At 38.1% G+C, this 72,089-nt stretch overlaps 1 protein-coding gene across 7 annotated transcripts; it reads left to right on the top strand.

The window, feature by feature from the left end:
- Window positions 1–28,426: 28,426 nt before the first annotated feature.
- Window positions 28,427–70,675, top strand: PTBP2 (polypyrimidine tract binding protein 2). Of its 7 annotated transcripts, none has more exons than XM_015870344.2 (14): window positions 28,429–28,606; window positions 30,101–30,131; window positions 41,185–41,260; window positions 51,616–51,788; window positions 52,187–52,330; window positions 54,423–54,587; window positions 54,660–54,770; window positions 60,749–60,944; window positions 66,039–66,193; window positions 67,627–67,660; window positions 68,102–68,194; window positions 68,527–68,743; window positions 68,840–68,917; window positions 69,067–70,675. In XM_015870344.2, exons 1-14 carry the CDS (start codon window positions 28,599–28,601, stop codon window positions 69,197–69,199), a joined length of 1,614 nt encoding a protein of 537 aa, XP_015725830.1. In that variant the 5' UTR covers window positions 28,429–28,598; the 3' UTR covers window positions 69,200–70,675. The 7 variants fall into 7 exon arrangements, with proteins under 7 accessions (XP_032302134.1, XP_015725839.1, XP_015725830.1 ...); XM_015870349.2 differs by having other exon boundaries at window positions 28,430–28,606; window positions 66,054–66,193; XM_032446241.1 differs by having other exon boundaries at window positions 28,430–28,606; window positions 69,070–70,675.
- The last annotated feature ends 1,414 nt before the right edge of the window (window positions 70,676–72,089 follow it).

Here is a 72,089-nt window from a genome sequence, read left to right as displayed (position 1 = left end):
AGGATTTGAAGCAGGGGAACAAAGTAGTATGTTTCTGTGCTCTTTTGACTAGTAAACAGAGAATGTTTCCACTTCACAAGAGCTGCTTTCCTGTAGCAAGATATCAAATTATGACCTTAAACAAACTCTCTCGTTCAAAGGACTGTACCAAACCCATTTCACCAGGAGCATGTCATCTCAGGAGGCCTGGTTGTGAGCCTGGTTCCTTTGAACACCGCGAATCCAGGAGGTTCAGCAGGCAATGCAGTGTTTACAAAACAAGTAAGTGGTGGTCAAGTAGTTTTATTGGGTGTGCAAACTCCAGATAAATGATATAATATGGGCCTGACTGTTCGTGGGCATCTGTCTAGAGATTATTCCTTAACAAAAGAGTCTGAGAAATCATTCATATGGTTTGTATTCACATCAGGTTTTGGTCACAGACAAATTCACACATTCAGCAATGTAGTTAATCTCCTAGATACCCACCACAGAAGAATAGGGATTAATACATTTATCTTGTAAAACAATGCAGCCCTCCTCTGAATTACAACCAGAAATTACACTGTAGTTATCAAATATGCTCAGTGAGGTTATGAATCAAGTCCCCATATTGTTCAAATTCCCGGCTCTTATCGTTCAGAAGGCCGCAGACACCGGTGTGCCAGCTGCCAGCTGGGTGTGCTGGAGGCAGGGAGTGCCTCCTGCAGCAGGGAAATTCTGCAGGAGGGCAGGCAGAGGGCTGTGTTTTGCAAATGTCACCCAGAAGTCCAGAAAAGATACCGGGAGACGCCCTTGGACGCGGTCATCCATAAAGCCTTCATGAAAGTCAATGACTGTTGCAGTGCAGATTGAAGCCATCGCTTACATGGCATGCTGCTGTAATAAATCTGTCCTGTGGATGTGCGTGGGGCTGGCGGCTGTCGCACTGCACAGTGCTGAAGTCTCTGTTAAATCCAGACAAGCTTCCACTAATCTAAACCTAAAAAATCCCCCAGAAATAGAAATCAAAAGACCAGGGCAAGTTACAAGTGAAGGAAATCCACTGGCTTGTAGTTTTTGAGAGGAGTGAGAGGAAGGGCTCTTTCCTTTCCTGCTCATTCTAAATGTATGTGGCACATATATTTATAGATTAATGGCACCTTTGAGGAAATGCAAGTCTTGCAGTGATTAACAGAGTATTTATTTTCTACAAGCAGTGTTGTAAAATCCACATATTTCCTGCCTCCTAAATTATAATTAATCTGCTTGCACGCATTGCCCATCTCAAGCCTTCCGCAGTGCAACATTGGTGTTTCTCATTAAAATGAATCCTGGAGGCACTTTGTTATTGTTTAGACTGTGAAAACCACTGACAATTTTTCTCCCCTCTGTGTGTTTTGTAAGTGCTAAACGCAAAAGGAATTTAACACATTCTATAAAGGACTGTACATTAATAATACATGCCAGACCACAAAAAAAAAGAAAGTAAAATTGTTGAATGGTAGTTGTATAAGTCAACAACGTTCAGGAAAAGGCACTCTTCCTTTAATCTTTGCTACAAAGCGATGCCCTCATAGTAGACAGTATCATCTGGAAGTCGACCGACTCTTGCTTTCTGTGCTGCTCTGCTGTGCCTTTCCACAGCGCTTCAGGGGTTATTTAGACAGCAGTGCAGATGACAAGGCTTGGATTAGTGAAACTTTTCAATTCTATCTTTGTTTTTAAAAAGGCTGCCTGCTGTATGAGAGCGCTTGTATGGCCTTTTATGCATCCCTTTCTCTTGCCATAGGTAATTATTTATTAATGTAAACCCTGCAAGAAAGATTGACTATGTCAAGAGGAGAGCAAGGAAATAACAATCTAATAAAATTCCATCTCAGTGCCCTTGTCTCATTCCAATGAGAGTCAATAGTTCAGGTTTGTGCCACATCGTATCGGCTAATTTCCAAATTCAAAACCGGTTTTGTTTAATAGCGCTAAGATAGCACCAAAACAAGCCTGCTGCTAGGATCCTCTTTCTGCTAATTGATCAGAGTTGATAACATTAGCGCTTTTCTGCATATAAGCCTGTGGCAATTCTGCAGTATTTACACAATGCTGAGGATTATGGTTAGTGGAGCTGATGGCTGTTGTCTGAAACCAGCTGTCACGTGATCTAAATGAACAGGGCAAAACACATTAGGAAAGAGGGCTGACTTTGGTTACGCATTTTGTTTTCCTCCCTGATGTGCCATCAGTGCTGTGTGGGTCCTTTTGGGAGTCTCTTGACTCTGACATTTTCTGCTTTGCCCCTGCTGCATGCTGGGGCTCTGGGCCTGGCACAGATGTGTCCAGGTAACGTCTTGAGGCAGCAGTGCAGGGGCTTAGAGAAGGCTGGAAGTCAGGCTTTGAGTAGGCAGCTTACTTACATTTCTGACTGTGCATCTTTCTTCTGAGCTGCCATATTCTGCCTAGGCTCTGATCTATCTGTTTGTGGACCGTGTTACCCATGAATTCGTTTTACTGCTCCTTGCCTCCATAGATGCGGTCCATCCACAATCCCTTGTGACAGCAGCTTGCAGACACTTGCTGCTCTCTGTGTAAAGAAGCAAATTCTTTCATCTAAAAGAGGTGAATCTTTTTTATGGCCCACTAGGTGCCTCCTTGTTCTCACAGTGTAGGTAAGAACTGAAAAGAATGCAACAAAAAAACAAACCAGAGTGCAGTTGACAGGTTTCCTTGTGAATTAAATTTGACTCTTACAGTGTCCTGGAAGGTGAGTGTACAGCAGGCTCTGCACAGACTCATGAAAGATGGTGACTTTGAGTTACTGGGAAGCTTGTCAAGAGCTCTTCCATTATGTCTGTGTTCTGTTGGTTTCAAATAACTTGTAATGACTTCCAAATGACTTTCTGTCATTCAGGGAGGGTTGCTGGGGTCACAAATGCAACAGCTCTGTAAGTTTAGTTCATCTTGAAACAGCAGGTCCTCACTTATATATGGGAATGGTCGTACAGCTGATCGGGTAACATTTCCCTTATGCCAGAAAAACTTTGGGTTAGCTACCGAGAAAAACTTCATGAATTCCTCCTTAGTTTTTAATTTTTTTTCCCATCCTAATGGCAAAATGCCCAGCGTGAATCAAATCCTTCAATTCAGTTTCCAAAAAAGAAGGAACTATCCTGTGTGCCTGAAGTATTAATTAAAAGAGGCAAAAAAGATAGATTTGGACAGATCCCAAACCAGCTCCTCAAATATAAATGTCTGCAACTGTCATATGAACTTCTCAGTAAATGAGACTATAATCCTTCCTTCCTAAAGTGGAAATACTACTTGATTAGCCCAATTAAGAGCGGATTTCTGACAGAATATTACTTCAGGGTGTAGTTTCCTAAAGGATGAAAAAGTGCCAATTTAAAAACAACTGTATGTCACTAACATTATTAAAAAATGGAAACAAGGCCTGACATAATAAATTAACTACTGGAATTATATATTGGCCTGAGTTTCCCTTCAAAGCCATATTAAAGATGTAGAGCAATTAGGCTATTTTTACAGATTGAATTGGTAAATCAATATCACAGCTTTTAATTTGCACAAGTAGAGCATGATCACTGATGCTGTATTTTAGCTTGTTCAGTTGTGGGTTTTTTGTGTTTTTTTTTTAGTTGTTATTTTGCTCTTGCTCGTTTGTAAATGGTACAGTAAAGCCTTCTTTTAGCTCACTATGTTTACGGAGGGGCTGAGCACTTGCTCACCTGAGACTCTTTTCTCCTGACATGCTGTTTCTTTTTTAAGAGGTCTGCAGATCTTTAATTCCAGTGAATGCTGGCAGAAGCTGCTCTGAGTAGATCCAGCTATCAGCAGTTGAAAGGCTGAGCCCATTGCTGCTCTGTGCTCTCTGCCTTTGGGATAGAATCCTGGTGTCCCCGTGCCCATTCCCCAACCCACTTGCAGTGTGGGGCAGGTTCCCCTGTTTAGCTTTCTCAAGACAAGGACTATTAATTCTCCATGAAGATTTCTGTTCCGCATCATCCATGGGATTTCATATTGAAAGACTGTTTATCTCTGCAGCCATGCTTATTTTCCAGTTGCCCAAATTAAGACACTCTATAAAGAAATGTTCGTTTATTAGCAACTAGTGTTTGACAGTTTATTTCATGTAAGCCTCCAGCTTTCCTTGGCAAGCTGATTTGCATAATGTGTTATTATGTCTAAATGGAAAACTAAATGCCTCCATGTGGTCTTTAAATGACAAGTGCTTGTCAGCTTCATGCAATATTCAGAAGTAATAGATCCAAATCACAACTGCACTCACTGTGATGTATAAGGAGAAAAAGAAACACAACCCCAAAAACTTGTTGCGTATCCTTCCTTGACAAATTTACACTTTGGTGCCGAATTGTCAATTTGAGTTTTAATGTGTTAAATGCTTTAGTTCAACTGTGAAGGAATTTACTTACTGTAGCTTTATTCTGTGCTGCTTTTGAGTAATTACAATTCACACCACTTTTATTTTTTCCCTGTTTATTTTCCCTCTCAAACAATGCAGTTCAGGAAATAATCTTAGAGTGGCAAGATATGCCCAAGAAATTCTGCCTTAATTACTTTTGCAACCATGAACGCTCTCTGACAATGATTATAATAGCTTTGGAAGATCTGTTACGAAGTTCACATCTGGAATAGTTCTTTGGTTTGAAAACCGCAGAGCTGCATATTGAGTTTATTCTGCCTTAAGGTGGGAAACAGTCATGTTTGTGTGTGGGTGCAGGCTGTCTTCAGAAATGAAAGCCCTGTGAGTCAGTACTCAGTAAGCGTTCCTTCTGCACGCTTTGCTTGCGTATTTGTGGTGTGCTGCTCACGGCCTTTCAGACTGCTTCCATCCCAAGCGTACCTGAAAGGATGAAGTGTCTTCTGCTAAAAAAAGGAAAATTCCGAATTCCTGGTGCTTGGCGAGAAGGAACTGTGGGATGGTGGGTCCCTGGGTTGGCTGTGCTGCAGCTGAACCATGGCACATAGCACAGGCAGGGTGTCTTGGGGTTTAGGTGAGGCCACATACCTTTGTGGTAAATATTGCTGTCTGTGTCTCTCGTGAAAGGTTAAGAGGTACAGAGTGTTTCATATTTGAGATTAATTTTTAACATTTGAGATGGATGGATATCTTGTTTCCTGCTCATTGAGCTGCAGAGGTTATTTTCAGTTGCTGCTTTTGACATTGGTAAAGGCTTTTAAAGGTAGCATCAATTGATTGCAATGGTTTGGAGCACAATGTTTGGTAGCGTAAGTTTGGCTTTTCTTTTTCTTTCTTTTGTTTTGTAACAAAAAAACAGATTAACAAAAGGGAGAAAAGAGAATAAGGTGAGAAGAAATTTTGTGCCTGGTTCATGCAGAGTTATCACCAGTCCAAGCCTCTGCAGAGTGTTGGCATGTTTAATTTTTTTGCTTCCGACTGCACTTTTTGGTAGCTTGGTATTACAGGGCAAGGAGCTAAAGAGAAGCAGTTAGAGGGCAGGGACACAAAGAAGAGAAGTATGTGATACATTGTCACATGAGGTAGGAGAGCAGCCAGGGCTAATGTCATTCCTTGGGTGTTTTGGCCAGCAGGAAATGCTTTGAGTGTGCTCAGATATTTTGAATAGCATGTGTGTGAGCCATAAAAACCCCAGGAGTAGCTGGCAAATAGGTGACAACTGGCCCAAAAGAGCTCTGTTTCCATGGAGAGGTATTTCTGGTGAAGGACATAATGTTTGTGATGGCTGTGCAAACAGCACCCTGTGTCACAGCCTGGAGAGGTGCCCTGCATGTGCTCTGACATGTAGCGAGGTGCATGCTCCACATCCTGCTGCTCTTTCACATCTTTAGCTCAAAATGAAACCCATCCTGTGCTCTTCTCTAGCCACATTTTTGTGTCCTTTGAACAGAGTTTTTGTAAGTAGCACCAGAGCTATCTCCTTGCATGTGTGCAGAGGGATGTACGTAGGTGAATCCCTGTATATGGAGGTGTGAGGTTAAATGTGACAGTGCCAGGAAGTTATAAAAGGCAAAGCTCTCTACTGCCTTCCTGCATGCCTTATTCTTGTGAACAGTTCAGGTGAAATTGTCAGAAGGAGATGGCAATCAGGCTGGATCCTAAGGCAAAGTGTCCAACAGAGTGAACTTTTAAAAGTGCTATGACTGATTTTAAAGCTATTAAAAGCCAAGGTAGTTCTTAAAAACTCCTCACCTTTCTCAGGGTAACCTTAATTATGTATGTAAAATTTTCAATGAAGAATGCAGCATTTAAGGAACTCATGTCGAGTTTCAGTATTTAGTCCGGTGATATTAAAATGAAACAGGACCAACTTTGCAGGGGGCAATTATAACACATTACGGTGTGAATCGCACACTGTGATTAAACTCATAGGAGGTACTCAGCATCAGCATTTGCTTTGAAAGGGGCACTGATTACCATTTGTGCTATGCATTTTGGTAATCAGAAATCATTATGGAAAGTATTACATCAACTAAACAAATACCCCCTTAGCAGCATGAAATATACAGATTTTTAATTTAAAAATTTAAAAAAAAAAAAAGAAAAAGAAAAAAGAAAAAAAAATGAAGAAAAAGGAACAAAAACCCATAGCTAGCCTTATGTATGTAAATACACAGTTTTTTTTCTGCACAGCCCCTACACTTGTTCAGCATGCTGGATCTGCACACCATCAGGCTGCAACAGAACCATGCGCCGCCAAATGAATGATTGGAAGTTAAAACACCTCTTGGGGTTGGATTTTTCTTTCACGTCTTAACTTCAGACCAGTTGCAATTACATTATAAACCATCAATTACTTGTGACTTATAAAAATAGCCTTGTGAAAGAATTAAACTAGCAAGAGGTGTTAACATTTGCTTTAGAGGTCCTGAGTTATTTCTATTAAAAGGCTTTCCTTAGGATTTAAGATAGGGGAGTCTTAAGGTTCTTACTGCCATAAAATACCAATGAGCCTATGTTGCAAAGGCACTATATTTTTCCAGCATACTTTGACACCTAGATCTACTAATATTGTCAGGGATTTGGAATTGAGCCTTTGTATTGGGGCTTTAAGCACTTTTATTAAAGCATTCCTGCCATTGACTTCTGGGGGCATTCTACCTGGGCACTCTGTGCTGCCCATGACCCGCCATCACACATCCCTGCAGGCACTGCAGCACATGGGGCAATGGTGGGTGCCAGGAGATGCCATTGCTCACAGCAGAACTTTGTAGCAAGCTATCAGAAAACAAATAGCTGCTCACTCAGGGCTTGCTTTCTGCTTTTCTTTGATAGAATGCAATCTGGAGAAAGTGTAATGTTAATCCCATAACGTTTCTGGCAGTTGAGCAATCTGTGATTGCTTTAGAGATGCAAACTCATCTTCACTGTATCTTGATCATCTTTCGTCCTTTTCATCCTTGCTATACCATTTTGATTGCTTAACATAAGGTCTAATGTCAAATAATAATAAAGCAATTACAAGAAATACAATTCATTCTAAAGTGCATTATGGAAGAACTAAATTAAGGCACATAATTAACAACAACAACAAAAAAGATACATTCGGGACAAGATGTTTTAACCCTATATTTCTTCCAGCATTAACTACAGTGGTGTTAACTCAAAAATGGGAAAAATATAGATTACACACATGTGCACAGTAGGGCTTGTGGTGATTTATGCAGGGAAATTTACAGATCCTTTTTGCATGATTCTCTATGTAGTAATATACTCAGTTTAAACTGTCATGCTAATTCTTTTTTTCTTGTCCATCTGGCCCAATTATTAGCCAATTGTACTCAAGAAGGCCCTAGTAACAAACAAGAAACAGCTCAATATTTCAAGTTGCCAGTGTTTCTCTCATATTTGTTCTTTTTAATTAGAGAGCATACCAAGTTCCAACCACAGGACCCAGTCATTTATTAAGTGATAGAGAAGCAGCAGTATTTTATTGACTAATTCCCCAGGCTTTTATTATGTTTCCTAGCAAAATGTGATTTATAGGAAAGTTAATAAAGGTATCTTCACCTGCTGCACCTGGAGACAGGACATCTACAAGGGGAAGACATTTAGACTAATAAGTGAAATCACAAATCTGGGAGATGAAATTGGATTTTATTTCTGGGAGTGTCAGAGAATTGATGAAGGCTTGAGTGTTTAACATCTCCATTCTGTGCTGGTTTTGCCTATGAAATGAAGGTGATAGTTACTCTGGCTTTTCAGAAAAGTTATGCTGACTGATTATACAGTACTTACAGGTTTTTACAGATTGAATGTTGAAAAGCATCATTAAGTGTTGTTTCTTCTATATTACTTTCCATTTTCCCCTCACAAATGGTTGAAATAATTATTTTCATTTACCTCATTCTGGAATTGAAAGAAAACTCTTAAAAGCAGTGTTCTGCATGGATTGATTCTGACATACATTTATTGCTTCCTTTCCTTTTCACACCACTCCTGCAGTGTCCCATGCATGAGTGTAGTACTGGGGCTATGGGGCTGGGACCTGGGATCAGTGTCTGCTGCGTGCCCTAAAGGCAGCCTCAACCACAGTCAGAGTACAACGGCATCGGACAAATGCAATTTAAAATAAATACATAGATTCTGATTCTTAATAAGGTTAGGCATGCAATTGTGTGATGACTAATTTGTGTGCCTAATTACCATGATTGTATGTGCAAATTGAGTAATTATGTAAGTAAATAACCATAATCAGTTATTTTCATGGGTAATTATTCAATTTTAAGTACAATGGCAATAATTGGGTGTGCAAATTAAGCATGCAATTGTGCATGCATATTCAACACACACTTGTGTGTCTAATCTTACCATATACTCTGCCTGTTTCTGATGCTTTTTCTCAATTTCTGTTGGGATTGCGGTGCAGCGTTACTGGAATGCTGCTGGGACAAGTGTTTGGGGATGCTCAGTGATCAATAGTTATGCACGTCTCACTTTTCTGAAGGAGGGCTTTGCAGTTCTGTTCTTAAATCAGGTGTGCATTTTGCTACTTGGGCAAGGAAAATGAAGAGAGATTGAATAAATACATTGCGTTTTGTTTGAAATCTACAAACATGTCTTTTTGTAAACTATTATGAATGTTTCACATATTTGTGCTCCTATATACACTACTAACTTGTTTTTCTAAGTGCTAATAGCAGTGCCTTTGTCTACAAGTAGGACTTTATGCTGTACAGAATGGGAGTAAATGCCCGTAAGCTGTCGCAGAAGAGGAACATGCTGTACCAACCTGCTCACCACACAGGTCTGATTTACAAAAGCACTTCATCGCTGACCTAATTTGGGTCAACATAAGGTATGTAGAAAGAAATCCTGTTGACCTAATTACAAGTGAAGTTTATCACTGCCAGGTGCTTTTAAACATGTCACTCTATTTGTAGAATTATTAAGGTTGGAAAAGACCCCTAAAATCATCTAGTCTAACCATCCACCTACCACACATATTGCCCACTAAATCATTTTCCTAAGTACTGCATCTAACATTTCCTTAAACACCCCCAGGGATAGTGACTCCACCACTTACCTGGACAGCCCATCCCAATGCCTGAATTCTCTTTCTGAGAATAAACTTCCTAATATTGAATCCTACTGCCACTTCTTCTGTCTTAATAATATGCCCATACATTCAGGTGTTATCCTTAGGCGTATCAACTCAGATCCTTCTGGTGTCAGCAGCCAAAAGAGGTTGCTGATGGCATAGCACAACACCTGCAACCAGGCCTGATTATTCTGGTGCTGCTGCAGTGCAGGTCTATTCCAGGTGACGTTGCTATGCTGGCCCTGGTAGGGTCTGTGGTTGGGATGTGCTGTGTGACTCAGCCCAGCAGGCAGCAGCTGCTCTGACACCTTGGCTACAGCACTCTGTGGTGTCTAAAGAGCTGCTCTTGATCAATACCTCCCCTCCTCATCTCTGTGAGCAGCAGGGAGGGAGAGGGAATAATCTGCCTCAGAAAGTGTCTCACTGCTCTGCTTAGCTGAGGGATTTAATTTCCATTGTTTGTCTCCTGTGTCTCTTTCTGTTCTTGATAGATTTCCCCAGCCTCACTGATGCTAATCTCATTGTCCAGGAATCAGCAAAGGGTAATTAGCCTCTGTGATAATGATCTATCTGTCACAAGATCATGCCCTCTCATCACACACCATCTCGGATGTTGTCTAACCTAGCACAGGAATATGGAGCACAGCCATGCACAGTGGTGAGCAGCAGCTGCTTTTCTTTGCTCAGTGGGACTGAGCTGCCACCACTGTTGAGACAGGGAGGGCTCCTGATAGGCAGAACCTGGCGACAGCAGAAAAGGAAACCAAATAGTACTTTGTAGCTAAAACCATGACAGTAACAACAAGAAAAAAAGTCAGCTTGTTTTGATATAACTGTGGAAAAGTGTTTGATTTCTTTTTTTTCTTTATTTGTTAGCTATGCTATGAAATTACTTTTCACAGCATGGCACGTCTTCTGCTTTTGATCTTTCTATTCTTTTAACATAAGAAGACATCCTGTTTCCATTGAAATGAAAGTTCTTGTTCAGGAGCAAAGCATTTCTCCTGGCCATTTCATTTCATAGGTAGAATTTAAATTTTAGGTTTGGAAGCATTGTGAATTGAAAAGATAATGTCTGCAAAAGTAGAAAGGTGTATACAAGTAAACAAACCAGTCTGCACCTCCTGAGCTCTCCGCTCTCTAGAATGGAGGCAGAGGTGCCCAAGTGTTCATTCGAGTGCCTTCTTTAGCCACTCGATCATCCTGGGCTCCTACACACAATGAGAGCTCACACGCATCAGAAAGGGGCATGCTCAGTCCTGTATTTCATGTCACTGAAAAGCTGAAGAATCCATTCTTTATGAAGCACTGGAAACTTTCTATTAAAAATTCAGTTATACCTTCATAGGAGGGCTTTATTTTTAAATTGCAAGTATCCCACACGTAACATTGCTATCTTTAAATATACATTGATACATGACTACTTTGAACTATACTATATCTGAGAGATTATAGTATTCTAGATACCTATAAAAGACGATAATTGTGCTGGACTCCTATGCAGTAATACAGATACTGAAGCTGAAGTGGGGAGTGAAATCACTAATTATAAGCAATGAACACTGGATGTTGTCATTTTACAATTCTGCTGACTTCACAGAGCTGCAGCTGCCTTATGGAAAGTCTTGCAGAACCGTTCTTTGTGTCAAAACAATTCTACTTACGTAGCCTATATTTTCAGTATTTCCTTATTCTGTGTTACTAAAAGCATTTGCATTAAAGAAAGTATCTTTGTTTCTTAGGAGTTCATCTGTTTTGCTGCTAAGTGTGCAGCGATGAGAAAACAGGGATCTGCAGGAACAGCAAAAGCCATTTCCCCAGGTTAAGAAGTCTATTGCCATAACAAACAGGAGCAACCTGAGATCGCACCTGACCTACTGCCCTGCCTTCTCCTTTTTCAGAGAGATTCAGTCAAATATATTGCTCAAGTCTGACAGGATGTGACCTTGGGGTACCCTGGAGAATTCAGGACAGGTTGGAATTCCATGTTATTTCTTTGGACTTAAAATGTTACTGCAGTCATTCATAAAAACCTTCCATTTGAAGGTATATTGATCTCCAGTAATAGCAGAATAAATAGCTGAACAGGAATCCTAAGCAAGCCAGTTTATTACGTTATGCTTTCTTAACAATGGGCAGACACTGTAATTTTGTGCATGTTCAGGAGCCTTTTCTAAATGACCTCAGTGTGGGGAGGCTGGACTACAGCTGTCACACAGCAATTTGGGGATGCTACCAAGTATAACTATGCTGCACAAAAGCAAGATGCATTGCTGCTATTTCTGCAGTGGCAATGCTCCCCCAGAATTCAGTCTCTTCGTTCCTGATGCAGCATCTCCAGGTATCAGTGCCTGGATGAAGGATGGTACTCCTGCCTGAGTGCACTGTTCTGCTAACAGTTACCAATGCTGCTGGCTGCAGCCAGTGCTGCCTACAAGTTCCCTGCTGCCTCATGCCATGCGGTTTCTGATACAGGGTAGGGCTTGGTAGAGTGGAAATAACAGGGAATGCTGTGGATATCTGTGCCTGAGAACAGTCTGCAAGTAACTTTTGAGTGCAATAGGTGCTTATCTTTTGTTTTGTGGACAGTAAGCGGGTGATTCTCCCTGGTGGTGTTGGTAGCACCTTGTGTTTCTTCACAGCTTAACCAAAAGGAAGCAGAAGCCCATGCTGGAGAAGCATGGATGCTGCTCCACCAGTTTTGAAACAGAAAAAAAAAACCAAAACAAAACAAGAAAAACAACAAAACCCAAATCATTTGTGAAGAGGTAAAAACAATGTTAATTTAGTAAAAAAACATGTCAAATAGTTTTTCTGTGAGAGGAAGCTTAAACCACAGCCAGTCGCGTGTCTTGGAAATTGCTACTAATCAAGTTGTGCCCATTTTCCCCAGCAAAATGCTTTCTGCCCTGCTGTTTGTCACATGTCTTTTTACTTCTGATTATACTATTTTAGTCTAATGCCTTGACTTAAATAGAACAGCACTGTTATCACTGCAAAGCTGTTGCTTGTTTCTTCAGGGCCACTTTTTGGCATTGTTTGTATGGTGCTCAGTTCAGCTGATGCGACATTGAAATGTGAATTGTAAATGGGTCAGGCACCCTGTTTCATACAGAGCCTTACCCTGTCCTTCCTACAATGACAGGGTTGCTTGTAAATGGGAACCTGCTTATAATGGTGCCTGAGACAGCAGTGAGCAGTGTGAACATCAGGAGAACTGCACTCAGCCAGTCATCCAGTCATTCCACTTATCTACAGTGGGTTTCTATTTGAATTTCCCATGTGTTTAAACTGTTACACTATCAGCAGGTGGCTGTGCTCCCTAATTCATTTTTTCTCTCTCTCTCTAGCCCCACCCCCCCTTCTGTTTTCAGTGGTTTTATTTCACATATGATGAAGAACATCAAGAAGAACTTTACTGTGATGGTGACAGTGTTGGAACAGGCTGCCAGAAGAGGTTGCAGAATCTCTTGCTCTGGAGATGTTCAAGACCAGCTTGGATGCTTTCCTATGTAAGCTGCTTTAACAGAGTATTGAACTAGATGACCTCCAGAGTCCCTTCCAGCCCCTATGTTCCTGTGATTTGGTGATATTTGTGCATTTCTACATGTGTAGGATGAACATGAGCACTGGAACAGGGCTGCAGTTCACCAGCAGATGAGACAAGGCTAAGATGAAAACAAATACAATGATCAGGGCAATGCTAGCAATGAGTTAACATAGTAAACTGGAAGACTGTGAACTTGTTGTTTGCTTGTGTTTATGCTACAGTCTTTGAAACCACTTAAGACACATGAAATGCAAAGCAATATGTAAGAAATCTGTAATTTTTGGTTCATCTCAGAAATTATAATTTCAAGAGATAGTAGAATTATTTTAATTTGTTTAGGATGTGGAGAGCTTAAAATATAATGGATATGGGATTTGTTTAAGTTGCCAGGGGTGCATTAGAGTCTGCTAGTGTGATGTGTGATGCCTGGTAACACACGTGGAGGATCAGGGGGAAAAATCCTGTCCTTCAGCCTGGTGAGATCCTGAGGTAGCTGCCAGCACTGCATGTGTGCTGCCCATGGAAGCTCAGGACAGAATCCCTGCCCTACTTCATAGGGATCCTGCTTGCTTCCTTGGGATGCCTTGGGGAACAACCTGGCTCCTTGGCACAGCTGGAGCATCCTCTTCTTGTTCTTATACCTGTAATAATTCAGGACACCACCTGCAGAGAAGCACTGTACTGGGAAGGCAATGAGGAGACTCTCCATGGCCCTTTGCTCGAGGGCAGGATTTGCCTCTGCATTTCTCTCTGCTATCATCTAGCTATAAAACACAGGAAATAATCTTTTCCTATGTCATAGGGATATAGGCAGCTCAATTAAAGTTTATGAAGCATGATCTGAAATCCTTGGAACCAGAGCATTATGGATATGCAAAGCAGGACTTTAACTTATTCATTACTGTTTATTATACTTTGCATCTTTTTTTTTTTTTCTAGAACAGAGGCTTGATCAAGAAATATGTCTGACTTCCTGAGAATTAACGTGATTCTGAGGAGAAATGTGGTAACTATTATTTATACATTATAGTCTCCCTAGTGCATCATTTCCTAAAATAAGTTACATGGACTGGATAGTAGGATTTTGTGCTAGGATTTCTTTCCAGTTCAAAAAAAAAAAAAAAGTGATGCTCATGTATACTTTTTCTAGCGAGATATTCTTAAAGATATTTTGTGATGTAACATCTATTTTTTCTGCTGACAGTGATTTGTTTGTAGTCACATAAAATATCTTCTAGCTTGGACCTGACAATGAACATTAAGGATTTGCTTACTAATGATTAAGAAAAGAAGATTTACTTTGCTTTAAAGGCAGCTAGAAAGTCTCATTTGGTTGGATTATAGATAGTAAGAAAGAAATAAAAGCCCAATATTTAATACATCAGTGTCACAAAAGAAAAGAGTAACTACAAAACAGGATGCAATAACCATAGGGCTATTGGTTGCCTGCTTAAATGGTTGAGCTAAAAGAGTGGTAAACAGAGCCCACCTGCCCATCCTTTGCTTTTCAGAAAGACCAGAAATGGAAGCTCTGAATTTTGCCAGGTAAAATGTTTTCTGCTTCCTTGCCCGCTCTTTCTCATCTCACTGATTTGAGTGGTCCTGCCAAATTTCATGAGAACAGAATTCTTAACTGTCTCCAGATACTCTGCTGGATCACTGTAGCTCCATTATTTCAACAGAGCTATGTAATTTTGCATCGATGGAGCATCGGTCCTCTGTATTTATGCTCACCATTAAACCTTATCTAACATATCTGGTTGTGTAGCAGTTATGACTTTATTAAGAGCAGGTGAAGCATCTCCAGCCTTCTCTCATCCCCAAATTGAATCTGAGCTTTCTGGTTCATAGTTCGTACAGATTGTAATGCTAATGTTCTTTTTCTAACTTGATTTGAGTCGCTATCGCAGCCCTGAATCGGTTGTGGAGCCCCTGTAGCAATGAACAGGGTAAATTATGTACTTGGACTAAAAATACACTGTGACCTATCACATGATATTTCTGCATTTGTATGAAACAAAATGCATTAGTAGTGAAAAGCATCTTGCTATGGAACTCTAAGAACTGACATAAAGCATGTTTTATTGGTGTATCACAGTAAGAACTGGGATCACGACAACCTATGAAATGGCACAGAAGAAGCAGTAAAAAAGTTTAGGATTCTGCCTCAGAACTTGCTGACATTTTCCTGAGGTAAAAATAACAACTATGGCTTGAAAAAATAACACAACATAGCGACATTTCAATCTTCTTCTGTCTCACATCTGTAAGTCCTGGTAATGAATGAGTAGCTGCTATTTTGTTGAAATATTGGGCATTTACAGAATTGGAGGAATACGTTTATGATTGCATTATAACCACATTTTTTCAACCAATTTTTCTCAGATTTTGCCTCTAGAGATGTCACACAAAGGAAGTGCTAAAGGCACATTGGTTGTAGGCTTAGTAGTGCCTCTTCAGCTTTCTGGATTTTGAGCCGGGATTTAATCACAAAGCTCCAGCTGAACTTTGTGGGCTATGTACTTAAAAGATGATCAGGCACCTTTAAATCACTTCAGCCCATGGGCCCAAAGGAGAGAAAAGTCAGATCAGAAGTGCATACAGATGCGCCAAAGCTTTTTCATCCACATGTGGGCAAACTTTTATGCTGAAGCTATATTAAATTGCTAAAGGCAAACAAAGCTACTTTGTTAGGTAGACTTTTAGGTAGTCTTAAAGTTTATTTTTACCTGATGATGACATTTGCATTGGGAGTGTGGTACAGCAATACAAAGCCCACAAGGGCAGCATCAATAGAATAGATATTGAAAAGAGAAAAAAAATAAATCATTCTTCTAAAGTCTTCTATACTTGCAAAAGCAAGACCTACTTCTGCAATAAATGAAAGGGTCATGAGCAAATGTGCTAGAGGATAATGAAATGACACAGGTCTATGAAATACCATTCTCACTTCCCAAATTTGTTTAAACATCAGGATATGTTGCCAAAAAATAAATAAATTAATTTAAAAAAAATCCCAGGCAAACAGTACAGTCAAATTTGTTCTAGAGCAAGTCCTTCCCCCTTCCTTTCCTCTAGAATAGGGGGTTACAGGCATAATGGCATAAGTCCACCCCTGCTGGACTTCAAACCTGCAATCTACAAGTTCTGCAAGGAATCTCATGCCTTAGATGGTGTGCCCCCCATGCCTGGAACCATCTGTAGGACTGCCCATGTCCTGGGCAGAAAGTCTTTCACGAGGAAAATGTTTCCTGTTGTTAGTGCCATACCCAAGTGGCATCTCATCATCTCTTAAGTTCAGATTGCTATGGATCAGGAGAGCTTAGAAAGGCCAAGGAGAGAACACAGCTAAACATGACTGGATTTCTTTATTCCTTACAGATTGCATAACATGTAGTCAGGCACGAAGTGCAACTAAATACTGTTTTTCTAAATTCTGCTTTCTTGGGATGTTTGGGTTAGTATGAAGTGACAGTGTGCCTTAGTTTCAGCTGGGATTAAATTGTTTTCTTCATAGTGTCTGGTATGATGCTATGTTTTGATTCTAAGAGAAAAACAATGTTGATAACACACTGATGTTTATAGCTGCTGCTAAGTAGTGTGATACAGAGCCAAGGCCACTCAGAGAGAAGGGCCCATATTATATACAATCTTGACAAGACATATATATAATATATATATACATATATGTAGTCGTAACTATTATCCTTTTCTTTTTCTCTATCTCAGCAAATAGTTTTATCCCACAACTTCTACATTGTTCTCTTTTTAGTTCTCTGCCCCATCCCACTGTGAAGACAAGGAGCGAGGGAATGACTGTGTGATTCTGAACCAGCTGCAGGGTTAACCTGCAAAGCAATGACAGCTTGGGGGGCAGCAGAAAGCCCCCAGAGAGCTTGGCCATGTCCTCACATCATTCTTCATTGCATCAGCTACCTTTTCTCCCTGCAGAAAACCTCCAGGAGTCAGCTGTGACATCTTCTGCAGCTTTTCAATCTCCTGAAAAGTGAGAGGGATCCTGGCTGAAGGGCTTGCAGGTATGAGACAAGGTGGCCACCTCTGTTGATCTCTCATCTTCGTGTGTAGTTGTAAGGAAGAAAGCTATGAATTACAAATTATGAATTTTGCTCTGGATGTGGACTCAGTTGGTCACATGAATGAGGATCTCAGGTGCTTCCAGGCTGGAAGGAAAGACTGGGGCCAGATGCACATGAAGCAGTCAGAGCAGACAAAGCTCTGTACACTCACAGCTTGCTGGTGAGCAATGGGTTTTGAAAATGGAGGAAGGCAGAGAATACTAATACAGATAGGCTGCAGCTGTTGTACACGCGGCCGTGTGTTCCTGGTTCCTCCCTCTCTAGTGAATCTTGCTTCCTGGTTCAGTGTTTTCATGATTAATGGCAAATTACTAACTACATAACCCACTTCAATATCCTATATAGGTCTTCTCTATCCTTGACCCATTTCCCAGAAGCCCCACTCTTTCCCATCCCTTCTTGCCCCTTCCTGCAATCATGAGAGATGAATAGAAGCAGGCTTTCCTTCCATCTCTCTAGCTCAGCTGACCTTCCTACTGCTGCCACTTTGAACCTGCCTCGTGAAGGGGGCTCGTGCTTTCTGCAGATCTAGAGGAGCAGGACTTGGCTCCAGCAGGCTCACAAGTACATCCCTGTAGAGAGGAGCAGGAATAAATGAAGGATTAACTGCAGCTATGGGTCTGCCATCAAAATGTCCAGAAAGCCCGTATTTTAAACAACCTGATTGTACATAAGAGTAATTTTAGTGGCCTGCACTTCTTAGCTCTTTTTTTTTGTATTTTGTGGTGTGTGTCAGTGCACAGAACTTAATAATACTTCACCCATATGAACCCCTGTGATTGCATGCAGTTTCAGCAGAAAAACAAAATTAATTCTCTCACTTCACAGTAGTTTTTTGGATAGTAAGCTGACCTTTTGCATTTATTTTGTACACAGAAAGCACTACTCATTCATTAAGATAGGGATCTGCAGATTAACATTTTAAGTGTTGCTGAAAACAACAAATTATGTTATTTATAGAGATTTGAAATTCCACCTATTTGAGGCTGTGAGTGCACAAAATTTAAAACATAAGAATAAAAATATCTGCCACAGAAGATTTAAATCTTACAGACTTCTCAAATTTACATAATACAAAAAGCAACAACATCAATGCTCATGAAGAGTACAGATGATGTAAAATGCTATTGGTTCCTATTCTGATTGCAAATCAACCATTAAGTCACTATCAGTCTATTGCTTTAGTTTAAAAAAAAAAAAACATTATGTAGATGAAATATACTTGCTTTCAGGTAATTCTTTTAATGATTAATTTTGCTGGTATATTACCATGAGATGTCACAGTATAATGATAATTAGAAAATATAATAAAGCAATAGATTATTTACTAGCTAAACATAACAAATACTATTATAAGTAGGTCAACACTGGTTTTCTATGAGAGATGCTTTGAGGTTTGTCCAAAGATTCAATACTGTTTTTAATTTTTACTATTAAATAGTTGTTACAGCTTGAGAGAGAGAAAATTCTAGGGATGGGAGTTACATTCACTGTCATAATCAACTCCAAGTGCTCATCATTGACTGCTCTGGGATATTTTGGCTCACAAGGCAGCATTACAGCCAACTTTTGCACCATTATCGCAGTTGCTGGAATTCTCTGGTATGCTCTTTCTATTAGAAAAGGTCTAGATACACAGAAACATAGCACATTTGTAAAGCAGATGAAGAAACTAGTCAGGAGGTTTGCTGACAGCAAATTTCGTTTAGCCTGTTTTACTATAAGCAATTTACTCTACATGTGCATTTCTGCATTCAAATTGTTCTTTATTAAGATCCTTCCCTAATAATATAAAAATGTGTTTATAAAGCCTGTAAGTGGTTTCTGTAATAAGATTTTTAATGAGTTGGAATATTAAATTAAGTTTTGTAGAAATGCTTGAGGTGTTGTTATAACTAACTTACAAACTGTACACCATTAACTTTATCATATAGAGTAATTTTGGTTTCTATTCAAGCAATATACAGCTCCAAAGTACTAACTGTCAGATACTTTGCACTGCAAATGGAGTTTTGCTGACTATTTAGCAATAATGTCTGTGTTATGATATCTGAGCCCTGCTGGGAGAGCAATTCAGCTGGTTGGTCAGCTCGGGGGTGGGCTGTGTTGTCAGGTCCTGAGCTCCATGCTGGGTGGCATGAAGCAGAGCAGCCCAGCAGCATCACAGGCTGCTTAGCTGGCACTTGACAGAGACTGGCTGGCTCTCTGGGGTTTACATTCTCTCCCCTTTGTTTGCATCTGGGTTTCCTTAAAAGTAAGAAAATGTGCAGAGATCCCCAAACATTTACTGTCTTAATGGACAGTGCACAGCAGACGAAGCATAGCTAACCTTAAGCTGCTCATGTGTAAATAAAAGTGATTAATGTGATTGCAGAACAAGCAGCAAACTCAGAGTTTTTCAGTTGTGTTTTTGCACTCTATAGTTAATACAAAATCATCTAACACAAGATGTGTAACTTAGATTATGGTTCTTCCTTACCCCCACCTTTATTAAAACTTCTAACGATTGTACAGGGAATTCATGCTCCTAACTTTTGAAAGGTGGGGAAACTGCCACAATGGGGTCTTCCAGAACAAATGATTTTTGCTTGTGAGTTGCTGCCCTCTGATCCTGACAAAAATACTGTGTGTTGATGCAGATGGTGGTGTAACTAGGACTCGTACAAGTCTTGTAATCCAACCAAATTTGCCTTTCCCATAGTGGACAATATTTTTCATAACCTGGTAGATGAGGGAAAGGGTTGTGCAGCTTTCCACTGTTTGGACTAAAGGCCAGCAGCAGCTGAGGAGTGAAACAGTGCGTCACACTTCATGTGGATGGCAGGAGTTGTCTAAAACAGGTGAAGTGGCTACTTTTCTTAGAGGTCTTCAACCTCATTTGTAAATCTATAGATGCTTTTTGTTTCTTATTCACATTTTACTTCACCTTATATACTCTTCATTTACCTTCTCACTTCTTATCCTTCTGAATTATTCAAGGTTTGTCATATCTCAGAGTGGCAGGTCAGTGAAAAAGCTCCCACTGGGTTGGAAAAAAATGTGTTCTGTCATTATTTTGGTTTTGACTTTGAGAAGTTTGAGCTGGTATAAGACAAGCTCTGCTCTTCCAAAACCTGGGCCAGTCACAACAGCTTATCCTGTCTCAACTCCTTTATCTACAAAATTATGGTAAGGATATGTACCTCTGTCAAGTTCTAGGAGAAGAAAGAGCAGCATTATAAATAAAACCGAAGCATTACTATGATCTGTTGTGTAGATTTAGCATCCAGTATTAGTTGAAGTTTCTAACCTCAGGGAAGCACAAAGCTGCTGGACACATAAGCTGGAAGTGGAAACTTTCTGTCATTCTGGCAAGTTGTGCATCCCAAGCGGAGACAGCAACAGATAGAAAAGGCACTATATGCCATAGGGATGGCAATGACTTTCTTGTTTCAAGCAGAATTTGGTTAAGGTATACTGTCGTTACTACTTGCTTTAAAGTAAAATATGTTACATGCTGCCAGTAAACTGAGAGCTGGCAGCACTGAGAGACACGAAGCTGCTGCTGAATATTCTGCAAGGCTAACTGGAGTTATTGAGGCACTTACCATTGCAGCAAATGGGCTGCAACATCAGATTTTAAGATGTTGGGGCAGTGCTGTTAAGCTGTGGTGCATCTCAGATGTGCTGCCTCTCCTTGTGAGATTGATGGGGATTCTGCTGTGCTCGCCACACTCCAGTGCAGAGCACTGCAGGGCATTCAGCATGTTAAGAAAGGTCAAAACAAGACTACATCAGCCTCTGAACCTAAAAACTCTGAACTCTTTGCTACCTATTAGGATGAACGAAGAAAAGCTGTGTTTTGATGTGTGACATCCCAAGAATTGCTTGAGGCTGACGAGAAAGTTACTGCTACTTAAAGGAAGGAGTGCTGTCTGTAAGTGGGATCTCTCAAAGCATGGAGCACAGCCTGGCTCCAACAAACTGCCTTCTAAACGAGAGCCCTCCACACTGTAGATTTGGTAATGAGGTGCTCATCTCAACAGTCGTTAAAATGTTTCCATCTTTTTAATTGGTTAAAGAAAAGGCCATTGTTCATTGTAAGGTGTTACAGAAATAAATGGCATCTAAAGAAACGTAGCATGCCTTGGTGTACGCTACCAGTAAATGTTACTTTGTACAATTCATTACCTGTAACATACATTGTTGCAGCTTGTGGAGGAATAAGAGAACTGCTTTTAGCACAACATCGAAATAAACCAGTGCAGCTGGGAGGAGGCTGCCCTGCCACAAGCCTGCACTGTGCCCAGCTGTGCAACTTCGGCTCTCAAATTCAAAGATGGGTAATATAAGCTCTTGACCTATGTTCATTTGTAAATACTGTAACTTGCTGCAGGTCACTAACCGCCCTGTTTGACTTCAAAAATATATATTTTTTTGCTTCATTTTTTTCCTTGCATTTAGATGGTATTCTAGACCTTGGCTTCTAATATCCTGGCTGCTATTTTATCAGCACTGATCTTAAAAAAAGAAAAATAAGCAGAAAAAAGCAAAATAGTTTATCTATTTGCTCACGTCTTCACCCATACACACTCATTCTGATAACTCTGATGCAGTACTTCTGTAAGCTGTAATTTTCCTTTTGTACCACATTAAATGAAGGGTGCCCAGAGAAAATGAAAGATGACTTGTGCTGATCTGGGAGAGAAAGGTGGTACACAATGAGCCCGAGACTGATCCTCTTAATGTCATGCTGATATTGATGATACACTTAAGTACTGCTTCTTTCTTTATAAGGATGTAAACTGGGGCAAGAAAGTAAGGTGAAAGACGGCCATGGAGTGTGACTCAGGGGATAAGCACGTAACTAAAAGCTTGCTGTGTCTCAGTTATGGACAGTATTAGGACTGCTAGGAATTTCTCCTGGCAGCTCTACCAGGCTGTGAAAGCAAAATATGTGTAAAGTTTCTTTATGTTCCTCCACTTTCCCTCCCACCTGAACGGAAGTACCATTGTGTAAATGTAACAGTATCACAGAGGGACTTCTGATTCTCTCCTTCTTGCTCTTTTCAGGAATGTTACTTTCTAGATTTTGTTAAAAAGTTAGTGAAGGATGAATTAATACAGTATAAAATGCTTTTCAGTTCAAGTCACAATTAGAATTTCTGCTGGTCCAAGTGCTTTTGAAGTAAGTAGAAACCTGGACATACAATCTGTTTGCCTCATCTCCAAGCTCTGTTTACTCTTGTGACATTTAATAAGGGTCCTATGTATCCAGAATTAAGAAGCCACCTTCTACAGCAAGCTCTGTGTGCCTGAAATGCCCCATTCAGGCACCACTTTCAACTTAATTAAAATCTGGATGCTTTTATTAACAAGCTATGACAACCACAACCTTAGAGAACAAACCAGAACATAACTCTTTCCCAGCTGTTTCCTTTCTGTGTGTTCTGCTAATGCAGGTTGCCCGAAGATATCTCTTCCATGCAGAGCACTGCATCACTACTGTATAAACTGTGCTCCTCACCTTTCAATAGCTGGAAATAGGTGCTGCAAAAGGGCTCCAGTAACCTGCATTTAAGGATTATTACAGCTGCTGAGATATAATGCTGTGATTTTAGTCACCATCCCCACAAACTCTCTTAACAGAAGCCATTTTACAATGAAGTGTCTGTTGAAGCAAAGTATTAATTTACAAAATCCAAAACTGACAATAGTAAACACAGAAATAACACTGCACTTATCCTAAAATCAAATGCAAAAGCTTGTCCTTCTTATTCTTGCTTCTCTATCTTTTGCTGACAGGCTGTGGGTGGCTACCTAATCCACACTGCAAGGAAATGTGCTCCCTGAGTTCCCAGGCTGCATGACAGGAGAACCAATGGCTGGGAGATTGTCCTGCTGGCTTCCCTTCTTCCCCCTTCCCTGTCTTGTGGATTAATCTGTGGGTCACTCATATCCTTTTGCCCTTGTACTTCGTCTCATCTGTTACTGACTTCTAGCTCTTTTAGGAGGTAATTTCAAAGTTCCCCTCCTGGATGATCCGTGTCCTTAATGGCTGAAAGGTGAGAATGTAGAAGAATATGGATATTACTCCTGCAATTCTTGTTGGCGTTATAGCTTTGCTACTGCTGTAAAGCTGCACTATTAATGCACTTTCCAACTGAGTGTGGTCTTAACAGTTTGCTGCATAGGGTGTCTAGTTCTGAAAGTGACAGTGTGAAGAAGCACGCTATGAGTAAGGAGTAAGTTAAGGAGCTGGGTACAGCGATAGCTTTTTATTCTACAGTTTGTCAGTAATGAAAGTATGTGGTCTCTGAATAAGAACATACTGTATACTAAGACTTTCCCTTTTCAACTGAGCATGTAAGTCTGCTGCTTCTCTAGCACTAAGAATATGCCTTTAGCTTTGTTAGATAATTAAAAGCCAGAGATTTAAGGTTTAGGTCTGGTTGTCTCTAAACTTTAAGCCTGAAGATCACAACAACATTCTGAGATATGAATACAGCTAAGAACCAAAACAAATGCAGGGCAATTGCTGTCTGGAAAGAAATAACAATTCCCAGAGCCAAGAAAGAAGTTGAGAGATGTATAAACAGAGTCTCTAAAGATCCTAGGATCGTGTTTGTGTAGAGCCCTGTTTTGTTCAGCAGAGCATGTCTGTAACAGGAGGGAGCTGCATTGCCTCGGGTTGGGTTGGAGCTGTGAAATACCTTGCTCCCCTGAACATGCTGCTCATCCCCGAGTGGGGTCAGCAGCTTTGACTCCTTCCCCAGCCAGCGAGCTCACACGCCCCAAAGGCAAGGCTTAACTCTGCCTGCCCCTGTGTAAAAGCTGGAGGAATGTGACTACCCCAGCACTCAAGTCCCTCTGAAAACCTGCAATCTAAACCTAGGCTACAATCTAAATCTTGAAGATACTGGACTATACAGCTGATGGTATTTGTTGAAGTTGCTGCTGTTCATGAAAGAAGTTGGGATGATAGGTGGTGCTTATTCACAAAATGCAAATATCCTTTTTGGGTTTAGATATTGCAAAAAGTTAATGAGATATTAAGTCACAAGTGGGCAGAAATTCTCTGAGGTTTGCCAGCAGACGGTTAATAATGCAGTGTGACAGGCTGCTCTTGTTCTCCAGTTACATCAGCAGTCCTAAATGACAGCAGACTACACAGAAGATTACTCACAAAATTATAAAGTACATTAGTTATTGTAAAGGCAAATATAAGGTGGGTTGTGTTTTTTTTGTTGTTGTTGTTGTTACTTTTTAGTGACATCCATTCTGGAGTTGTAACGAACTTAACAGTATTATTTCAGACTTACTAACTTCTTGCTTTTCTATCCAGCATCTGTTTTCAGATTCTGAGAATCAGCTGATGTGCCTTTTACACATAACATTTCTGAAACTGCTTATGGAACATAAGAAAGAAAGAAAGATGCATCCATGTTATATGGTTGATAGGTAAATCACAAATTTCAAATGGAAAATACCATCCAGGTGAGAGAGCATTATCTGTGCCCTCAGAAACATTTGGAGTTTTCTATTATTTCCAAATTTCAAAGACAGGGAGGGTTAGACTTGACAAGGAAAATTACTAGGTCGGATTTGCCTCCTATGTATATGTACTAAATCTCCCACTAACGCTACGGGAATCACAGTTCTGTGAAATTGATATGCTAAAAAATATTTCAGATGAATAGATCTGAAAGAATAATTTTATCCAGAATATTTAATACAGAAAGATATTTAAGTGATGCCAGTTAATCTGCTGCTAGGCAAATAAAGGAGTAGGAAGAATGCATACAGCAAAGCAATTAAAAACCAGCCCAGTCTTACAGCGCGTGACCTCAGCTTCATTTTGTTAAGAGCATTTGTGGTTCTGAAAACCTGAAGGGAAGAGGGTGTGAGGGTAGCATAAGAAGAGACTGTGGGAGAGTTGGGTAAACACTGCACTATTCAGTATCTACTTTATTTTTGATTGTATGAAGGTAATTGGCAGCACTTTAGGTCTGCATGGCTGAAACGGTGTGTGATCAGGATGATGTGGCCAAGAACCTCATAGGTAAGAAGGAAAACAGCCACTCGTGTTTTTCAATACATATTTTATCTTCTAATCTATCAATTAAAAAACAAAAATAACTGTGTCTTTTTGGGATGCTATGAACTCCAGGGTCTTGCTCAGAAAATCATTTTGGCTTTGGGTCATCTGCATCTCACTCACACTGCAACAGTGAGTGCCACAGCAGTCAGACCCTTTGAGTGACACTGTAGGGTAATTTCCTGGTTTTAATCAAAGAAATGTTTTAACAGCACTCATTTTAAAGACCATCATGTTTCAGTGTGACAGTGTACTGCCTTCCTCTGCACTGGTGCAACCTCACCTTGGGCACCGTGTGCAGTTCTGGGTGCCACAATATAAGAGCATAAAACTATTACAGTGTCCAAAGGAACACTATGAAGATAGGGAAATATCTGGAGGCTGACATATGAGGAGTGGCTGAGGTTCCTGAGTTTGCTCAGCCCAGAGCAGAGGAAGCTGAGGGGAGGCCTCATGGTGGCTGCAGCTCCTGGGTAGTGCTGTGCTCTGCTCTCTGGTAACAATGACAGGACCCAAGGGAAACACATAGAGCTGTGTCAGGGGAGGGTGTTAAGAAAAGGTTCTTCACCAGAGAATGGTTCGCATGGGACAGGCTCCCCAGGGCACTGGTCACAGCTCCAAAGCTGCTGGAGTTCAAGAAGCGTTTGGACAGCATGCTCAGACATAGGGTTTGGGTGTTCCTGTGCACAGCCAGGAGTTGCATTTGATGATTTTTGTGGATTCCTTCCAACCTGGGATGTTCTATGATTCTAATACTATAAAAATACTATAAAGCTACAATTCTAGTTTCGTATGTCATTATGTTAAAAGGCATTTAATGATCTTAAGTCCTTTTTGTTGAAGAAGTAAAGGTTAAGCACCTGTGTAGTTAGCAACAATGAAGTCTTTTCCCCCTCTATATTCTATCAAGGAAATACTGCCTTTGATTTTAGGAATGGGTTATAGTTTTCAAAGCTTTCATATAGGTGAAGAGATTTAACGTTTGGTGATTCTCACTCTGGAGGAATGCCTCTTTGAGGATTTCCTCACAAGGAGAAACCTGCTTTGAAGATATTTGTTTTTAAAAACAGTCACATTACTGGGTCTCTTCTTTGAAGATACTTTTCTTAAAGCATTTTCATTTCACCAGTGTTAACGGTATCTGTTAGAAAATATTTTCCTTCTTTTTGAAAATTCATATGTTCCTGTAGGAGTCCATAAAATAATCTCAAATAAGCCCAGGAACCTAATACTGTTTCTATGTAAGGTGCAAAATGGTTTGGGAGAACCTGTGATAGATGGGATGTTATGAGAGCACAGCTCTGAAAAAGTTCTGCAAAACTAATTACATTTTCTGACATCAAAGTGTAAAGTGGAATGGTGACTTCATATATCACTTACGTGACCTTCTAAAAATGACCGTGAGACACATTTTAGGCCTAATTGTCAAAATCTGATCTTTTGATCTGTATGGCTGCTTAGTAAAGAGCAGTATGAACTGTTGTGTTTTGGTATTTAAGACTGTAGAGAGCAGTAACACTCCTTGCCCTTCCAAAATATGCTGTCTTCGAGGAGAAATACTACAAATAAGATACTGGAAAATACCCTGTGGGACTTGGACCAACAAGACAAGTTCTGATCTGAACTCGAAAAAAATACTTTTACTTGGTACAAGGCTTGTAAGAATTACTTGAGTAACTTCAAAACTTCAATAAAAGAAAGTAAATCAACACAGACTGTTGGAAAGAAATGTTGATTAAGGACATTGTTTGCAGGAGTACAAAAAGATGAATAGCTACTAATAAATTTTAGGACTTTGGTCAAATGCATCTAGGCGATTTATGAATTATGAAGTTGATAAGAACTGATTTAAGATAGAATAATTTGGTTGAATGCAACAAAGACTGGAAAATGAAATCATCAAGCTTTACAATTATATCCAGAGGAACAAACGTATTAAGCAACACCATTCACTGTTAAAATATAAGGAAAGCAAAGAGATAATGGAGGCATCTAGTTTTGGTCATCCAAACAAATGAAAAGCTGTTACTGTACAAGTATATCCAGCAGCAAAAGAAATAAAATTCTTGACAGGAGTCAGTATGTTTGTGTTTTAGGATTGATTGACAACACGATATCGTCTCAAAAAAAAAAAAAAAGTTGAAGTTCTCTGCCCAGATCTCTTGAGACTGAGGTGATACAAGATTAGCAGGTACATTCTTTGATATATGAATAACTTATTATTTATCAATTATTAATAGTGGATTACTACAAGATTTTATATAAAGGTACAAGAAAAAATAGTCTATATTTTTACTGAAGAGGGAGGTCACTTGTAGCATACCACAGGGACCTGTGCTGTTCAGCATATTCTTAAATGATGTGGAAAAAGGAGTGATTATTGAGGTGACCAAGTTTGCTGATGATGCTGAATTATTCATGGTAATAAAAACAAAAGCTGACTGTGAAGAATTGTGGAAAGCTCTCATGATACTCCATGACTGACTGATAAAATGGCAAGTTAAATTCTGTCCTGAAAAATGGAAGTAATATGTAAAGGAGAAAAAAAAAACAAAGCCAAGCTATACACACAAAATGCTGGAATCTAAATGAATTACTACCATGCAGGAAAGAGCTTAAGTTCTGTGAAACTAACAGCTCATTGTTTAGCAGCACTCAAATGTGGAAATCAGACTGGCTTTATCAGAAAAATAATAGAAAAACAGAAATAAAACAAGAAGAAAAAATAAATGATATAAAAGCATTTGGTTTGTAACGAATAATGAGGATCGTCACAGTCTTCTAGAATAAAATTAGGAAAGGTGTGGAGTAAGGCTAATTGAATTACTGGAAATATGGAACGACTTCCAATAGAGGAGAAGTTAAATTTACAAAGAGTCTCTAAATTAAATTGAAGGAGGTGTATGCATTCATGGACGGCATGGTTAGGAGAAGACAGAAAGTTACCTATCTATTTTGTTAAGACAACTAACGGATTATAAAGGATATTATTAGGCAGCAAGCTTGAAACAAGCAGTAAGAAATACGTTTAACACAGTGTTTAACTATGTTGTGCAACTTGCTGTTTTGCAATGCTGTGAATGCCAAGAGGGAGAGGATAAACCTGGTCCGTTTAATACCCCCCGCCCCAGGCCGGGCAGTGTCCGGGCAGCTGATGGCAGAAGCTTCATGGTCTCGTACTGCGCCCGCTCGGAACTCTGGCGCATGCTCCGTGTGAGGCGAAGGACGAGGAGCGGAATCCGGCCCTCGGCAACGTTCGGCAATTTCCGTGCAGGCCCCGCCGCCATTTTCTCGCAGACTCTCCGTGCTCGCGTGTTGCGCGGCTCTCCGTCCCGCTGGTCAGCGCTTTGTCCTGCTCGGCGATGGACGGGTGAGAGCGACGGCCGACGCTGGTTGGGGGGGGTGGGATGAGGCCCGGCCGTGCCGCCCGCTCGCTCGGTGGTGGCACCGCTCCGCACGCCGGGTCCCGTGGCGGCTTTGGGGTGTGGGAGCGGCCGCTGCCCGGCGGCACGGGGACGGCCGGGTACTGGCTGCGGGAGGACTGGAGTGCGGGGCCCTGCGCGGGATGGGAAGGGGGAACTCGGCCTCCCCGCAACGCTGGCCCCTCTTGGGGTCTTGGCTTTACACAGCCGAGGGCTTCGGGCCGTGGGATCCCGCCCCCCTGCTGAGGCGGCGGGTACAGTGTGCTGCTACCCCTGCGCTGCCCTCGGCTGCCCCTCGGCCCGTCCGTTCCCCCAGGCGCTGGGGGTGTTTTGGAGCAGGATGGGGAGGAGGAGCGATACCGGCGGGAGATCTTTTGTTTTCAGAAACTACCCGCTTGCCCTCTGACTTACTCCCCTCCCCAGGTAGAAAGGTGCCTTTGTGTGTGTAGGAGACGGGTTGTAGGAGCCAGAGAAGGGAAGTCGGAGGAGTCGAGAGGCAACGAGGCCCTCCGTCTGGAGGGTAGCGCGGGTGGGCAGGCAAGAGCGCTCAGGGCCCGAAGTTTTGGACCCGAAGAGGGAGGGAGCTGCTCTGTGCTGTCTTCATGAGTATAAACACAGAACCTGCCTGCTGCCAGATGCCCAACAAGTTGTCTGTTCTTGCTCAAACAGAGAAACGATCCCTTTGGCATGTAACCTTTCAACTGTGAGAGTTTGGAAGGCTTATTATGGTTACTTCTGACTGTAATGTTGGGAGTACCAAGTCCAGACGAAGGAGTCTTGGCACTCACGAGTGTTATTATGCTGTAGAATGTTTTTACACGTTCATATTTTGCAGTTTTCTTTTTTTCTGTTGGTGTTTTCTGCTACCTTTGGAGTTTTATTGCATAGTGTTAAGTTACACTGTCTATGAGGATGGCGTACCTTGGTGTACCTGTTGCGGAGTTCCATGTAGATAGGATACCTATCTACTATTTTAGTACCAGCCAATACATTCTTTTTCCAGGCTCATTTCAAAACCTGTGTTTATCACTTTCTTCTGTAAGGAGATCTCTGGGTTGAACTGGATGCCTGGTTAACAGGGTTTGTGAGAAAAGTTCTGTGTTTACTTTAAGTTCTTCCTTTTTTCACCCTGTTTGTGATCTCACGTCATCCAGAAACCCATGTTTCCTAAAAGTACTGCCTGGTAGTGTGTTGCATTGGAGTAATGTTTACATGAAACTTTGAACTCCGCTGTAGAAGCCAATGGAGCAGGTGGAGCTTTTGTATGTTTCTGTATTCTGTCACTTTTTTTTTTTTTTTTTCCTTTGGCCACACTTTCTGGGTTGGGAAAGTTGTTAACTAATGTGATCCCTAATCGCTCTGATGTTGCAGAACAAACCAACAAAAGCCCTTGGTTTTATGAGAACAAATTGATTGACTTATGTTTCTTTTTTTTCTTACAGCATTGTCACTGATGTTGCAGTTGGTGTGAAGGTAGGATGTGCACTTAACAAATAAGCGGGTTCACTGCTGATACAAAACGAGCTGCTTTGAGCATGTGTCATTGCAAATTTTAAGACTTTAAGCAGTCATTGTCAGCTGATATTTAGTCAGCAGTACGTGCTTTATTAACAAAAAATCCCTAGAGGTAAATTGGAGGCCCTACACAGACTTTTCTAGGCAGTAGACTGTAAACAGGAGTTCTAAATTAATGTAGTGCCATCAGATTCCTATTTTAAAGCTTTATTTGCAGATTATTTTTCTAAGCAATGCTTTCTTGTGTGCTTTGTTGTTTTCTTCTCCCCTCATCCTCTTTCAGTTAACACTGAAATTAGAAAAAGTTGTTTTATCAGTACAAAACAAAATGAGTGCTAGAATTTATGTAGACAGAAGTAAACATTTTCTTTGCTTGACTTTTTCTCTCCAAGTTCAGTTATGAATTTTTATCATATTTATTTTAATAAGGAGTTTCCTGTAGGTTATTAATTATTTCACTTCTGTATCCAGTTGTTGTTTTTGTTTTTTTTTTTACAAGAACTGGATCAGTACTTGATAAAAACAGTTCGAGAAATAACGAGAATGAAAAGACCTGTGCGAGAACTTTAAATTGTTAATGCATGTAAGAAAAAAATCCTATTTCAGGGGTGTGCATGGAAGTTTTCTTATGAAAATGGTCTCTGCTTGTCTGGGGAGTTTGTACTACGTAGCTGCCTTAAATGCTAGTTTATGTGAACTGCTTGGTGAACCAGGTTTTGTGTAGTAAAGCTGCGTGGCTCAGGTTCAGTAGTGGTTCTGCTGGATTTGGGCTAGATCTTAGATAATACAATTAGTCTTTAGATAGCAGAGGCTACTGTGTCAAATGAACCTGCGTTATGTTTGAGTAAGCTCTCTTCTAGGAGGAGTTGTAATAAACTGTGTGTTCTGGGCCTACCTTGGTCCATGTGCGTGTTCAGATAACAGATAAATCACTCTTGGAGTCAAAAGAAAAGTACAGTTATTAAAGTAGTTCTGTGGGAGCTCAATGCCATTCAGAAATATAGACCAGTAAAATTGTTTCCCCATTACCTGGGAGGACAGTGTCAACTGCCTACAAGTGTAGGAGTGTATTTGACAGTTAAATTCAAGTCTTTCAGAAATAAACTGCACCACATGAAGAACTTTGTGGCAAAGCAATTCATAAAATCACTCTCAGTCATTTCTAATGAAGAAGCAGTTTCAGACAGTCCATGTATTATTTGAACGTAAAATTCTGACACTCTTAGTTCAGGAGAAGTTGGTTCAGCATCAATTCTTAGTATGAGTGACTTAGACTCTTAGAAAAATTTGAGCATTCCTGAAATACTTTGTGTGTAGAGCAACTCTGGATCCATATTTTCAGGTACTAGCCTGGCGATGAATGAAGGTACATCAAATGACATTACTGCTTTCTGCTGCCTGTAGAAACTGAGGTTGTAATGCAAGAAAGAAAGCGAGGGAAGTGTATCAGAAAATGATTAAGTTAAATACAGGGAAATGCAAGCAAGTATATGAAGACATGATCTTTGTCATGTGAAAACGGTATTGTTGATGTAGAAGAAAACAATCTGTATGCAGGAGCATAGGGTATAAAATAAAGACAATGGTTTTCTGAAGGAAGCTGTTAAATATGAGTGGGATAAAGTGCACTGTCTCCTTGAGCTTCTGTAACTGGCTCAGGACACCAAGAAGAATGTGACATGGAATTTCTTAGCAATTTATATTCATAGTTTGTGTAAGCAGTTTGATGTTGGCTCTAGTCATATTTTCTAGGAAGCATTGTGAAACACCTCTGTGTTTCTTTTTTTCTGGTGGATGTTCATTGCTGTTAATAAAGCTAACGCTCTAAAGCTGAGGGATGCTTTACCTAATAGTTGGTATTTATGACAGGGAAAATTCACGTGGCTTTAACTTAGCTGTCATCTGTTCTTAGGGGTATATTGGGAGTGGGTAGAGAGCAGCTTTTGAGTGCCAAGGTTTTGCATCAGCAGATTTAATGCTCTTTTAGTACTGCTTTTATCATGATTGGACAGCCATTAGAAGCAGACAAGGATTTACCTGTACTTGCACATGATCAACTTACCGAGGGTATTTGTGTGACCTTACACTTTCTTGAGGTTTTTTGCCTGCTGTATGTATGCTGAGCAGCTCTATGGCATATCTGGTTATACTTGAAGAAAAAGACTGTGACCCTTCTCTTAGAAAATACAGTTTATCAAAATCATCATTAGTGTTGTTGATACAACTATGGAAATTGTATTAACTATTGTCTGGCAGGCTTCTCTCGTAAGCATAAAAGTGAGCTTGTTAGCTATGTTTTAAACCTGTTTGCTAAGGCTAGCAGTGGAAGTTAACAAGTATAGACAGGATTTGGATTGGAAAAAGGGGTTTCAGCTTTAGGAACTGCATGTAGGCAAGGTGAGTATAAATAAAGGGAAAGCCTGCTTGTAATATTCTCAGTTAGATAGTCTAACTGCAAATTTCTAATGAGGTTGTTTAAATTTAAAGCTATTACCATTTATTTGTGCTAAGCAAGTTGGCTTGATTTAAAGCATTTTTTGTTCAACAAACTCATGAGTGTTTTATTTGTGTGCTGAGTCAGAAGAAATTAATACCAAAAGCTGAGGAAAGCATTCAGCGCAGAATGAAGGAGTGGAGAAATGATGAATGCTATTTGAAAGCTTGGTTTACGTGGTGTAAATGTGGTGTTCTGTCTAAAATCAAATGCGTAATGAGAACATACTTCCCAGCTAACATCTGTCAGAGGAGCAGTGTGCTTATTTTCTGGAAGAATTAGAATATATCAATGCAGATGACTTGTGGCCGTAATATAAAGTAATTCATACTTGAGTTGATATGTAGCGTCTTGTTTGGCTGTCTTAGAATTCATGGCGTGCCTTTGCACAAAGTACACCCCTTACAGTTCAATTTAGATAGCAGTATGAAAATACTGAGATTTAACTTCGTGTCAAATGTTCCTGTGTGAACTCCCACTATATATAAACAGTTTGTGTAAAGTGTTTTGAGTAAAACAACAGATTTAAGGCTTCCAGTAATGACAGTAATACCGTGTCGATTGGTACCTCTTCAGGTTTTCATTTCTTGAAGGAATCTGTACATCTGAAGTTTATAGATTTCTATGTGTACGCTTTTGACAATTGTCATGTTGTATAAAATGTTTTTTCCAAGTGTATGTTTTAGTTGCTCTGTTTTTATTACGTGTGGTCCATAGTTATATAGTTTCAGGGACGAGTTAGCATCTCATCTCTGTAGTCAGTGAGGAATGTCAATTTTGGCGCTTTGACATCTGGGTCTGACAGCTGTAGTTAGAGTTGCTGTCTTGTGTTCTCCTTATAGTTAGGAGGCTTTAATCTGGCTAAGTAAACTTGGTACTTGGAGTGGTGGAGGCCTTTTGAAATGTAGGAAGTATATAATCTGTCTTTTCTCAGGAGTAATGACAAAAATCTTTAGAGACACAGAAGCTGTGATGGAAAGAATGTACCTCACAGAGATGCAGGGAATAACTATATGGTGAGCTGCTAGTTGGTATTGATAGTTCTCTTTGTAAGCGTGCACCACTTCAGCTTAACATATCCTCTTTCTCCTCATTGGCATGGGTAGCTGTGCAGTGAATGTGGCCTGAGCAATTGAGTGACTCATTTGGGGATGAGCATTGCACGTTTCAGGCTGTCTGCAGTCAGTCTGGCTATGACACTCTAACTGATGAGCAGAAAAAGGTGGGGGGGGCGGGTGGAGCGGAGGGGAAGGTTTTCTTTCTTTGTTCTTTTTTCTAATACATTTACTTGGTACATAGCATTTGGGAATTTGTAACACTGTAGAACTGCTTTGGGCTACACGCTGGCCAAGAGTGGAGCTTCAGCTGCCAAATGTGAACAGCCCAGGTTATGTATAGGGGAAGAAACTTCATATGCTATTGTAAATGCAGGTTTGTTGATCTGGGAGAAGGATCTTTTTTCCCCCAAGAATCAGAGCATCTCTTTTTAGTATGCCTAGGGAAGGAGGAAATTGTTAGTGGTTTTAGTTGGTAATGTTAGGGTTGGGCAGGCGGTGTTAGAACATAGCATATGAGTACTTTCTGTTGGCTTTCCAACAAGTTCATCACAAAGGCCCTCTTTTTCCTGGTTACTGAAATTTAACACTGTAGAGGAAGGGCAGTCGCTAAAACCAGCACAAGTTGAAGGAGAGAAATAAGAGAGCCCTGAGTAGCAGTGTTTGTAAGTACTCCCTGAGCAATACTCAGTTCTTTTTTTTTCTTTTTTCTTTTTTTTTAAACTCAAATTCTGAGATCTTCTTTTCTCTTCGGAGATTATTAAAGACTGACCAGTTTTTACTCTCAATAATGGAGAGCTTCGTTATGGTGGAAACAAATATTTTGGTCATATTGGGTCTTTTTATTTAAGCTGTTTATAATACACTTTAAAAAAGGAAGCATAGGAATAATCTGTTAGAAATTCCAATAAATTACCAAAAGGTAAGTTTAGCCTCCCTTTAGGCTAAACTTACAGACAAATGCCATCTGATGATTTGTTTTATTTTTGGTAAACTAGTGTTTCTCATACTAGTTGGGCTGCTAGTAGATTAGACAAAGTTTCTGCTAAGGCCATTGGTACGAAAGCTGTTTGCCTGTGAATTGGAGGAACTGTGTTAGCTGGGATGATGTTTACAGTTGAACTTTATATTCAACAATATTTTGTTGCAGCAGCTCTTGTAAGTAGAAATTTTCAGAACGTTCTAACAGTGAAGTGGGAGTGATTTGTGATTGTAGTTTGTAAGTCTGGAACTGGCATCTGGATTTGTTTCTTCAGCAGGAGTGTGTAAAGCATGTCCTCAATGGCAAAAGCAACTGAAACAATACCATGAAAGACACTTGCTGCCTTTGATGATAAAATGGACCCTGTTAGAGGTGGCTTTCAAATTTGTTCTCAGAAAAGTGTATAATTCCTTCTTTTTGTTTTCGGAACTTATTTTTCTTACGGTGACAGGATGGTTGGGTACTATGTCAATTTAAAAAAAAAAAAAGAAAAGGCTGAAAGTGGAGAGAAAATAAAAGTATTGAAGATTAATGCTGTGAATGCTTACAGGAAATTTCTGTTGTCTGTTGCAAATTGGAAGTCACTTTTCCTTTGTAAAAGAACCCCTAGACTCGTGTATTAATTGAGAGGACTTTGGGAAGAGAAATGTGATCATTTGCCCAGTCTGAAGAGCTTGATGAATATCAACATTCATATGCCTTCCTAGTTTCTTTGAGCTCTGAGATCTGTTTTCACAGGCAAACGAAGCTGCATTCCACTTTTCCCTGCCTCTGTGACACCTAAGGCACAAATGCTTGAATAACCACTTCAAACACCTTTCTTGAGAACTTAACCAGGTTGAAGCTGAGCTGACACAGTAATGAGTTATGTCATCTTTGGGGCAAATCTGACATGGTTGCATAAGCTCTTGTAACAATATAGACTTTATATTGGTTGGGAAGGGCAATAGAAACAAACTGCTTAGGACTAAGGAGAAGGTAGGACTGATGCTTTTGGTTGTGGTGTTGTGTTTTAATTTAATTTCTGTGGCATGTGCTGGGCTTATAGTTGAAAGAAAAAAAACCAAACTTAGTTTTCTCCTAGATGTGTCCTTACTTTAATATTTGTTAATATTTTAACAATTAATAATTGTTAATACTCGTTACTTCAGTTAATTGTTAGGAGATGTCCCCAGCCAACATTACATTGTTTACAGCATGGAAAAGGATTGAAGCAGGGGGAAAAAAAGTACAGAGGATAAAGTATGGAAAGGCAGACATATTCTAACCAGTTACTTCATAGGGAATTTAAGGCCAAGTGATGTAATAGGATTCTTAAGCACTTGTGAAGACATACTCCATATATGTAGGGTTCTGATGAAGAGATAATAAGCTTATAGTTGAAATTATGTGCTTTATAAAGTACTGTGAAGCAGCAGTGAATTTCTTTTGGGTTTTATGTATCGACTTGGTTTGGCCTGTCCTCATTGATGAGGACATTGTCTGTGATCCTATATGTGTAAAATGTGTAGCAGTCTGTTAGGTAGTTCGGTGTATGTGCTTTGATAGCAGTGTGTGAAGTCAGGGAGTAAGGCAGGTCGGCTATTTCCTCTTTGGAGTGGGATGTTGCTGTCTAGGTTAGAATTCTCATTGCAGTCTCCCATTGTGCCAGATTTCTGGGTCTTGCTTTTAAATTGTTCTCAGATGTTGTTAGAAATGAAATATTTTACAGCACTGTTAGAATTCTTTGTCATGTGCTATCTCCCTACTTGCCATGGCTGTTGGGAAGTTCCTGCACAGCTCAGGTTCTCCTTTGCTCCCTCACACAGAGGGGAGGGATGGGGGTCGGGAAATCATTCTTTCATTGTTAGAGGTTTGGAACGTCCGCATATTTGATACTACGAATCAGAAGTTATTGGAGAACTATTTTTTCAGTATTTTTTGTATATGTTTTCTAATGGGATGTCAAGAAATTACTGTAGCTGATTCTGATTGATGACATTTTAAAATGCAGTTAGTTTGTTTGGTTATTCTTGCTAGTGTTATCAGTTCAGTGTCTCTGTAGTGCTAGAAGGGGCCTGCATGTTCACACGCTTCTGATAAGTCACGTTATGTGCAGCTGTAACTTCTTCCTGGAGCCTTCGTAGCCTCAGATTATTGGAAAAAGAGCTGATAATATTTCTCTTCTATAAACAGTTGTTAAAAATTCTCTGATGCTTGAAAAACTAAACTTCTCGGGGTTCTCAGGCCAAAATTGAGAAGTTTGGTGTTTTTTTGTGGTTTGTTAGCCTCATTTTAAACGGAGCTAGTAGTGGCTGTAGTAAGGTTTGGGGGATTTTGAAATACTGAAGTCCCATCAGCCCTGTGAGGAAAATCATTGGTAAGGACTTGTAAATAGTGGCTTTTTATTAGCCTGGAAAGATAGTATGACTGTGACAACTTCCTGGAATGGCATCGGTACTTAATATAACTTGTGATAGCATGAAGTCTCAAGTAATCTGCTGTGGGGGAGTGGAGGGATTGGAATCTGGAGTCCAGCTACATAAATTTAATTCCAGTAGTGAGGGATTCTGAGTTAACAGTGACTGCTAAAGCAGGGAGCTTGAAGGTTCATTTGCTAAGCTAGTTACTTTTTACTTCTCTTAGTATAATTGTTCATTTGAAGAGCCAGAATATTTGCAACAACTGTATTTAATAAAAGATTTCTTTACGAATTAAGTGAAATATAGAAATGCTATTTTCAATTTAAGGTACTGAAAGATTTCTTTATATGTATATTTAAGCTCCTTTGAAATACATATTCAGTCTTGAGTGGACAACTTTTTTCTTTTTCTGAAAATGTCCAATTTGCACATTTTTACATAGATTAACATGCTATTGCCACACCGTGCTGTCAGAAGTACTCAGTGACAGGGGCTGGGGTATGAGAGCATTGCATTCCTTGAGAGGGCTTTGATTCTGCAAGAAATCTGAAGTTCTCTGACTGTAAGAAGTTGGTTTGGCCATTCCCTGGTTTACCTTTTTGGCAGACATTGAATCCAGAGCATTTGTCTGTGAATGTCTATGGTATAGTTAATGTTTTAGGTTGTATACAGTACTGCTTGATGTTTGTCTTGATGTTGGTAGGAATACAGATGTGGCATTGAAAACTCCTGCTCTTGAGGGCAAGCTCTCAGAAGATGACCTTCTAATAGTCTGCAATAGCAGTTTGTACTTCTTTTGTCCTTTGCAACCTCTTTCCCGTGTTCTAAAATGAATACTTAAGTAGCTTCTATCATGTTGCTATTGTAGGAAATTTTCTTTGCAGCTTGCGATTGGAAGGGAAGTTGATGTGGCAGCTTCAGTTTGTTTGGCTTATTTATTTTTGTTTTTAAACTTAAATTTGGACTTTTCTGTCGATCTGTGTTTGTGATCTTTGGTCTCGAACTTGCTTGACACACAGCAGCTTGCAAAGATGGGGAAAAGAGCTAAGTGAAAATTGCTCTTGAATCTTCCATTCTTTATTGAATTTGATTCACCACGTTCTTCAAAGATGTGAGCTTGTTTTCCTTGTTTCTGAACCGCTCGATAGAATTGACCTGAACTTAACGGTTTCTTCGTGTTGGATGATTTGACTATTGGAAGTGGTGTGCTTGAGAATAAGACTACTGTGTGCCCAAGATACTTGGGAAGTGAGCTGTAATTCTGAAATCATGTACAAGAACGTTGCCCTTGAAGTAGAGTGCAAGGCCTTTTTGGCCTATCTCCCTCTAAAAGAAAATACACATAAAAACTGGTCCAAACGCACAAGTTGATAAAGTCTTTCCTTTGCTGAATGGATGTTTTAAAAAAAATAAAGTTGGCCTCTGTTGTAATTTCGTAGGTGCTTATGTCATTATAGCAGTGTCAGTTGACTTACTTGAAATGCTTATATTAAATTGCTTTGTAAAACAGCTGTCATCTTATGAGACCTTTTTGAAGTAAATAGCAATTAACAGCCAGCTAACTGCTTTTGATTTCTGTAATTACTCTGTTTTCAAGTAGACTGTGACTTCTTTTGCTGCATGGCTGTTTAAGTTACATATTTAATGAGGTACAGGGGTTTCTATGCTGCTTACAAACCTATGGGGAAATGTGATGATGTATATAAGACAGTGTGCTCTGCTTACATTATAAGGTATGTTTGTTTTACCAAAAGCTTAGCAAGCATGAATGGGAGTTTGCAGAAATCTGTCACATGCTGTTGGTTTCATGGTGAACCCAGGTTTACAACAGTAAAATAAATGCTGTTTATAATATGTGCTGGTGTAAGAAACTCCCGTGTTCTTCTGAAGAAAAACTTGTAATTTTTTCAAGTATAATGACAAAATTTTATAACTATCTACATCAGCGTTATCGTGAGATGTTAAATTCATTTCAAAATGGAAAGAGAACTTTTAAAATTGCTCTTAAAACATAACTGAGTAGCCACTCTATTTGGCTTGGTGTTGATTTTGGATTTTTTTCTGCTGTGGTTTAAGAGACGTATCAGGCTTTCATCGTGGGTTTCTTAGGAGGCATTTTACATTCTGCCAGTTAGAAATTGCTCATTTAGGCAACTTCTTGAAGACAGTTGGAATCAGTTGTAGGTTTTAGATTTGTGGAGTTCCTGTAGGGTTTGGGAAGGTCATTCATTCATCAGTACTGGGGTTGTTTCAGCTCTTTGTGTAGCATTTGCTGTACTGTTGCAAACTGATGACTGGCCTATTAGGGAAAACCAAATTTACCACTGAATTTATTTAATTTGCTTACCTCCGAATGGATTCTGTCTCTGCTGCCTCTGACTATTGAGTTGAGATTTCCAGACTAGAGATGAGGACTTTCGAGCAAGGCTGGATGAGTAGCTGTGAGCAGAAATAACAGTTGTATTACTGAGTGAGCAGCAGTGTTGACAGTCTTGACCTTTAGGGTACTCTGCCTGTGTGTTAGAGGAATGGGCCATTAGAGAGGAAGAAGAAATGTTTGTGTAGCCATTTGTACTGATTTTTAGTGTATGATACTAACAGTACAGAGCAATCTAGGCTGACTAATAAAGAGTTCCCATAACTTTTCTGACATATGTCTTAGTTCCATCCAGTTACATATTTCCTTAGTTCTATCTGATTGGATATATACTTTGCACTGAGAACAAGAAGACTTCTCAGTATTAGCTGTCATTTATTTTCAGAGGAAGTCAGTTGGCAATGTGATGGGCACATGTTTTGTTGGTTGTTAAGAGTGAAGAATCTTCCATAAGCTGCATGAAGATACTACAGAGCTGATGCTAGAAATTGCATCTTTAATGTCTGTGTATGCATACGTACTGCTCTTAAGAACCTTTGGATGTCAGGTGCCATTTTTGTGTATATATACACACAGAACATTGTGTTCCAATGCTAAAGGTTTGATTTTATGCGCAGACAGTATTCTTAGGTTAATTTAGAATGTGGTTTTGAGGTACTTTGCAGGACATTTTCTGCCTAGCATGGAGATTTTATTATAGTGCCCATAACTAAATGAGATGCTTTCACTTCTAAAAGGAGGTGAGCTGCAATTGGTTTCTTTACTCTTTTCCATTGTAGTGGTGACGTGGATTGGTGTTAAGGCTGTGGAGGAAGTACTTTTGAAGTGGGAAAATATGTAATAAAAAATGTTTAAAGGTTGTCAAGTTTATTCCATTTTAATAATTTCTTTTTTTTTAAGTGGAAGATAATGTGTGTGTGTGAAATAAAGACCTACTGGGGTTGGACAAGAAGTAAAAAAAAAAAGAAAAAAGGGGAGGGGGGAGAGCAGCAGGGGAGACAGAAGCAAATGACTCTTTAGCTTTTTCAACTATCTGTCTTGTAACTAGTTTGAGGAAAAGTTTTCCATAGAAATCCTGCTCTGGTTGTTTTGTGGCCTACTACTATTCAAAGCGATCATTTACGTGATAATTGTCATATTTTAGGAGTTATAGTTGTTGCCTGTAGATGCTACCTTCTACCCTAAGTTCTGTTTTCCAGGACAAATGACTGTCCCCAGATTGAGCAACGATAGCATTCTCTGAAGACGAGTTTTTATTTTCTTTTTTTTTTTTTCCCCCAAATAGGAATGCTAGAATTGAGCTGAACTCACCGTTTATATTTGTGTAGATTTCCCTTGATGTTTCATCTGGATGTAATAATTTAACATAAACATTTAATTATGTTACAATTTGAAGTGCTGATGAAAATTATTGTTCAGCACTTCTTGTTGTGTCTTAAGGTGGCTGCATTTTGGTGGTGGGTAAAACAACTGTGCTTGAGCTGCTCTCGTTGCAAAGTTTGCCTTGTAAATATACTGCTTTATGTAGACTTCAAGTTGTTGCACATATCTGAAATGAGAAAGTCTGCCAAATCTGAATAGGTTTGGTTATGCTTGCTTAAGTTCTAAAGGTTTTCCCTGTCAAACTGACATTTTTAATATCATCTTTAAAAATCACAAAATAGAGGAAAAAAAAATCTCTTACTGTCTCTTTCTTTTTAGAGAGGATCTGACGAACTTCTTTCAGGCAGTGTACTCAATAGCCCGAACTCTAACATGAGCAGCATGGTAGTTACTGGTAAGTGATGCCCTTTCAAAGGAGAAATCTATCATTTATTCTTGGACTCATTTCCTGTTTGCAAGGGGAGAACACTGAAATGAGAACCCATTGTGCTATAGAGGGATAAACTGTTGGCATGCATTAGACTGTAGTGACTTTACATATAGGGTAAATCCTCAGGAATCTGAGAAGAGTGATCCCATGAAACAAAGAGCAAGTTTCAGTTGTCTGTACAGAACACTGATGGTGGATGACAGGATGAAAAATTACACTTGTCTTATTCTGCTGCTTTCAAAGTAAGGAATCAGAACTACCAGTTAAAGGTAAACAGCAAACAACTCACTATGACTTCTGTTTTTTCACATGTAGCTTCTGTGAGCCTGGGTGTTATGGGAAGAACGCTGCCCTATAGTGGACTCAAAAAAAAGAGAATTTGGTCTGTTCTCATTTAGACTGCCAAAGCAGTAAACTACACTTTGCTTGTTCAGTCCGAGGTGGCACTAAAATCTCAATGGTAGGTTGTTCTTTAACCACTATGGTGTTACTGGATAGAAAGGCTTTTAAGGAATTAGCGCGTAATAAAAAGCCTTTCATTGCAGTGTATGGTCCTGACATTTGAACTTGCTTTGATTTCCTTGTGAGAGCTCACCTCACAGTCTTGCTTTTTCTCTCTGAGAACGTCTAACTTCTTTTTCTTTTTTTCTTTTTTTTAGAAATAGAGAGGAATTAGTTCATGGTATCAGTGTTGCTTGGGCTTCCCAAATAGTTGCTTGGTTCACAGTTTTAGTGTGCAATATATGTATATTCTCACCTGTATATACTAGTTGAGCAGTATGTACAGTGTTAGTACCAGATTTACTACTAGATTAAAAGCAAAGTAAACAAAGGTTAAGATTCTGGATACAGCTTCTCTATGTATTTAACATGCTGTGTAATGGCAGCTGTTGCCAGAGCGGGTGTTCTCTTCCTGCATTCTTAGTACAAACAAGAAAAAAAGCAACTGTTTGTGTTTCTGCCCCGCTCAATGCTGGAGTGTTCATACTCTTCGCAAGATACAGCACTAAAGTGTACTGCTAAGAAGAGCTGCTTTCTGTTGGAGCAGCTTACAGGTTGGTCATATGACCATGCAATTTGTAGATCATGAACATTGTAGGGAAAATGAGTCAGGTGTCAGGAGAGAAAGCCAATGTATTTGTGGTCATTTTAGAGCCCCTGGAACACTTATCTCTTCTGCTTTTTGTGCTTTCTTCTATGTCTGAAACAGGTACATCTTTTCCATTTTCTTGACATCCTCAGCAGTCCAAGATGATAATACTGCTTCAGCAATTTGCTTTTCTTAAATGAGAAAACGCAATTAAAGGGAGTTAAGAGTTGTGTGGGGGGCATTTGGATTTGAGCATCGAGTATGGGAGTGGAATGTCATTGTTTACAGGACAAACTAGTTTTTCCTGAACATTCTGAAAATCTTCCATGTGTTTGTAGAGGAACTTGAAAATTGGGAAAGCTAAATGGGTGTTTATTTATCCAAAGGAAAAAGAGTTAAAAGCTAAAGGAGTAAGAAAAGAACTATATGTTTGGGTTTTCTGAAGCTTTTCTAAGAAGCCTTAATGCTTGTAATGTGAGTTTTTCTCATTTGGGAGTTATTTGGAATAAATGGCTTTGATTCCATAATGTGGATGGATGAGTTTGTGTTTAATGATGCAAATTCTCCTACCTTCCATCTTGGTTTTAGGAGACAGTTTCCAAACAAACTGATTCTGTTTTATACAAGCCAAACCTCTTGGTAGGTTTCTAGGCATCCAAAACTGTAAGTGGTTTCCAAGGAAAAAAAAAATAATCTCATTATGAGCCGGCAATGGTCTGAGATAAGTTCCTGTAGTATCTGTAACAAATTTTGATATTAACTAGGTATAAAGGAGTATTCTGGAAAAGTACCCAGGAGAAAACAACAACAAACAAAAAAAACTCCCCATCACAAATGCAATATTTTAATTCAAGTCCTTCCCTATAGAGGTATGTGGGAAGGTTTGTTTTCATGCAGTTTTTTGGCATTATGTTCAAGCTTCTATTCTGCCTACTTTGGTTAAATAGCATGCAGATTCTGTAGAGCAGGTTAAATCAACATTTCGGTGTTATTCCAGTATGTGTATGTTCTTATATCTGTCTTGTTTATTAGGAACCTGGAAGGTACGTTTTCTAGACTTGCTTGGGTTTCTTTTACAATTTCAGATTACAGATGCAGAAATGATTGGGTCTGAAATGGAAACCTGTACATTAATTTTTTTTGTACCTGTCTCCTGAAGCCAGATGGGTTGAAACATTCTTTATGTCCAAACTAATGCCTTCCTTTTACTTCAGTTCTCTTATATTTTTTTCAGCAAATGAATTTAAAACATCAGTGAAAAGGATTTTTCAGCTATAGCTGAGCCATCGTAGCTTTCCAGGGCCTATTGAGAGACTCTGTAGTCATTGCTTAAGGTCTTGGTAAAGGAGGCATTTCATAGAAACTGACCTACTCTGTAACTCTTTAATCTAATGCCTGCTTGGAGTTTGGTGTCATTTTATGAGACCTGTCCATTGTTGGTTTTCTTTTGCAATACATAGAAACCTCTGGTTTAGTTATTGATGTTTTCAACATAAGATTCCATTATACTTTCTGAACAGATGCTGTGCTGTGAACTTCACTGGTAAAAGTATGCAATCCAGAAAACAGCATTGCTCTAACAGGCCTAAATTTAGAAGAAAAACTTGTGAATTGTTCCCTCCTTTCTTTTGAAATCCACACTGCAAAGATATATCAAACTTCTTATAAAACAATTTGCCTCAGACCTGTTGCTGCTAAGCAGTGGTTTTAAAAACTCTTTTTTTTTTTCTCCAAACAAGACCTGTTCACAGAAGTTGTCACTTTCTGTTGAATTGAGCTGTCTTTGATGGTTCTGTGGTTAGAGGTAAAGTTCGACATGAGGTTTCTAAAAATGATTATCTTATTCTTTTATCATAGTAATAGTCCCATGAGAATTTTTTTTTAATATTCAACTCTCTTTCAGATAAAGTACTGTAGTTTAATGCTCCTAAAAGGATTCTCATGCTTATTTTTCTTAAAGGCATGAAAGATGTGTTCCTTCTTTCTCCTTTGCAGGATCATTTAAAAAGAAAAAAGCCTTGCAAAATTGTTGGATACGCATTTGTTTTGCATTGGTGTAATTGGTGCATTAACATTTATTTGATAATATGAGCCACTGATAATTGGATAAATGGTATGAAATTAAGGAAAGCTGATGCATATTAGACTGTTGTTCAAAGAAATTGCTGAGAGTTTAAGTTATGATTCTCAAACAATTTCTGAACAGCTTGGTCATCGTTACCCATCTTCAAGACTGTGTAGGTAATATAACATACTTCCAACTTCCCTTTATGGTTTACTGCAAGTTACTAACTTAAGTACTTGGTGTATCTTCAGTAAAAGAGCTACCTCAAAAGGAAGGCAGCCTTTGATAAATGAGCATGACTTTGTGAGATTTTCTTACTGCTTACTCTTGACTCCTTGCATCTGCGGTTATTTACTGTTCTTACCTGTGAGGAAATTCATTTAAACATGTCTATTATAAAGCATATTTTATCGTCAGCTGGCATTGATATGTTGAATTTGCAGAATCACAGGCCTTGCATTGTTAGTGTTTTCTTTTAGCTTTTCAGTGCTGAGTCCATTTTGACTTTCTATCATAATCATGCTCATCTCTCATATCCTAGAAGAGCGTAAGTAACCTTCTTGTGAGAACCTTGAATTTGTTTCTTCATGAACACAGCAGCAATGACTTGAAGGACAGTTTAGGTAAACTGAAGTACAGTTTGATAGCAGGATTCTGAGAAACAAGAGCTGAAGCCTGGATATATAAGGAATATCTTATTGACACTATTCTTCAACTTCTAAGAGAATCAAGTCCCTTTTTCAGAAGAACTACAAAGGTTATTTCCTCTATGAGGGGTTACTTTTATGCCAAACTTCTTGTGTGACTTCTTTCTTTCAGGTGGAGGGCTACTCAATGGAAGTTCTAGTGTGTGTGAAGGTGCTGGTGCCATGAACTGTGTTACTGAAATCTACAAAAGAAAAATGTTCTAAAGGGGTATAGATAAAAAGTGAATTTTAGGAGAGTTTTATGAAAGTTACCAAAGACAAAAGATGAACAAAAGTGTATTTTTCTTATATCTACTATCACTTTTATTATTTATGTTTGCGTGTTTTAACTCTACTGCACCATTACCAACATAGCAAAAGAGGAGGCATTACTTTTGGAGTAGACTCAGGTGGACATTTGTGTGTGGACAACCGGAATGATAATGCACAGAATGTTTGAACACTATATCTTTCTGTAAATTAAGAAACTTTAGGAGGTAGATAGCAAAGAAAATAATAAACCACCACCGGCAATCAGCTAAAACCACATCTCTGGATGGGAGAGAGAGAATACAGCTATTAGAATGAATTCCTTTTTTTTTCTATCTGCATCACTATGCTGTAATTTGCTTTTATTTCATTTCAGTTGCACTGCACTCTAGCCATAGTATTTTTATTTTTCTTAAGGGCAGGGGTGATTGACGTTTGTTTTGGATGGTCCTGTGCAACTTCCAACAGCCAATATACCACATTAGAACTGCATTATAGTTAGAAAACAATCAGTAGATTTTGAAACAGCAGCAGACTGAATGTGGATGCACTTGTTCTAGGTCTTAATTAACATCGATATAGATAATCTTTTATCTGCCTGACTGTGGGTTATTTATTTGAACTCACGTTGCTGATGGGCAAAATTCTTTGTAGTTTAGGATTAGTTTCAGTACTATTTGGTCAGGATTTTCCTTTGTCTTGTGGCTTGTATCTGGACTAAGGCTCCAGCTGTTATTACTGATGGGATGCTTCATACAAGGAATATGATTAGTGCAGTGCAGTACTGGCCTGACAGGGTAAGGATAATAAGGTATAGCATACTTTTAAGTCAATACTCAACCATACTCCTGTCTCCCCAGAGATCCTCAAAACAACAGAAGCCTGACAGAGTAAGCATAGAATGTGTATCCTGCAATTTTAGAATAAAAATATGCAAGCTTTACAGAACTTAATCTCATAATTTTTCTTTTTTTCTTTTTTTTTTTTTTTCATATGCATTATAGACTCCATTTCCTTCATTTCAAGCGTTCTGAATTCCAGATTTTATCTTTAGCTTGGATTCTGAGGTATCTGTATGAAAAACAAGAATCTGATTTTCCGTTTTTTAGGAATCTGTTGACTCTTGCAGCAAGTCTCTCATTTGATCCTTCCAAAGATCCTCTCTTTCTATCTTCTGTCATCCGTATCAGGCCAGGTGCATACACTTAGGAAAACCTCAGAAATAGCTGTGGTGGTTTCTTTGTGTTCCAGCCTTTCTTTTGGTGGTTTTCTTTCATTGCTTTATACAGGTGGTTGTTTTCAGTAACCACTGTGATACTTGATCTTTCTGTCTGGGGAGAATCCATGATTTTAAACTAAATATTTTCATAATTCCATTGCCTTCTTTTAGTCAAGTATGTTCTATATGGATATATACCTGATGCTACTTCTTAACATTGAGTTTTGTGTATTCAACATAGGTGATACAAATATTTTTGACATTAGCAGCAACTATGAATATATCTGTTAGGAAGTATCCTGGCTTTTTATATGAAGTGATTGTACTGGAAGATAAAATAACTGTTCCAAGAAAGCACAAATACTTAAATTTCTCTTGTAGTTGGTTATTGGGGTGTAGTGATGATTGTGATCCAGAGTAACTTGTGCAGAAATCAGGTTTATCAATTATCTCTGCTCGTGCAGGTATAAGAAGATCTACAGTTAACCTTTCCCCCCACCCCCCTCCACTCCCTCATGTCAAAGAAAGAAGTTAAACCTTATTGTATGCCAGATCTTTGCCCTGAGCAATTTCTGTACAGGGAGAAATTGTGAATGTGAGAGGAGGAACCCTAGAGGAGAATGAATGAGGAAGAATATTTTGCTGCAGTAGCTCTTAATTTCTAGAGTAAATATTCATTACAGTTCTTGTCATAGAAAATTACACACACAAAACATAGGACTGTGTATCTTCAAGGCAAAACAGTGTGTATATTTTCCAACTCTTGTATTTTGGCTTCAGAACATTTCAGGTGGTATTTCTGTGCCTTTTTGTAGGGGAGGAAGTGTGCAAAGAAAAATTCCTTAGTGTTTCCAATATTAGTTCTCAGCAGGAAACGTTACTTGTTCTTGTATAAGAGTTGCGTTGAACTTTAGAATTTGTTTTTCTGTAGAAACTACCTGTGAACATTGAATCTTTAAAGCTTGAATGATTGAATGCCATGGACTTAACTTGTGTACCTTATGCTTCATTTTGCAGCTCATATAGGTTTTCAGTCCTGTTTTAATAAAAGAGAAGTTTCTAACTACAAATGTCAGGGAATGCAGATTGCTTAGATAATGCCCATTCATAGGCTTTGTCAGATCTTATGCCTTCAATTTCCATGACTTGGTTTTCTGTGCAGTATGGATATGGCTTATGTGTCAATTATGTTTAGACTGCAGGATTCAGTTTAGATTGGTGAATAATGCTTTTGAATGCCTTATGTAGAGGCAAGATTCTGCTTAGAATTTGCCAACTGATGTTGCATGGAAACTGGATTTTTCTTTCTCTTTTTGTTGACAAACTAAAGAGGACTTTGCATCAGTGCAGTGGCTATTACAGAATTGCTCTTATTCATTTGGTGAATTAGCTTCTTGCCAATAAGCTTCCACTTCAATAGCACTATCTTGGTAGTAGTTATTAGCTGGCTTTTGAGATTGTCCCTTCCCAGTTTTCTGCAGTTTTGTCTTTTTCCTGAAGCATCTTTCACATTGTCTTGTGTCAGAAAACAGACTATATAAATAATGTTCTTCTCAGTGCTTGGGGTTTGTTTTTTTTTGTTCTTTTTTTTATTTGCTAAAGAATGAAGTTGGTGCTTTAACATCAGTTTACCTTTCAGTGGCTCTGAACAAATTGTGTTTCCATGTTTTAAAAACTGGTTTTCTGTACCAAGTGTAGTTAAATAAGAGAGTGTATAAAGTTAGGGAGAGGTGCTTCATGTGGTGCAAGGAACTTTACTATTTGTCCTAAAAGATAATTCCATTGTTTGACAGATGTTTTGAAAATTCACGTCTGTGTACACAAGTGTTTAGTATATGACAGAGTTTGTTACTGCCCTTATTGAAGTAGGAAGTTTGAGTTAAGCTATACTGGCTGGATAATTGAAGATTACAAAAAAGCTTCTTTTCTATGTTCAAAAAAAGCAATAGTGACTAATTTGTTGTTTTTTTTTTTTCCATCTTCTATCTGATATTAAACATTTTGGGGTAAATTCTTGTGGCTTCATTTTGTGAATTCTATCAGTTCAGCTTTCAGTATCTGAAGTATGCTCCTGCGAATAGGAAATCAGTGGCTCTGTCAGACTTACTTGCATTTATGTAGCACTATTGCCAAAGGTCCTTGAGTGGCTGCCCATGTTTTGTCTTGTGTTCTTTAGTGTGTTACCCTGTATATTTTCGTGTGTATTAATTTCCATATATTTATCTACTTTTTATCTTCTGAAACTGGATGTTTATTCCCCGAATCTCCACATGTGTGAAACCAAGCCATAGTCTTGATATGTGGCAGCAGAGAAAAAGAAAATGTGTCTTACTGCATTCATCCTCTCCTAGCAGTATCTGTTGGATACTTACTACCCCCTCAATTCTGATCAATTTAAAAGGTGTAAGGTTTTTGTTGTTTTCTAGAACAAATAGAAAAAAGTCTTAGAAAATCTTCCGTGGTATAAGAACCTGGAAAGCAGAAACACTGAACTAGAACAGGAAGTTTAGCTGTTAGGAAAAGATGTAAAAGAGTGGTAGTAGTAATTTGCGATGGACAGATCTTTTCTTTTTCCTTTCCTATCACTTCCAGTAGTGAAAACACAGGAAATTACTGTGTTTACTAAAAATGGGAACTATTTGTAGCTTTGGCCAGAGAACTGGAGTTTGCCTGTTTGGATAGAAATGTTGGGATGTTTGTGAAATATGTTACTTGGTCTGGCTGTTTGGATCCAGAATTGAAACATGGATATTCTTGGCTTCTAAAAATGAATTGATTCCATTCTCTGTTTTTAACATTGACTGAGTTGTCATGGTGTAGGCAAACTGAGTTAAGAGCTTAAATTCTTAATTTTAACTTAGGTATACCTTTAGTATAACTTACTGTTCTCAATTTAGTCACATATGAGTGAAATATTTTTATGCAAGTGATCAGATTAGGTCTAAATAATTTACCTGGACATAAAATCTGAGCTGTATTCTGCAGTTACAGCTGAGTGATAATTGAAAATTTCTTTATTCCCTTCTCTCTGGAAATCACAGCCATTGGCTTTCCTATGAAGGTGAGGCTTTTGGAGGATTTAATACAAATTCTCACTATTGATTTTTTATTTTTTTTTTATTTTTTTTTCCCTCTTCCTCTTATTTCTTCTGATTTTTTAGTTAGTAAATAAAGTTAGTCCTGTTAATAAATTTATTTTTAATCCTCATCAACCCATGAATTTGAACCCTAATAATAAGATATATATTTCTTCTAGTCACAGGACTGTTTTTAGTTTTTTTTAGAAGAGTAAGTAGTTGTTGAGTGTATTTTCCAAAGATGAAATGAAAGATTGAATATATCACTGCATATTTTATGGCCAGAAATACAAAAAAGGAAGTCTTAATGCTTGTTTTCGTCATATCCAAATGTGTTCTGATTTTCAACATTAATTCATTAGTGTCCTTGTCTCTTAAGACAGTTCTGTGCTTTAGCTTTCAGTCCTTTATGTTACTTCAGTGACATATTTATGGGCAATAGTTTTATTACCATATAGCTGAAGTAAGTAAGTATTTCTTAACATATTTTTCAAAGCAGAACTTCTTCCATCCAGCTGTCTCTTTATTTCATATGTTCTGGCCTGAGTTCTTTTTTTGTGAATTTTATTGGAATTCTGTGCAAGGAATTCTGGAAAACATTCAAAACTGTCTCGTGGAGCTTTGTACGATATGATTTTTTTATATTATTATTTTTATTTCCTTGTTCTAGTAGAAATACTTGTTTTGCTCTTCCCTCCCTGTTAACTGCATGGTCTTTCTTATGGATAAGCCCATGGTTCATCATGGTTCTTCTTAGCATTAGTGACTTCTGTATTTGCATCAATAAATTTTCTTTTAACTTTTTTACTTTGTGCCTGGCGCTAGTAGTATTTGTAGTTACTTTATTCCGTTGCTGTCTGTTTCCATTCAAGATAAAAACAAAGCAAAAAACAGAACTAGTTTACCTCTAACTACTTTACAGTTCTTATGCAATCGTTCTGAGTCTTAATTAGTATTCTTACACAGCTTTACATGATACGTCACAGAAATTGAGGTGGAAAAAAATTGACTGTGCTTTTCATCTTGATGAGGAAATGAGTTATCATAAACAGCTGCTGGGGTATCCTTGAACAGTCCATCTTTCAAGTATTGTAGAATCATTAAGATTGGAAAAGATCTAGATGTAGTCCAACCATCACCACCATGCCCGGTAAGCCATCTGTGCCGCTTCTGTGCCACATCTGCCTTTTTCATGAACGCCTCTAGGGCTGCTGACTACCTTCTCCCTGGGCACCCTTTTCCAATACCTCACCACTCTTTTGGAACAGAAATTTTTCCTGATATCCAACCTAAACCCTCACCTCTCATCGTGTTGCTTGTTATTTGGGAAAAGAGGCCTACTTACACCTTGCTACCACCTCTTTTCTGGCAGCTCTTAGTGAGCAGTGAGGTCTCCTCTGGCCCTCATGTTTTCTAGACAAAACAAACCCGTTCCCTCAGCTGTTCCTAGTAAGACTTGTGTTCCAGACCCCTCACCAGCTTTGTTGAACATGCTCCAGGGCTTCAGTGATTTTCTTTTAGTGAGGAGTCTGAAACTGAACACAGTACTTAATAGTGTAATCTCACCAGTGCTGCATACAGAGGGACAGTTACCCCCCTTGTGCTGCTGACTGCACTGCTTCTGGTACTGAAGCCAGGATGCCATTGGCCTGCTTGGCCACTTGGCGCTCAGCTGGCTCATGCTCATCTCACTGTCAGCCAATGCTGTCAGATCCTTTTCTTGTGGATGTGTGACAATTTCTTCATGTTCTTCTAGCTGCCCCTTCAGAATCTGTTCTAAACACTCCCATTTTCCTTTAGACAGGACCAGAAGGCGATTCTTCTAAAACTTATGTTTATAATAAAAAGCATTTTTAAATGGAATGCTAACAGTGTCAGTAAAGTCTTCAAATAGTCTTAATGTGTCTTTCAGCTAATGGTAATGACAACAAGAAATTCAAAAGTGAAGATAAAATGGATGGGGCTCCTTCTCGTGTTCTTCATATCAGAAAACTGCCTGGGGAAGTGACGGAAACAGAAGTTATTGCTTTAGGCTTACCTTTTGGTAAGGTAACCAACATCCTGATGCTGAAAGGGAAAAATCAGGTAATTTGTTGTTGCTTTTCTTTCTCATTTCAAAATATGCTGTTAAAATATTATTGAAATAAGTCACACAACAGTAAGTCGTAATGAGGAAAGAAACAGTTGTTTCTTTCTTTAAATCAGTTTGTGCTGTCTTGTAAATTCTGTTTGGGAATGTGGATTGGTTAACGGCTAACTAAATTAGGAAGTAGGATAAATACTGTAAGTTAAATACGCAGTTCTGCATTCCTTCAGATGATGTTTTGAAGATGAAGTGGTTTAGCAAATAAAGTTGGTAATTGGAGGATGACATCTTCTAAGGATTTATGTTTGGGAAAATGTGTTCTTAGACCTCTTATGTCTTCTGCTTCTAATACAAATTTTATCTACTTGAAATTTACCTGTTTAACTTGATTTTACAGGCTTTTTTGGAACTTGCAACAGAAGAAGCAGCTATCACAATGGTTAATTACTATACAGCTGTGACGCCTCATCTTCGTAACCAACCTATCTATATCCAGTATTCCAATCATAAAGAACTGAAGACTGATAATACACTGAACCAGGTATATTTGCTATTACATGGTATTAGAAATGTAGACAGTGGGGTGTGTGACAAATATACCGCATCAGTCAAGAATACCTGTTATTTAAGTCTACTTTTGCCCACATTCAGATACTACTGTAGTTTTTCCAGTGGTTTTGGTAATGAAGATTTGCTTTCAATGTGATCCTTCAATTAGGATGAATTTACTTAGCGTAAAAGAAAAGATTGTGAAGATGTTTTAACTTGAATATTTTTCACAGATTTACATCTCAGTTTAGAAAGTGTAGAATGAGAAAATTAACTTTTTAATTCTGACACCTGAGATGTTAATCTCTTTAAATTTCCCTGGTGATAATGAGTAATGTGAATGCCTACATTTCAGTGCTTTGAATGATTACTCTGGTAGCACTGGTGGGCTCTTCTTCTGTGATCTGCTGTTCCCAAAGAACACATTAATGCTCAGTGCAGAGATAAATGTGCATGTTAGCAGAAAGAAAAAATATTTAGATTTTGCCTCTGCAGAACCTATTTTCAAAGAAAGGTATGTATGTATACCTGTTTCTAGTACAGAAATGTTTTGTTTTTTTTCCAATAGGAAAATTAGCAAAAATAGTGATGTTGCAAAATAAATTTTCCTAATGTGATGACCTTTTTTATTTTATTTCAAGATTGTTTTCATTCAATCATCTTTGAAAGTGTCTGTTTATGTAAATCCTAAATGTAGTTTTTTAGAACTTTCTTGAAAAAATGCTCACTGTTGTATTCGTTCTATAGATTACCCTTTTTTGAGAATGTTAAGTCATGTACATTCCTTCACTCCATCGTGTGTTTACACTAACTTCAGTGCAGTGAAGTATGATGTGTAATCATATGTGAATAGTGCTTTCAAGGGTTGTATGTTAAAAGTAACGCCACAAGTTTCGGTTCTGTAGGTTGCACGATTCAGCATTCTCCAATCACTTAATGACATGAATGTTAATTGGTGTGCTGCTTCTGTGCTTGCAGATAGAGTAGGAAATAATTATACAACTCAGCCAAAGGTCTGAACAGCCTGAAATTTCTGTTTTTCGTACGCTGGGGGAGGAAAAAAACATCTTTATCAAAAGGCATTTTTATGGAATTACAGTAATTATTGTTAAGTGCAGAGTTAAATTTTGTTTTCTCAGCTAGAGTTCATCAAGTCTTTAATCGTTCCTTATCAAATTGATTCATTTCAGTTTGAGGAGCATTGTTGTAGGTTGTGGGATGTGAAACTGAGGTAACTCTGATACCTCTGAAATAATGCATTGACTTACTCGAATGGTCGTTACTCGTTTTGCCTGGTGTGCTCACTTTGTTTTGTATTGTTTTGTTTCATGCGGCTGTTCTAATGGAAGTAGTAACTGGAACCCTTTTTTTCACTCAGTACGTTTCTTTTTCTCAGGAAGAAAGTTATCTTTCTGATACTTCCAGTTTTGGCAGCAGCTATGTAGACACATATTTTTGTGATGTCATCATAAACCTTTGAATTTCTAAAACCTGTTTCTGTTACATAAAAATAATAAAACCAAATAACAACAGAAGGAAACAGAAGTGCTTGTTGTGGAAGAGGATTTTCTATTTCTCTTTTTAGTAAGAAGGGTAAAAAGCAGGCACCGGGTTGTTTACCTTTCTGTGAATACTACTTTCTGATGCTGTCAATCTTCTTCATTATTTCTTTGTGTTACATCAGAGAAATTTGGCTGTATTCAGCATTTTCCCTTTGTCACAGAGTTTTCCACATAATTAAAGTGGCAATGGAATATTAACTGTAATACAGACCGTTGAAATAACAAGATTAATAATTACTGGCTTCTGCACTTTTTTCCCCTTTAGAAGTTTGTAAGGAGTTTTGACATCCACAAAATCCTATTTTTTTATTGTTAATAGTAGAACAATAAGCTTGTTACTGGGAAGATTGATATTTGTGCTATTTGAAGGCTTAATTTATGAATTTATTTTTATTTTCTCATAGATTGGAGTGCATTACATTTATATTCTGCCTCATTGTTTTCTGAATAATCATGTGACTTACTAATTAATTTCTAGCTATTGTCTTGAGATAGTAAAATCTTTGTTATTTTCTTTTCAAGCGGGCCCAAGCTGTTCTTCAGGCAGTGACAGCTGTGCAGGCAACAAATGCTCCCATAAGTGGGACCACTGTTAGTGAGAGTGCAGTTACTCCAGCTCAAAGTCCGGTGCTTAGAATAATTATTGACAACATGTACTATCCTGTAACCCTGGATGTTCTTCATCAGGTAAGAAAAATTTCATTTTAATTTGACCTTGTAATTAGCAGGAACATGTGTATAAAACTTTGTTTTTGACAGATATTCTCTAAATTTGGTGCTGTATTGAAGATAATCACATTCACAAAGAATAACCAGTTTCAAGCTTTACTCCAGTACGGTGATCCAGTGAATGCACAGCAAGCAAAACTAGTAAGTATAGTTTTCTTTTAAGGGTAGGTATGTTTCTGTGCTCTAGACATTTGTACAATGTTAACAGAATGCTGACTACTATAGTTGTAATATTCCTCCTCCAGTTTTGAGAAATCTTTGAAAATTTTTTAAAAAAAGGGGGAGTTTATATAAATTGGACGAAGATCAATAGCATGTCATCAAGACCAGACATTTTGAATTAAATGATAATGATGTGTGTACATCCATGACAACAAGAAAAGTAAACCAAAGGCGACGACTAGATTGTGTGTGTGTGTATACACTTATCTAATTTTTTATTCTGATTTTTAAGGGTTAAATGAATTACTTTGTATTCTTTAACATTCATGTGCTGTCTGTTTTTTTGGAAGGTTGGTTAAAACTGATGTACTGGTTAAATGTTGCTTGGCAGCATAGAAAGAGTGTATTACCCACAAGTGACAGAATAGCTGAGAATATCATGTGAAAGTGGAAAAATTCACGTCTCTGATGAAGTTGGTGAAGAGTATCTGGTAGTAGAGGAGAGAAAAAGCAGGCTTTGGGTTTCTACTGTGCTTCTTAAAGAATTATGACACTATTGAGATAAAGACCGTCATTAAAAAGTGGAGGATTGTTATTTTCATTCTTATCACCCTATAAAGTAATGAACATTGATTAAAAGTTGAGGCAGCCAAGACAGGGAATGGCAAAAAATAAGAGATCTTTTCAAAAAGCAGAATGTAAGTGTTGAGAAAAAGTAAAGCTAGCTTAGGACAAGCAGAATTTTCAACTTGGTTTCTGATTATGTGCTTTAAAGTAGTCAGCCTCAGGAAGGTAGTCTGGAAATATTTGTAGACCTTGGAATCCACTTTAAATTAGTGATATTGTTTACTGACATGTATAATATAAAATATTAGGTGGGAGGCGTGTGCAAATGTATTACTGAAACTAGTAAAAAGAAAAAATTGTGTGGATGGAATGCAGCTGTCAAGTTTATAAATAGACTTAGAATGACATAAAAGGTTGATCATTAACCTGAAATTGCTGTGGGAACTGACTGCAAACCATTTGAATTCACCTCTGAGATACATTTTGATCCCAGTGTTCTTCAGGTATTTGTTGCGGATGTTGTAATTCAGTTTTGATCAACGTCTGGGAAGTTGTTTTTTTTTTTTAATAGTTATGTTTTACTTCACATTTTTTACTTCATTTTTGAATCTTAAATATGTTGTCAGAAGATTTAATGGAAAGATGGCATCTGTGAAATAAACTTTAGCAATCTGAAAATTACCAGTATAATTTTAGAACTGTATTATTGAAGAAGCGACAAAAAAACACAGGATGAGGTATGTAAAAGTATGAAAGGAAATAAAGAACCTGCTGTCTCTGACTTCTGATAAGTTGCTACCAGCTTGTGGGATGCTATTGGCCATAGTATTTGAAACAACAACACATCTTTTTTGCTCTGGTTTTGCATGTGACTAGGGTAGCTGTGTCACTAATGGCACTCGTGTGAATGACTAAACTTAATTGAATAGCAGAAATACCTGTGTGTGCTGTTATTGTCTGAGTTATCTCGAAGCCTATCTTAGTGACAAATTGAAACGGGAATAGGCTTATAGCGTCTTATTTTAACCAATTTCTGAGAAAATGCTTTAATGAAAGAAGGCTTGATTTTTATTTTTTCTCCTTCCTCTTTTCTCTCCCAGAGATAGAGTAAAATTAATACTGTTGTTACAATTAAGGTAATGTGATAAAACATGAAATGTTACCAGATCAAAGCTGACAAAAGGAAAGAAAGTCACATAAGGAAAAAGCCTACAGTTTAAATTCATCTGGAAATAGTGTTAGAAGCAAAGGGGATGGTGGCAACGTTTGAGTTACGTGGCATTCAAAATTAAAAGCGTGGTAAAAGAGTAAAGAAATTTTCAATTTGTTTTCCGTCAGTTGTTACTATAGAAGATAATGGGGAAATTTAATTTTCCACTGGCACTCTTCACAGGAAATCAGAATGTGGTCTTAATAGAAATTGAAGACTTTATTAAGGAAGTTAAAGAGCAATTTGAAAAACTCAAGTGATGTAAGTACCAAGGAGAGATGTTATTCATTTGAAGGTTCTGAGAAACTAGTGACACTGACAAGAATGTACAATATGAAGCTTCTAGCCCTGTGGGACTACTTCTGCTATCTGAATGAGCAAGTAGTGAAAAATTGCGTTCCTGCTCCACTTGTTGTGTGAGAAACTCATTTCCTGTAAAAGTAGACTATGGCTACACTGATTCATGTTTCATCACCACCTTCAGATTGGATCATTATAGTTCATTATATCTGTAACTAAAGGTGAAGACAGACTTGGGGTTACTTTCAGTGCAGCGGTCTAGCCATGGTTTGGAGAAAGTACTGAGAATGTGCAGCACTAAAGCATGCTGAACTATTGTACTTCTGGTAAAACAAAGGGATATTCTGGAGGTGTCCGTATTCATATGGAAATTTTTTGTGCATCAGAGCCAGCACATTTTCACAGTAAATGATAGTGCCCTCAACAGAAGCAGAAAGCGTACTTAGGTTGCTATGAAAGTAATGCCTTCTATGTATTTCCATGGAAACAACAACAAATACAAAGAGCACAGTAACAGTATTTGGTAGAGCAAATCCTCAACTACAAAACTCAGCTACAAAACTGTGACTTTTCAACAGTCACCACCATTAGCTGTGTTTTTTTGCCAGCAGTGAACAAGAGCCTGTGTGTTGCACTCAAACAAATCTGTGCCAGCAGATGTGACCCACTGTTTCATGGCTGTTGTGATGGCATTGTTGCTAGGAACATGTTGCCTGTGAAGTCCAACTTTCATTGGTCCTGATAAGAAGGAATTCAGAAGGTGCCAAATCTGAAGTGTATGGTGGGTGTGGTAAGACAGGCCAGCCAAAATTGGCAGTGGGCTACGTGGTCTTCAGACTGGTATGGGGCCTGAATCTGTGCACTTACAAGAGTGCAGTTATCTTCTTCTCTAGCTGGCTCTAAAAGTTTGAGCCTTTAGCTTAGTCAGTGTCGTGTTGGTTAAAGTTGGTGGTTTGTCCAGGCTCCAGGAAATCCAGAAAGATAACCCTTTTCCTGTCTCAAAACACAGCACGCATCGGTTTACCTGCAGAGGGCTGCATCTTGATCTTTTTCTTCAATGAGGAATTCACATGTCAGTGCTCCATGGACTGCTGTTTTGACTCCAGCTCATAGTGGTGATACTGTGTCTCATCTCTGGTAACACTGTGATCCAGGAAACTATCACCTGCAGCTCTGTATTGGTTCTGTAGATCCTGTCAGGCTTGCGTACCGTGTTGTTTCTGTTCTTGTGTGGGCATTTGTGGGATTCACCTGATGAAAACTGTGATATTCCAGTTTTGCCACTTTAGTTTCCAATGCAATTAAGCCAGTGTTCAACTCCATACACAGTTCCCTGATCATATTCTGCCAGTTTGCCTGGATGAGCTGATTGAGACCCTCTCATTTGGTGATGTGATGGGGGTACGTGGCTGTCTGGAAATGTGACTTGTTTTTCACTTCACTGTTGTGTCTGTTGAAGTGCACCATTCACTGCCTCTCTATGCTAACACTCACTAACTGGTCTCCATAAATATTCAGCAAACAGTGTTGGTATGTTGGTGTGATTATTTTTTTTTTCTGCATGGAGGAATTCAGCAGCACTCTTTTGCTTCTTGTGCTCTTCCATGTTAGACTGTCCTTCTGTTGTCATGTCACACAGCAACTACACGTAATGAAATATTGGTGGGGAAGTTCAACCGATACTGCCATACCACTGACATCCATCTCCAGTGTGGACCAGCATAATCAAATAGGAGGCATTACTTTTGGAGCATCTATTTACAAACATTGGAATGCCACTAATGTCTTCTGTTGGTTTGATACTGGGAGTAAAGCTGTGCATGAAAGTCATTTTGACTCAGCATGAGTTACAAATGGCATATATTCACTGAGTTTCTGTTGCGCTTGGTCATTTGAACCTAAGATGTCATGTAGGTGTTCTAGAGTACTGAGAATTTGTTTCTCTACAGAATTTCTTTTACTCCACACTGGAGATGCCCTCTTCCAGTTTCTTTGAGTGACTGCTTCATGGTTGCTCTGTTCTGCTAGCAGTCTGCAGAGAAGACCTCTGCCAGGCCTTGTTGCCGTAAAATCTAATGTGAGCTTCCTGTGGTCATTTTCTAAACAAAAAGCAACAACATTTCCAGTTAAGATATTTAGCTTCAGGACAGTTACCTTGATTATTCCGTTAAGGACATTCATGCCACCTGAATCCTAAAGAAGACTATCGTGCTGGAATGATAGGCAGTGCTTGGATCAACCATAGTGTGCTGGATTTTATCAGTTATGTCAGAAAGCCCAGCAAGTACAGTAATAGTGTTTGCTGCTTCCTGGACGCTGCAGCTTTGTAGAGAAGAATATGATGCGTAACTGATCTTTTAATGAAGGAACTGCGTGCAAAAAAACCTTGGTTTTGGATAATGGTCTGTGATTTACATACGTTGTTTAGCCACAGAAACTTCTTGTATCCAAGGCATTTGTCTCAAAAGAAACAAACCTCATTCAAATGTATACAAAAGGATCCAAAGGATACAATAAGGATACATCTCTTGAGAGATTTACAGTATAACCTCTAAGCTACCTTAGCTGGAGTATGTTTTGTGAGGATCAATTTTTAAAAATTTTTTATTTATTTACTTTGTATTCTTTTATTTTCCTGGTACTTGTCATTTTTAATAGTACTAACTTATGTGTTCTTAATATTAGCTGTGATAATACAGCTTGTAGGAAAGGACGGACTTGCTAACCCAGACATAGCGAGGTGTCTGTGGGTCACTCAGTTCCCGGATTCATTGCTGTATGAAAACAGCTTTCCATGGCCAGAAGGCCTAATAGTTCCATGCAGCACTTAATTCAAAATGGTACATCTTTTCAGAACTTAAATGTGTTGGAATGTGCATTGCTGGTAAAGCTAAGCTAGCTTTCTTTGGTCCAGAGGTGATGCGTTTCTGTCCAGTATTACTCAAGAGAAACGAAAGATCTCGCTTTTGCATTTGAAAGTCCAAATGTTTCTACTGAATGATCTGTGTTTCTTGGAAACATTAAATAACTTGCTTTAAAAAGTTCTATTTCTTCTGTGTAGCATTAAGAGCTATACATACTATATGAAAGCATGCTCAAAATGCTAATGGAATTAAATTAGTCTGATATAGAATGAGAATAGTCAAAAGTCAAATAATTAGGTCTTAATGGAAAGCGTTTCCACATAGATGTGGTACCATGGTAAGAGTCCATGTGAATTCTGTTGTTAGTAGGCATCCCCTAAGAAGTAAGAATTGGGAAAATAGGATTTTCTTTTATTAAGGTGTAGCATTAGACTAGCAGGTAATGGGTCTTTTGTGTGTGTGTATGTGTGTTTTGTTTTGTTTTTCTTAAAATTTCGGCACAGATTACTTCTAAGGGGAGAGTAAAAGCAGGCAGGAACAAATTTGGTGGTTTAGCTTGGAGCCATCTACTATATGATGTGTAAGCCTTGGGGTTTTTTTGGGTTTTTTTGGTTTTTTTTTTTTGTTTGTTTGTTTGTTTTTTGAGATCTTCTTAAGTCAGCTTTTTGTAGACTATTTCTGGTCTGATTTTTATTTATTTATTTTACTTTTTGAGAGATGTTTGGCATTTTGCCTGCATTAAAGCTATACTGTGGAATACAGATTCATTATATTCAGCAGAAATTTGATTGCACCAACTTCTTTGCACCTTGCTGCATGAACCGTCTCTTGGTAAGAGAAATAAATGTCAAGTAAACATCGAGCATCCGGGAGTCATGTTAAGAGAGGTTAATACATTGTAATCTTAATTAGTTTTAAGCTAGACAGTAAGAGGGATAAATAATTACATACTGATCCAGTGCAACCAACCTATATTGTGTATTATTTATTTTAAATTAATTGTTTCCTTTTTGCAGGCCCTAGATGGTCAGAATATTTATAATGCTTGCTGTACTCTACGGATTGATTTTTCCAAATTGGTGAATCTAAATGTCAAGTACAACAATGATAAAAGCAGGGACTACACTCGTCCTGATCTTCCATCTGGTGATGGACAGCCAGCGCTGGACCCAGCTATTGCTGCAGCATTTGCAAAGGAGACTTCTCTTTTAGGTATGACTCTGACTTTATTGTTATGTGTTTCAGAGTCACTTGATGAAAATACTTATTAGTCTTAAATTGCAATAGTGTCCTGAGGCCTATTCAGTTTATGTTGCAGTGTGAATTCTAGCAATATAGTTGCATTATCCTTAGGAGCCCTGGAGAAGTGAATGAAAGAATGCATGACAAATGAGAAATGCACAAACTATAAATAAGCTCTCGCTCTGAATGCGTGTCTTCGATTGTACCGTTGTCCCAAATGACAGAAAAATAAAAGGGATGTGACACAAGTAACTTAAACAGCATTTCTTGAAAGTGTCCTGAGTGTCAGTGAATGCTTTCATAATCTTTATCTTGATTATTAATGGAGTTTTTATATTTGAAGAAAGAGAGAGGGAGGTAACTTTTCTGCTTTTGCTAATGACCAGTTGCATGAGCTTTGTGTATCTTAACTTTGCTTCATCTGGCAAATAGAAATACTCTGATCTTTGCATTAGTTTCCTCTTTCATTTTGACTGCCTCCTGCTTGCCTTATTTTCTTATCACAGACTTCAGGCTCTACTGCTGAACAACTTCAGAAAATGGGTTCTGTTGGTATTATTGCTGCCTTAGCCAATCAAGTAGTTGTCATATTTGGAATTATACTTGTTTGAATATGGAAGTACAAGGCTCTCGCTCTATGCAAAAAAGGAGAGAAAAAAAAAAAGGCACAAAATACATTATATGAATATGAAAGGAGGAAACAAAAGGAACTTGAAAGTCTGATTGGGTGGTTATGCAGTTTATGGCTGTATTTGTATTCAGATACAGAGAAAGGTTAGAACAGCTTTAAGTTCAGAGAGCTGTAAGATGAAGGTTGGGAATCTATGAAGTGAAGTATGGCAGAATGATAGCAGTGACCTTCCTCCTGTTGCTTATTTATCTTCATATTTTATATTTTTATTTGCTTTAGAATTGTCTTCTCTAATGTCAATAGTGATAAAGGTAGCTTCAGAGTGTGCTTAGGTAGATTATCTGCCATTCGCTGTTCATGGATGGCTCCCAAAAGGTGTGCTTCACCATGAAATAGTGGAGCTTCATTTTGAGCTTGATGTGATGCTCTTCAAGTTCTGTTACGTTTGCAGCGATGCTATGTTGCACCTCTGGCATTCCTGTTAAAACTCCTGCTTTAGCTATTTTAGTATATGAGATCTCTAACAGAAAATGTGGTAAGACTTCAGTTTTGATCTTGTCTTCTGTTACATTGTGCTGTTATATAGTGGGTTGTTTTGTAGCTTTGGTACTTTTTCCTAAAGTGTATGAAGTAATTCATATGTCAGAAGTGAGGCTTAGGTTGATTAGTTTATGAGTAGAGGTTTAGTGACAGGGTGAGACTCTTAGTCTTTCTATATCATATATATATATATAAACACACACACACACACACACACACACACATATATATATATATATATATATATATATATATAAAATGTTATATTTCAGTTTCCTTCTGCTTGAAATTAACCCTCTTCATTAGTGACTGTTACTTTATGATGTGGTGTAGTAAAACCTAAAATGTGAAACTTATAGGCCCTCCTAAACGCTTTCAGGCTAAGTATAAGAGAGCAAAGTAATGAGTGCCAGGAGGTAGTGCTTACTTGACATAAAGTCACAAAGAAGTTTGTAGCCCGACCAGGAATGAATCCAATTCAGTCATAGTCTTACATACCTACATTAAGATGATTATTTCTACTGTGTATTGCTTCCACACACAATTTCACATTTTATTTATAGCGTCACTTTAATTTGTCCATTAATAAAATATCATTAATAACTTGAACTTAAGAAGTCACACAAAAAATATGCTGGGAGTAAGCAATGCATAACATGCTGTGTTGAGGGTAAAGGCTCCATGGCTGGGAAGAAAGATCTGTAATGTTTATGTGTTTTCATTAATATCCGGAAGAAGTAAAGTCCTGTTATCTATGATTGTTAAGCTTTCCAATACAGGACATCTTCTTGATAAAGTAGCAACAGTTTCTGAATAGCTGCAGGTAAGTCATTAAACAGTCAACAATGAGTTGAGTGATGATCAATAGCCATGATATAAATTTTATTCATGAAACAAGATTTTGACTTCTGTTGAGTGGCAAATGTTAAAGACCTACAAAATAAACCCATAAAAAATGCAATTCCTGTTATATGTCCTGACCCTTCTAGGAAATGAGGGCTGTGTGCTATATAAGCAAGTAGAAAATTGTTGCATGTGTAGATTATCCTGTCTCACATGCGTTGTTACTTGTTCATATCCTACATCCTCGGCTATGATAAAACTGAGTTGTCAGAAATCTTAGAGACTGTAAATTGGACATATTCTCAGTGAGTCCTGCTATTTTTAGAATAAAGGGGAAAATTTCTAATGAACCAGGTGGATTGCTTTCAAGTGAGTATCATGGCCATCATATCAGAATTAGGCTTTTTTTTTCCCCCTTTTTATGTGTGAAGCAGAGAAAAGTTATGGGAGATTTTTCAGGATAAAAAGCCTTTTGTGTAAACAGCAGCTATATGGTAATGAACCGCTAAATAAAAACTAAATGCTAATAAAATGCTAAACAAAATTTACTTGGGATTGCAAGATATATCTTAGTTTAACTTCAATTTAGCTGTTCATTACTACAGCTAGAAATATACTGTTATTATGACTCCCACAGTATTATTTCTTGCTGTCTTTCCTAGGCTTTTTTATTATAACTTTTCACTAATTTCTCCTTTTTAAAAGTCTTATTAAATGAATCTGTTTCAGAGGATAACAATTGAAAACATTTCTGGATGAACGCTGTTTAATTAATCTTTTCTTTTTACTCCATCAGTAGGACCAAGTGAGTCCTATAGAAAGTTTAATGCTATGAAGAGTTTTGGCTTTTAAAGCATCTTTTGTGTCATTACATTCAATTATGGAAAGAGCCTTAATAACTTTGTTAGGCATCTTCAAATTCCCTTCTTGTATTTTTGTATTGTATGTATTGATGTATTGGAATAGCTTAGAGTTTCTAAAACTATGGAGAGGTGCTTTAGGCACATTAAAAGACTTGAAGCACACTAATATTTTGACACTTCTCATACCTAAATGGTCACTGCTAAGTAGGTTTTTCTTGAGAGTAAAGCCATATTCTTCAGTTTTACCCCAAGAACAAAACCAATACTTGTGTTAGGCATATAGGACTGTATTTACACTTTCCTATATCACGTGATTGGTTTTAAGAAACAGTAATCACTACGCGTTTGTATGCCAGCAGTGGTCTAATTTGGTATCCTTTCTCTGACAGATGCTGTTACTTCTATGTTCTTGCATATAGCAGACATAGGACAGCCTTAATAATGGGTGATCACTTGTTAGCATGCCTGAGAGAAGTACTTTCCTAGTCCCGAAGTTGCTAGTGCTTGGCTTATGTGCTGAAGCACATTACACATTGCTTTATTTAATATAATTGGCTGCTGTTTCCACTGTTTCCATAGTCTATCAAATACTGTTTGAAGTGCTGATATAAGCATAGCTTTTGCCTCAATGGAAGAAAGACAAGATTTTTCTTTCTGTTCTGTATTCCAGACAGTTCCACAAATGTCACAAGTAATGTGATAAAAAGATTGTATTTATTGCCTTTATTTAAGTAAATTTTCCCTTTATCTCATCCAGGGAGATTACTAGAATTTTTTAAATATTACTTAGTACTTTATGTATCTCTGATTTGGCCTGTGAATACTAACACTATGCTATTGATTCATCAGAAGGCATTCTGTATGTTGAATTTCCTTTTCTAGAATGTGTGTTTTTATTTTTGTGTGGGTTTTGGCAGGAAATGACAAAATATTTTTCAGCGTGTTTGTGAATCATGACTGATCAGTAATACTCCTTAAGTACTTCAGAAAAATAGGGACTTATGTCCTGTTCCCTTTGAGGAAACATTTATCCAGCCTGGGAAAATCTCCTTATTTTTATGGTTTGGTTTTTATCAACTTGTTTAGCAAAAGGTAACTAAAGAGTGGAAATAAATATAGATGTATTTTCTAGATAATTCATAATTCTATAATAATCTCTTTCCATCCACAATGGTAAAGACCTTCCTCTCCCTCCATGTTTCCCTTCTGATACTAAATCAGGGGTATTTTTCAATATGCAGATGACTATATTTACTGTTTCCTGCTTAATATTCGGTCATTGACTGAAACTGAAGAACTTTGCTTTTTCCTGTTGTCTTCTTCTGAAATAAATCAGGGGAAAAAAAGCGCTAGATAGTGTAAAAAATTATATTTAATCTGTCTACCTGGTGTATTGGAAGACTGGTCAAAAGCTTTGCTAGCTTAACATCATCATACAAACATCTGGAATTTTGCCAAACTGTAGAGAAAGTTAAACACTTAAGTTCTGTTTCTGTTCTTTTTACACGTTTTGCTACATAAATGTCCTTTTAATGGACTCTGTAAAATGTGCAAATAAAAATTTGATTAAAATATGATATTGATATTCCTGTATGAGCTGTCTGCAATGTATATATGTTGCAGAGATCTTTCACAGCTCCTGGAAGTAGCACAGTTGTCAGGTGCAGCAGTGACATCACCACATGCAACAACCAGATTTCTGTAGGATCTGAGTTACTTTGGAAGAGTGGTCAAGTGTTTTTCTAGGGAATCATATTATATAAAACCATAGAATAACCAGTTTGATGCAGCTGTGTGCCTCCTCACCTCATTTATGGTGTGAGAGATGCATAGGCCTTTTCACTTGACCAGCTCTGCAGTATATAGTATGAAGCATGAAGTTGAAGTGAGCAGTACCTTTCAAAGGGCAATACAGATACAGTGGGGAGCGGTTCTGGTGCACAAGAATACTTATTTGAAAAGAGGAGAGAGTAATTTTTACACCTCGTCTCTTTGAAGCCTTGATTTGAGTAATATTTAATATTTCTATCCCTCATGTTCACTTAATTCATTTTACAACCCTCTGGACATCTACAGCAGTTAGAATGGTCAACTTTGTAGACTCATATTCAACACTTGTACTGATGTAGGTGCTGTTCTTAAGCGACTTGTGTGTGTTTCGTAAAATATGCTTTATTTTAAAATTAGGGCTTCCTGTTGCAGCTGTTCCAGGAGCTCTGAGTCCTCTGGCTATTCCAAATGCTGCTGCTGCAGCTGCAGCTGCTGCTGCTGGCCGTGTGGGAATGCCTGGAGTCTCAGCTGGTGGCAATACAGTTCTCTTGGTTAGCAATTTAAATGAAGAGGTCAGTGAAATAATTTGACTCTTTTATTTTTTTCCTTTTTACCCATATGTCATTGGTCATCATTTTATTTCTTTGTTTTTTGGCCTCTTATATTTGGATTTTAAGCTCATAGTATGTTTGCTGTTACATTTTATTACCTTACTACTCCCCCAAAGTTAATTTTGAAGTTATCCTTGTTAAATACTTTTGTTTTCCAAGGTAGCTAATGACTTAAAATGTACTTTCATAGTTGGCTACCTGTATTTTCTTAAGTATGGTAACTATTGCATGTTTGACATTTGAATTGAAATTTTGTTTTGTTTTATTTTACAATTATGATCATTTAAACTTAGAATTCCTGTTTTGTTTCTTCTAATTGTTTGCTGCTTCATTCCATGCTTGTATCTCACATTGTAAGGTCTTAATTTACGTGAACTACTCTAACACGTTTTTCTTTAAAGGTTCTCCCAAAGATCTTGACGAAGCACTCTTCCAGTCTCTCTTAGTAATTTTTTTCATTGCAGTTTCTCATTTGTCTAAAAGTAATAAGGAAAAATTGACAAAGCACTTTCACCTTAACTGTATCTTTCTCGCTAACTTTGAAATCTAAAGGAGTTTGTTTAGTTATGCATCTTTACCGTCCTTTACTTTTATTTTGATGGCTGTGAAAGCTGGTATGAAATGTGGGAAGTTTGTTTCAGTCTAGCTGTTCCATTTTTAACTGGCCTCTGTCACTATAAATCATTAAGCTTATTTTATCATCTGGTACTATTTTGTCATCCACAGTCTTGCATGCTAAAATGTTTTAGGTCAGAGTGCCATTTGGAAAGGTTTTGTGCCTGCATTTCATAACCAGCCATGCTTACGCAGTTGAAGTTTAAATTTCAAAATTTCTATTGCATGCTTTTTTATTTATTTTCGTGTTGAGATGAAATGCTGTAGTTTACTCTCGATATGAATGTACTTTACCCATATTTGTCTTGGGTGACTACATTTTACTCAGTTTTTCTTGTACAGTACATAAACCAACCATTTTCTGACCAAATTCCTGCATTTCCTATGTACTGACCTATATTTTATTTTTTTTGTTCCCCACTTATTTTTTTTTTCTTCTGCATTGCTGTTTCCCCCTCCCCATTTCATCTTTTTCCCTTTGTGTTCAACTTCCCTTTCCTTGTCTTGACCCAAATTCCCGTGCCCCTTCCCGTTTTACCCTTTTCTCCTCGTCTTTGTCTGTGTCCCCTGTCTTCATTCCCTATGTTCATGCTTCTGTGCTTGAACAAAATGTTCCTCGGACCAACTTGCCCCAATTAACCGCCTTGAAACCATGATCCATGACCACCTCACCATTCTGCGGGAACCACCCTTCGTTATGGATGATCTGTTCATCTCCGCTCTTCCTCGACTCTTCTCTCTTCTTGTCTTACGCTGCTTGCTCTTCTCTCCTTCTAAAGATGGTTACGCCCCAAAGTCTGTTTACCCTCTTCGGTATGTTATTGTTAGCACTATACTTTTATTATTGATTTGATTTTTGTTCTGTTTTGGTTTTTTTGTTGGTTTTGTTTTGTTTCACCTTAATTTTTATTTGTAGCTAGCACTTTGGCTTAAAATTGAGTAGTAAATCTTTTGCTGTTTTTCTTTTGCTGTTTAAAACTCTCCATAGACACAGATTTTCTTTTAATGCATGCTAATATATTTTGCATGGTCTTTAATTTAATATCATTCGCATAGCTTTGAGGGATTATCAGAAATTCTTTTCAAACTCACTATTCAAAATCTTTATCTCCTTTATTCATTTGTGAGAGTGTTAAGTTGGAGCGAGTGATCTTGTTGCTGTCTGAGTGTTCCATTGGTATGTGAAAATATGTAACTTAGCTGACTGGCTTTAAAATAAACTTTTTCTTTTGGGTTACCTTTGACTTTGAAAAGGTGTTTATGGTGATGTGCAGAGTGTGAAGATTTTATACAATAAGAAAGACAGTGCTCTTATACAGATGGCTGATGGAAACCAGTCACAGCTGGGTAAGATCAGATTTCTATTTATATTTGCAAAAAATTAAGCTGTGTAAAATTAGGTGAACTAAAGATGTTTACATTTGAAAGTTCTTGTGTGCTAGTTACCAACAAGATCTGAAATCATATTTCATCCACATGTATTCCAAAAGTCTGGCGGTGTAGGATAACTCAGAAGTTGAAACTAACTTTCTAAATACTCACGTATTCTGCAGACCTAGTTTTTGCTTAGTCTTCTAGCACACCAACTATTCGATTTTTCTTGTTTGAAGGGCTGTGTACAGTGTATCACATGCTGCTGAAAAGTAATACTACATTGAGAAACCTGTTGTCTCTTTCAGCTATGAGCCATCTTAATGGACAGAAAATGTATGGGAAGATAATCCGTGTTACCCTTTCTAAACATCAGACAGTTCAACTACCTCGAGAGGGTCTCGATGATCAAGGGCTGACTAAAGATTTTGGTAATTCACCTCTGCATCGTTTCAAGAAACCTGGCTCCAAAAACTTCCAGAATATCTTCCCTCCATCTGCAACGCTTCATCTATCCAATATTCCGTAAGTCTGGTCTATTAGGAAGCCTGTAGTATTTTTTGATACTCATAATACAGTGAATTAGTTTGTTTTCTAATTATGCTTGTCTTTTGTCTGTAGACCATCAGTAGCAGAAGAGGATTTACGCACACTGTTTGCTAACACTGGAGGCACTGTGAAAGCATTTAAATTTTTTCAGTAAGTAATTTTTCTGTGCGTAGTTTTAACAAAAGACAGGATAATTGCATTTTTTTCAGTGTGTCTTAAGGAAAGGTGCTTAGAGTATAGCAAATATTAGGAGCAACTCTTGTAGTGTTCAAGTTCCTAATGCCATTATTTTGTTTCAGAAGAGATCACAAGATGGCACTTCTTCAGATGTCAACAGTAGAAGAAGCTATTCAGGCTTTGATTGATCTTCACAATTACAATCTTGGAGAAAATCACCATCTGAGAGTTTCTTTCTCTAAGTCAACTATTTAAAAAGGCAGATTGAAAATGAGGGTGTATTGCATTGTTTGGTGTTGTCACCTATTGACTGTTCCGGAGAGTGGGGACCAGAGTTTGTCTTCTATTTTTGGATTTTCTTTCTGTTTTCCATGCTGTTATCATTCCTTGGTTGTTTAAAAAATAAGAAAAAGTTTAAGAGCAGTGATACTAACTGCTGTTGTCCAACTGTTGTTTAGATAAACCATCACTTTGTTTAAAAGATTTCAAGTTAATACCACAGTTTTTCAACTTAGTTGACATACGTGCCTTATAAAGGAAAGCTAGTACTGCTGGAATTGCGTAACTAGTGTAAACGAATTTGGTTGTGTGGGGCACATTGTTACATGATAATTTGAATATGTTTAGGCAGGGGTGTGTAAAAAGGTTAAGCTTTTGTTTCTCCTGCTTGGAATTAATTTCTCTATCTGCTAGCTCGTCACTTAATTTTCTTTTTATTTGGTAAGATACATTGTACTGAAAGGGTAAAACATTGCTATTTGATTTTGCTACTTTTTGCTTTATGCTTTTTTTTTTTTTTTAAAGGGAAAAAAAAAAGGCCTTTTGTATTTTATGATTCTGGTCTAGATTCAGTTATGAATGTAGGCATTTGTTAAACTTACCAAGGTACGGAATATTAATTTCTTAAAGGACAAGAAGTGACTTCTGTGACTTTGAGCCCTATGTGGAAAGCATTGTGGAATCTTAACCTTTTTGTACACACTCTTGTGGGATGTATCATATAAATGTCAGCACTAAGTAATGTCTTGTTTGTGGCTGAATATTTTTCGTAGATGTTTTTGAAGTTGACATGACTTATGTGCATTTAAATATATATTGCCATCTTTAGTTTGTAATTAAGATATGGAATATGGTTGTGGATTTCTGAGCATGTACAGACTGGTCAAGCTAGTTCAGGAAATGGTGCATGTATTTTTCAATGATAAAGAGAGTTCGCTGCAAACAAACACTTGCAGGAAATTTTGTGGCAGTTTTTTTAAAACTGACAACCAGGTGGGACCAAAGTTTATGTGCCTTTAGTCTTAATTTACCTTGCATTGTAATATTCAGTTTTAATAAATCTCTTCAAAATATTTTATATTTAGAAATTAATCTGACTTTACTATAAACATGGCTCAGAATCTACAGATCCAGTTAATTTGAAAGCAGTTCTATGTCAGTCTGAACTGTTACCTTGATTCTGTTTAAATGACCAATACTTTTTGAAATTGATGTACTTAGTTTCAAGATTCATAGATTCTGTTATCTATGTAGAGAAAATGGTCATGTATATTTTCTATTAGTTGAGTTTTTACATCTTTAGAATTGTAAAATTCAGTATAGTTTGAAAGTGGCACAATTAAAAATTAATTTTCTAACAAAGTTGGGAGGTTTGATGGTTGTTTAATTTCATTTTGTGTGTACTCTGCTTACCTCTGTAGCATGCTCAATAAACACTTCTGTAGCTCTGTATTCACCTTTTCTGTCTTTCTCTGCTGCTTTCTCTCTCCTCCTCCTCCTCTTTGTTTTTCACTTCTACTGTGCTTCTAAATTCATGTTTATTCTCTGCCAGGGTGGGAAAAGCATAATAATTAATAAAGATAATGCTATGGCTTTTAGCCATAAATCTGATGCTGTGAAAAATACCAGATCTTTCAGAAAGATAGCGACTCTTTTGCAGATATATGCAAACAAATGAAACATTTCCCACCCTGTTGTAACCTATTGCTTTAAAGACATAACTTTTATCGTAGTTTGTTAGCTTTCTCTTTCTATCTTTTTAGTTTTTTAAGCAGATGTATGCACTAATAGGTCTCAGGTTTGCCATGCGCTCTTGCTGCAGTATCATTTTTCATTTTTTGTCTGCTAAAAAATTTCTACTAATCATACAATATACTCACGGGTTGAAATAACAAAGTTATTAGCTTTGTGGACCATACATTTCTGGATCGGGTTATTTCAGCTTTTTAGAGGCATGGGTTCAAGTGAATGTTAAAACAGTTTGGGCACTTTAATAGTGTTTCAACGTGCTGTTTTGGATTGATTGTCGTAGTGTGTGTGTGTGTGTGTGCTCCATGTGGTTGTTTTCCTCAATTAAAAATAGGGTTCAAATTTTTGCATAGCCCCTATTAAGAGTGTGTGTGCAATCTGGAAGTGTTATGGTAGCAAAAAGCTATTACAGTCTTCAATTCAAAGCATTTTTTCTGTCACTTCTCCAATACAACTGCTGTAGATTTATTGATATCCGGTTACTTTGACCCCTTGCCTGGCTTTTGGGTTGGCTTTGAAATCAATAAATAGCTCTCAGCTATTTAAAAGTCATGGTATAGCAAAGGGGGCTTTCATTAGTTTTCACTGTGTGAAATAGAATGTATTAAGCTCTATCTGCTATATCAGGAATACACCCAGGTTCTGAATTATGTTTCAGATATCTCAGTGATCACCTAGTCTGAAATACTGGTAAAATCAGGTTTGTCCATAAACGAAGCTTCTGAATCAAAACTGGGACTGAATCAATACTGAGACTGAAACTCCTAAAGACGTGGGTGCAGATATCTCACAGCTGTCTTGAGCAGTAGTTGTGGAACTCACAGGCTTTTCATCTGTACAGTATGCTGCTACAAGTGCTAAAATGTTTCATATTTCAGAGCACGGTCACATGCTTCAAGTAGAAATAGGATTCGAATCTTCATATTCTGTGGGTACTCTGAAACATCTGTCTGCAGTGCTTGTGTGTTTACAAATAGAGGGTTGTGTTTTCGTTTTGTTTCCTTCTTTTTATAGTTACTTCCTTAAAATAGATTTCTGTACTCCTTAGATTAAAAAGTTCTGTGGCAAAGGTCTCAAGAGAGAGAACAGATGTTGAATTTGATTTGGTATAAATTCA

Source organism: Coturnix japonica, chromosome 8 (assembly GCF_001577835.2).
Source record: "Coturnix japonica isolate 7356 chromosome 8, Coturnix japonica 2.1, whole genome shotgun sequence".
NCBI classification, from domain to species: Eukaryota; Metazoa; Chordata; class Aves; order Galliformes; family Phasianidae; genus Coturnix; species Coturnix japonica.
Note: the sequence above shows the minus strand (reverse complement) of the source record. Positions and strands in the feature narration are given on the sequence as shown.

Excerpts from the sequence above, each read along its gene's own strand:
- PTBP2 (XM_015870344.2), top strand. Across the intron at positions 54,588-54,659 it reads CCCTGGATGTTCTTCATCAG|ATATTCTCTAAATTTGGTGC; the intron begins GTAAGAAAAATT and ends TGTTTTTGACAG. Across the intron at positions 68,744-68,839 it reads CTTCATCTATCCAATATTCC|ACCATCAGTAGCAGAAGAGG; the intron begins GTAAGTCTGGTC and ends TTTTGTCTGTAG.